Source organism: Ptychodera flava, chromosome 10 (genome assembly GCF_041260155.1).
Source record: "Ptychodera flava strain L36383 chromosome 10, AS_Pfla_20210202, whole genome shotgun sequence".
NCBI lineage: Eukaryota > Metazoa > Hemichordata > Enteropneusta > Ptychoderidae > Ptychodera > Ptychodera flava.
The window spans coordinates 23,441,993-23,502,940 of record NC_091937.1 but is presented as its reverse complement, the minus strand read 5'-3'; the positions used below and the strand labels follow the sequence as shown (position 1 = coordinate 23,502,940).

Genomic DNA, 60,948 nt, shown 5'->3' with positions numbered 1-60,948 from the left:
GAGAACTAGTGCAAAATGCACGTTTGCGTCTCTCCATTCTCTGTTCCGCTATCCCCTTTTAGACACCCGAGGGATAACAAAATTGCCTTATGATTGAGCAATACAGGGGAGGTAGGACGTGCTAGGTAAGAGCGATAGCTACAGAGGACATTTCAAAAAGAAGAACACGTTAAATTGCCTTGTTTGGTTGCCTTGTTTGGCTTTCAGCAGCAAATTTGGAAGACACGCTCCGTAATCTAGGTGTCAGCATACCTTGTGAATCGTGACTACAGAAAATATTAAAGTAATCTTTACTTGAAAGTTGTTACTATACATTGACATTCAGTCAGTACTGGTGTTAGGGACACAGAGAGCCCTCTGCACACTTCTGAATATTGTTAGTGTTTCAACTGTTTGTTTCTGAGAGAGGGTGTATTGTGTGCACTATATCCATGCACTGACCTCTTTGAATAGACGGTTGTATTATGAGTAATCTATCCATGCATAGACCTCTTCGAATGGACGGTTGTATTGTGTGTAATCTATCCTTACATAAACCTTTTCGAATCGATTTGATTGACTTAACTTTGGAAATGCATCACTCTTTTAGTGTGTCTTATATGTACAGTCTTAGATGGCCACGTTTTATTGCTGTTATCATCATCGGTGATATTCTGAATGTAAACTGACAAATCACGCGCCAATTCAGAAATATCTGAAATATGGACGTTATCTTTGAAATAGTTCTTAGACATTGTGAATATCTACTAGGGAGGTCCTATAACTCTTGTATACAAAATGTTAAAGTAATGTTGACTTTAGCGGTGAAAATGTACACGGAAGAAGCGCGCCTTTCGAAAAACAAAGAGTTTTACTACAGCTCACTCAAACACCTACAGACCAAAGGGTAAAATTGTTTCTTTGAACAGTAATCATTCATTCATTCATTCATTCATTCATTCATTCATTCATTCATTCATTCATTCATTCATTCATTCATTCATTCATTCATTCATTCATTTACTTATTCATTATTTTTATTATTATTCTACACATTCATTCATGCATTCATTCATTCATGTTGAGTTTTGTAGTGAATTGAAGGTTCATGTATACCATTATGTCACATGCTTAAACGGTCTACACATTATTTGCTACTATAACGTAAGTAGTGATTTCATTGACAACAGTCAAGATCTGTGTATCCTGTTGATAAAGGCCTGCCTTTGGGGAAAATGTGCACAAGTTCCAACTGCTGTCAAGTAGCAAGCTAGCAAAGCAAAACACCGATGAGAACGCCGATAAAATTAGCCAAATGCAACAAGATAACAGCAGATGAGTAGGTATCTGGTCACATTTAAAAGATATTACATATAGCGTACATAGCGTATATGTTTCAATGCGGGTGCTCCCCTTTGTGGATTTTAATACCACAACTCAGATTAGTTCTAACAATTGTTCCAACGCTATCTTGTCTGTTGCAATCTGTGATGTCTTCGTCCAAGTTCGTTAAGGTCCTGATCAGTAATTCGCGGTGGTTGCTTGATGGCTGCTGTATATGACTCCGTTAAAATCATATTAAAAGAGTGAACAAGTGTGGTGTTGGTATGACTGGTTTTTATTCAATCCATCATCCAACAGGCTAAAACCCGATTACAGGATGAGGTACACATAACCCACTGCATAATGAAGCGATGAAGAGTAAAGTGCCTTGCTCAAGGGCACAACAACGTATTAGTCTCGAACTCATGATTCCCATCCTCCGACAGTGTGTCCGTTGTTCTAGACCTACATACGGGGTCTCGAACTTACCATCCTCTCATGTGTGCCATAGACAACATTGTCCATTGCACGTCGATGGCAGTCTGCCAAGTACCAGTCGTTTTGCTTTGGCGAGTACAACAAGAACACGCGTGACGTAGTCGACACACACAACGAAATGTACAATGGAAATTAAACGTGATACTTACTGTAAGTGTTCCAGTAGTACGTAAAGACATTGAAATCAGAATTGAAAACATAATAGTGTGCTTATCTCCATTGATGAGATCAACGCAGATCATTTATGTAAAATTGAGAACCGCCAGCCAAATATTTGTGACGGAAACTTACCTTTTGAAATTGAAGGTGGTTGTATTTGCTGTAGATGATGTGAATGTCCTTGAAGAATGAAATACGAGTGTACATGCCAGTTCTAAATAGCAACGTAGACACATTAATCTACATTCACTCAGGGCAAGAGGAGGAATAAACCCTTTAAAAGTAGTAAAACACTCCCATTTACTCATATTGTGAAAGCTTTAATCCGCTATCAGTGTTTTAAACGTACTATGTGTGCGACGATAGAAGCACTTAGCGGGGAGGGTATTACGTTTCCATATCCCACTCGCTGGGTTTTTACGTCGTATAGTTTTCATAATTTGTGATTCCCAAGCGGTTTCTTATCCATGGGAAAGGCGCAGGCTAACACTTCTTGTCCTGTATAAAAACGTCGACCCGCTCCAAGCGAAAATGCAGATTTCACCGGTCGTTTTAAGATTATTACCGCAGAAACCAGTCAACATAGCGCAATAAACTGCAATTTGGTATCAATGCTCCGTGTAATAGCGCAATTTTGACTTCACTGATAACCTATATCGGTCATGCCATAAAGAATCTCAAACAGTATTACTGTGTTAAAGTTATGCAAACATCATGTATGACCGGCATACCAGCTGACTCAAAGAAAAGTGGAATTATCAACGTTAGAAAATGTTAAGATAATGAGATTATGCTTACGTCATGTTGATCCGTTCCGAGACATTGTATGTAAAAAGTCTACAAGCCTCAATTTTTATCGATCTTGTCTTCTTTCTACGTTAGATATAGACGGACTTCCGTGGTTCAATCATCAGAGTTATTTCCTTAGCAGTTGAGAGACACTGCTGGACCCTTCTTAATTATTCACAACAGACAGATAACCGATGGCACCTTTCACCGATCCTGTCTTTCTTCACGGAGATTTTACTGGGAGCATTATTTATTCATAACTTGAAGAGGTATGAGATTTATGGAGCACATCAATGCATTGGAAAAAGTAAAGATTTACAAAATGTCCACGGAAATTGTCGGAGATAGTCAAATGACTTCAAAAGAAGAACCGCTGACAAGCCTGGGATAGTTTTTGTAAACGCCGATGTGAACACTCATGAATAGCTCTGCAATTTGCAATAACTTTAACCCTTTGAGAGCCGTAATTATAGTGCAGGATTTTACCAATGTTTGTAAATTTTTCTGTATTTTAAAAATAGTTTTGGACCATATGACCATCACATTTCATTGGCTTCAGCTTTTAATCAAATTTCTGGCAAAATCTACAAAAAATTGACTACAGACTATTTTATAAAGGCAACAAAAAATGACTTTGGAGCGCTAAGGGTTAAATTTAGGTTATCAGGAAAAAGGATGCAATTTAAGCCGTAAAGAAATTACGACGTCAAATTGAGAGATGTAAACTAGACAAAGTAAGGAATAAAGTGTGCAGAAATAACAGAGGTTTAAAACTAATCTGAAGATGAATATCGGGCTTCGGCAGCCAACAAATATTTGCTTCAAGCATATAGTGTGGCAAAATTGGGCGATAAGCAGAAGTTAAAACTAAAATTTTGATCAAACAGCTCTTTGCAACCATAAGTACCGGTATGATCTCAAAGATACGATATCACAATCTACATTCAAACTCCAAGTTTGATCGATACTTCCTGGAATAAAAATGGGGTTTGTGTCGCGTTGTACTCATATACAATAAAGAAATCTTCAACGTAGGTAGTTTTGTTGTGTTGAGCTAAAATCTGACATTTCCTTCACTGATCAACCCATTAATCAAAATATTATGGATGACATCAGTCATTTTAACAAAGTCTGCGCAATGAGCTTAAGGTAGAACGCGCCCCGGGGACAGATGTTCGGATTCTCAAACTTTTTCAATTCTTTTCTGATCTACCACTTGTGGGGGTCATTTTAAAGCTATTTGTGTAAGGAGACTTTTCACCTGCTGAATTTCTCGAAATTCAAAAATGTAATTTTCACCATAGAGTTAACACAGAGATGGCGGCCATTTTGAATTTCAAATATCGATATCTTGAGTAATTTGTTTCTCTAGTTCCAAAATTTGCCCGGTGTCCCCCGATTTTTATTCTTTATTTTGAAAGAGAGTGATTGAATTATTCCTTGAGGAAAATTTGAGCAAAAGTTTAAGTCTTTCACTCTCGAGGCGCATACTGCTTTAATAAAAATTTAGCATAGCAGGTGATTTTGGCACTTGGAAGTAAGTTTACAGAATTAGTTTCCAGCGAAAACTGAGAAGTATAGTTTGTATCTTGCTTTTCGTATATTTATAGTAAGCGACAGGCGTGTTGAGACATAGGTCTGTATATTTACTGTCTTGTCTTTCTACTCATGGAGTGACTCAATTTCGCCTACACCTTGTGCAAAATGAGGCGCATGATATTTCTCCACAGGGAACATGCATACATCTTATGCTTGCCTGTTGCAATCACAACGTTGCAAATAAGCTAGCTTTACAACACACGGCCGTTTAAAAAGATGTCATCACTTTTTTTAAAACACACCTGCTAGCCAAAGTCGATTTTTTTGTCTGTCTGAGACTAACTATGAATAACTAGGTAAAATTCACATGAAAGTAACAACATCAAATAACACTCATCGGTTGTAACCTCGCGATACGTAATTGCTGTTTCCAAGGCAACGCTGAATGTAACTTCGCCTTTCGGTTGCGATCGCACGATTTACTGGGAAATTGGAAGGCGGTGCGTTTAGAAGTCATTCCAGTTTGCGTTATTGAAACTCATACGCTGTGGTTATGCTCTGTAATGATAGCGCTCATTTCGATCGAAATCGCGTTAAAGGACTTCTGGCAAGTTTCGAACAGCACGTACACCTTCCCAGGATGATAAATTTCAAAACACTTCTTCGACTTGGCATGGGTAAGCCTATATGTTCACTAAAATCAAAGACCCGCACTGACGCGAGTCACTTTCGACTAAACTCTTTCTGTCCTCGCCAAAATCGCATTTTTCCCTCGGCACAATAATTTACAAACTCCAGTCATTATAATCCTGTATTTTGATTGATTTCGACAATGATTTTCATACTAAATGTGTTGAAATTATACGGGAAAGGGGAAAAACGATAATTTGTTGTTATGTCGACGTCACCAAGGCATACGTGCACTGAGGTAGAGAGATATTACGCCTTTTTTAGTTTTACGAAAATTGTCGAAATTACGAAAAGCGGTTCAAAGCCCAGACAACACATGTTTAGTAGGCTTTACGAGTAACGGGGTCGAAGTCCCCCTGAAGTTAACGCAAAAACTCTTTTGACTACACGAATTAAGTAAACTAATTTGGTCTGACACACGCAAGCTAAATAGGTCGATTAATTCGGGCTCGCGTTCAATTGACTCGCGCCAATTTGTCAGCAACGTGTAAGTCATCTTTCTTGATGAGCATTGTGGAAAGGCGAATTCTTCAAGCCATTCGAATTCACTGTCATTGCAGTGAATTAGAAATGTCACGACATACGGATGTAACAGTTTACCTTGATAAACACCTCAAAATGCTGTACTATTACGAGTTTCAGTGTTTATCACCGATCAAATTACCTTTGATCTTGAACAGGTAGTTTGTTTATCAGTGATCAAAGAAACTGTATGACGCCTGAACAAGCAGTTTGTTTATATAAATTACTCGATGACCAAAACGACGTTTTCAGAGAACTCAGATCGTGAGTTGCTCACCTATTAAATGTTAGATTAATTATCAACGATGAAAACCAGCCACCAGGGTGATTCACATCCCTGAAACTGGAAGTAAAGTACTCGTAAAACAAAAAGATTTCTTCATATTCTTCGCTTGTCTTGCTTATTTTGTTCCCAACTATCTGTACTTTTCTATTGTGCTTTGTTGTTTCCCTTGTATAAAATAAGCGAATGTTCATCGTCTGGCGTATTATATGTTAAAGTACAATTCAGTATTGACTCAGTAACCTTTGCAAAGCATTGCAGTGCGTAAACGTGCAAAGTTATCGTTGATAAATGAGTTCTAACCGGACAAGACTTCAATGAGCGACAATAGCATTGGATATCAAACCACAGACCCTAAATTGGGGATATATGATCAAACACGCAATCTGCAAAATAAATACGTCAGACGTTACAGTGACTACAGCTTTAAAGAGAAACAGTCGTCGCAACTGCGCCTGTGAGAGTTTCTTGTTTACAAACAATGTATTTCGTGCACGATATGTAGATGCACCTAATCACCATAGCTGCAACATTTAAAATTATACTATGTAGATTATGACATGTTTTAACTTTCATCAATCACCATCGTACCTTGGATACAGTGTTTACATTGTTCGTGTGGCTCCCATGCGACCTTTGAGCGCAGTTCCGACGACTGTATCCCTTTAAGCGGTGTATTTACAGCTTAAGCAAGTTTGAAATTAATTTGTCAATTGCGAATAGTCACTTTCTAAAGTCCCTGGTTGACCGAGAGTAGGAGAATACCAATGTGTGGTCCGTTCAGTTCATGATAGTGCGTTTACACAGCTATATGTCCTCTTATGTGGGTTATGGGGAATGGAGACAACAATTTACATTGGGAACATCATGTCGCCAGCTATAGGGAACTGTCATAAACAGTTTATGAAGGACATTGATTTCCCCGTTCAGTTGACAAGGCAGACACGCTCAGTGCTTTCACTACACATTTTCAATGATAATGATTGATATGTATGAAATTGGAGAAACCAAAGCCTGCGATTGTTGACAGTTTCGTTCCAAGAAATGTGCATAAATTTTCCAGGAAACGAATACTGAAGATAGCTCAGGCACAGTCCCTCGGGACTGTGGCGTATGCATCGAACAAAGTTACTGGTTTTTTTAACGGATATCTTTTGAGATAAAAAACACAATCAACCTTCCCCCACAGACATTGAATCCATGTTACTGATAAGCTATGGAATATAAAATTATATCTTGATGGCTGGAAAGTGTGTGTGTTTGTGATTTTGTTTGTTTGTTTGTTTGTTTGTTGGTGTTTTTTTGGGGGAGTATGCTCGCAGTGCGTTTAATTTTAGAATGCATTTCTAATTGGGTATGCTCGTTAGTACATTCCATTCGGCAAATTTATCAACGTATTTCATCATATGCCGAAGGAGAATAGCAACTCTAATATGATGGCGTGAAACTCACAGGGTTTCTGGAGCCGAACTTTGACCTCTCTAGAGCCTGTAAGGTGATCGCGGCATTCATTATAAAGATTGAGTATACTGTAATATCACGTGGTTACTGGTATGTCAAGGCGATATTTACGAATTTCACTGTATGGGAGAGGACGGCTGTTTGAAATATTCTCCGAACGACTCTTCCACATGAGCAAAGGCACCATGGAAACATAATTATTTAGTTTCTGACATATCTTATTAGTACTGATTGAAGGAACGGGGTTGTTGGAACTGCGCCTGTGCGATTTTCTTGTTTACAAAAATGCATATGAACGATATCTAGCTGCATCATAGCATTTAAATTTTACAATGTACATTGTGACACACACGTTCTAATATTCATCAATCGCCAAAACACCTCGGACACAGCGGTCATATGCGTCCCATACGAACTTTCAGTGCAGTTCCGAATACCCCCTCCCTTTAGTGAAGAAAACTCTTATCAGAGTTTCCGTTAGCCCTGAAAGAGTGATTTAAAGGGATACAATCATCGCAATGGCGCTCTGAGGTGGTATGGGACCCATACGACCAATGTAAGCACAGTATCCAAGGTAGATGGTGATCGACGAAAGTTAAAACATGTCAGTCATAATCGACATTGTATAATTTAAATGTTGCAGCCATGATGATGAGGTGCATCTAGATACCGTACACGAAATACATTGCTTGTATACAAGAAACTCGCTCAGGCGCAGTTCAGACGACCGTATCCCTTTAAGTGTAGCTCCAATACTCAGTCTGTTGTGATTCACACTACTACAGTGGCAGATAAAATAACATTAAACGGTCTACGCCTCCATGTATTTTAACTTGCGATTGGAACTAATTTGGGATAATTGGATAAAGAAGTAATGTTTTGATCAGCAAATGGAAACGCACCTGTGTTTCTTTTACGTTATAAAATTGTTTTTATGAGTAATTTGTAATGTTGCAACATTCAGCTACAGGGTAGTGGTCTTTTAGATTTGCTGTTTACACTTGAATGCTCATCATAGAAATTTTCTTCCAAAGTACACAAAGAATATGTCGATAAGCCAGACATTAAAGTTGCCGACCCATTTAATCATTGGTTAGAAAAACACGAAGGTCTCTCGGGTCTTAGGGAAGAGGTTCGTATTTCTAATTTGCTAAAAAAACATACCACTGGGTTATAGTCTTGGCAGAGACAGATCATTAATTGCCAGAACACAGGATGCCAGTTTATGACCCCTTTCAAGTAAACAGAGAGGCAATTGACTGCTGACACAGACAACATGACCACTCACACACAAACATAGAACCAATGATTAAATGAGTCGGCAACTTTAATGTCTGGTGTATCAACACATTCTGTGTGTACTTAAGAAGAAAATGTGTGATGAATATGCAAGTGTAAACGGTAAAGACCTGACAATTTTGAAAAATATGAAAATTATGAAGATTCAATTATCCCAAATTAGTTCCAAATGTGTTCATACATTATTAAGCATCACTTTTCCAAACAAGAAAGCCCTCTTTTCAGCAATTATTTGGGGAATTCCTAGATAAATATCACACAGGTATTTCACATATTTACAAAAGCTAATTGTTACAGCTCACATGCTGACTGATGTGCTGCGTCAAAGTATGACACTGTAACTTAATAGATTGTCAAAAGAATTTCTCTGTGAGACAACTTTTATTGCTCTTGAACAGTATTTGCACTGAATTTCACCATTGGAGATATGATTGATACCTGTCAGAAAAAAAAACACCTTTGAGGGCTACATGTAAATGCCAACTTTTAATAATTTCTCATTATTTTTATTGTATATGACACAATGCACGTTCATTTTCTACTCCCCAATAGAATATTGAAATGCCCGCTATATAGCTGGTCAACATAGCGACTTTATATGTAAAATGTACTGTTGCTGTTTACATTTGAATTCTAGTCCGGACCAGAATTCACTTGTCAAAAATAACGATGCACTTTGCACATGTACAGGCTGAGTTGACAAGCTGGATGCTGTGTATCTCAACATGCTTTGGACGGAACAGCAAAAAAAAACATGGTTGACATTGAAAATAAAAATAGTAAAAAAAATCTTCAAAGTTAGCATTACTGGCCCTTTAAAGAAGAGTTTTTGAAATATATCAAGCAAAATCTCAGTGAAATAATGATCATAAAACTCACACGTTCAGAGAGGGATACATTCAATCATGCAGGAAGTAAGGTATACTTTATGTTTATTGATCAGAGGATACAAGATAATAAATAGATACAAATTTTCATCAACTTTCAGAGCAATATACCTTCATTCAAAACACTGGCAGTGAGAATGTGACCAGTGTATTAATTGTAATACTTTATAGTTTCACAGTCTTGAGATTAAAGCCTGTGCGGAAACCCACTCAACCTGTCTTGTCAATAACCGTTACATACCCAAGCAATGTCATGTCATATACCTAAGAACCCTGTCCAGTGTTCTCCCCAGAGCAATTATAGAGTGGTGGCCGCTACTCTTTAATTTTTGGTAAACAATAGAAACTCAATTCTGTAACAACTACATTGTTATGCAAATGAGCCACCACTCTACCAGAAAATCCTGGGGAGACCACTGCTGTCTCACCATGCCATAATCCAAACAACCAGTCTTTTTATGTCATAAACCCAGCAACCCCTCTCATCACATCATAAACCCAAGTAACCAGCCTTATCATGTTATAAACCCAAGCAATCAATCTCATCACACAATAAACCCAAGCAACTCATCTTGTCATGTCATGAACCAGGCAAACCTGTTTTGTCACAAGTTTATGCAACAGGTATTTGACAAATCATCACCTGAATAACTCATCTTATCATATAATAACCCCAAGAAACCTGTCCTGTCATGTCATTACCCCAAAACATCTTTCCATCAGATTCATTCTCATACTTTTGAGTTGATACTTGATGCTGTGTTTGCATAACTTTTTCTAACATTTTCAATTACTTCATAGACAGAGATATTATGTCTGTTTCCTTAAAATTCATTTGGGGACGGTGGACTCACTCATCATAAAGGAGAGAGGGGCCATTCATTCATTTGGGAAGGAAAGAGTTGTTTGTTTGGGGGGGGGGAGGGGACAGTCATTCATGGGGTGTTAAGGTGGACAGTCTTTCATTTGAGGAAGGTTGGGAAAGGGGGGAAAGTAACTTTTCGTGGACAGATATGTAGTACAGTGAATAAGAATCTAGAGAGTAGAGTCATTATATGAGATGTCAGTTTGTGTCTTGAATACAAATGTTATTGCTTCTGTTGTCTTGGCAACATCCAATAAATGTCCATCCTGAGGAGAGAGAGTAAAAGAGAAAGTTAAAAAAATCATTACCATGGCTGCGTTATTAAAACTGTATTATTCCAATACACAAATCACTAACACAATTTCTAATTATCATAATATGCTTTTTTTTTCATATGATAAAACCATATCATTGGCACAAAAATTTAACTGTGACACTGGAAATCCTCTCATGTTTCAACGTTTGATTGTTAATGTATGAATTCATTTGACATCGTACAGTACACGCATTCTGTACAGTGAATTGGGAATTTTATGGCACAATGATTTCAGACTACACAATATGCAATGCTTCAAAGTTGTTTGGAGAGGCTCTCAGAGAAAGAAAAAAGTATTGCAAAAGTGACTGATGTTATTATATGACTAGTTTTCAATCCATGGTCCTTTGAAAATGGGAAGGAAGCATATTCCGCACCTGCAGAGCTTCAGTGAATGGAAAACAGTGGTGCTGCCATCTTGTTAACTCAGCCATAGATGCACTCTGCAAGAATTAAAACAACTATCAATCATCGTAATATTCTTTGGTCGCATTTTCGCCGGCGTCAACGGGACACATTGTGAGATTTCCAATGTTCTCGCCAACTTTTCCTACCATTTTTAATTTTCCGGGGTCCATCTTTGTTTACAAAAAGTAAGTCTCCCCAGACTGCATCTCTGGACACTCATCTGGCCACTCCTGCAAAATCTGGGAAAATCAGATTTAAGAATCTCCCAGCGAGATGGCGCAACGCCGACAAGAGCAATGCATCCTGGGAGCAACTGATCTATGATGTAATTGTTATGTTTTGAGACAAAATAAAGGAAACTATTGGTTCAAGATTATGTAGAAGAGGTTTTCAGAATCAATTCTCAGTGATGAGTATGAACTATAGTTTGGATCAATTTACAGACAGTACAGATACAACTGATCCAGGATAAAAGTCATAGTTCCACTCATTACCAAGATGGGACTTTGACAGCCACTCTACATAACCTTGAAGCTATACTTTCCATGACTTGTCGTAAAAACTAATAATTACATCATAGATCAGTTGCTCCCAGGATGCATTGCTCTTGTCTGTGTCGTGCCATCTTGCTCTGAGATTTTTGAATGGGATTTCCCCAGACTGTGTTGGGCCACCCCGATGAGAACCCTGCAGAGCAGTCTGGGTAACTGACACTATCAATATTCAATCTAACGGTAATCAATTAAAGTACATCTATATGTATGGAGGGAGGAGTAGTCATCTCTAAGGCTACTCTTAAAAATCTTTCGTTCATACATTGCTTGTAAATTTATAACTTTCAATGATGACAGAAAAGCTCTGAAGTGCCCAGAAAGCTGTCTGAAACAAGAGATACTGACAAGCATTTTACAAGTTTTATGACAAGGAATTATTGACTACCATCAATGATTAAAACCAAATGACAAAACCATAACTGATGAAGGCATTTGTGAAAAGATGAATGCAAGCTTTATGAGTGGATAGTTCGTACTGACCTTTGCTTTGACGTTTTGTTGTTTCTTGTGACCAGCCTCTTTCTCAGGGATGACATCATCGGTACCCTGACTGTCCTGACAGCTTTGACACTCCAACAGGTCATGAGTTGAACTGGGAGTGTTTTCATGCAAACTGAACAAATCCTTTGGGAAAGAAACACACAGGAAATGAGAATTTGAGGAGCAGTTGACACTGACTGGATCAGCACAAAAATGAACCCTGGGAGCGCCAAAGTCAATTTTTGTCGTCTTTATAAAATGTAACCCCAGTAAATTTTTTCACATTTTTGGCAAAATTTTGATTAAAAACTGTAGCCAATGAAATTTTATGTCCAGTTGGTCCAAAATAAAAAAAATTACAGAAGAATTCATAAAAATTGGTAAAATGTTGTACTCAAATTTGGCGGAAAAAATTACAGCACTGCAAAGGGTTAATAAAAAACGAGAAAGTTACTACGTGAAAAGACAAACATTCTGTTGTTCTTCCTGCAACTGACAACTTGAAGTGAAAAAAATGTACAAAACCACGATGTGGCTGCAAGAAGGAAGTATAGAAGATAATAATGTTCAGAAAATTGTAAAATATATTACTGACTGAATATAGGAATTAATTTGCTAATGGCTGGTGACTGTTTGCTCAGTGAAGGACAAACAGTCAGCATTCTGTTGAGAAGTGAATGAGAGAATAATGTTTGTCAACGAATTTTGCAATATCTCTTTCAAATTACATTAGGCAAACATCACATTTGAAAAGAATATATTTGACAGGATAGCGGATCTTAACAAAGACTTTGCACTATTTTAAACACTCATAAAGAATTGGTGCTCATCTACTGGATTTAATTAGACTATACAATGCACACACAACAATGAATACATCCGTGAGCTAACATTACAAAGACATATAGCATGAAAAAATCTAGGCCGCATGATTAGTCTAGAATCCTCTGGTAACTGATCAATATCACATTTATGAGAGGAATAAACTGTCATTTTTGTGACCCCCTTCTCTTAATCTTACATCCTGTGTTTTAGCTGAGCAAGATACATAAATTCTGTATAATTATGCAAGAGAAATGCAAATTTTAGCCTGAAACGGAGTTAAAATAGAAATTCAGTGCCGAATTCAGTGAAAACATTCAGTTGTGTACAGCAGCGTTAAATGAAACTGATGGATTCATATGATATGGATGAAAATTCAATTTTACAATGCGAGGTCACGTAGGAATAAAGAAATATCCAATTTGGCCATCTTCATCAGCCATTCCTTGTCCTGTATTAAATAATTGCTGACTTAGCGTCCAATTTTTTCAGCAGCCAAGAAATCAGTGAAGGAGAAAATGTAAGTGACAGGTTTTTATATCTCTTACTTTGAGATCTGTTGGTGAAAACTGGGTTTGATTGTCTTTGACAAAATCCACGACAGCGCCACTCAGACCTTGTTTTGATACCTGACGTTGATATATCTTCTCTTCTATGGTTCCCTAGCAACAACAAAACAAAGCAAAACAAAACAAAATCAAACCATATAAATCATATCTTCATATCAAAACTCTATTTACAGAATACAGTTGATGAAACCTGTCTTTGCCAACATCTCTCCAACCAAGCAACTGGGTTCACTTATTTAAGGGCAAATGTTGTTATAAAAGTTGTTGAGATCTCTCTGTACGGTACACTAGTCGTATTGCCACTACCGTGGGCGTCTTCAATATCAGGGTTTCGCCATTGTATTCAGCACATGTGCGGCATAGTAATTTTGAGATTTTTATTAGCCGTAGCTGTTGCATGAGAAAGCGATGTTGGAATTGTGCAATTTCTTGTTTTGAAAGTTAGCTGTGACATGTAGTGCGTTCACATCTGAATCACTTATTCACCACCTGGAAATTATCGCCCACTTCTCACCGCATTCAATAGAATCCAACCATTCTAGATCAGTCATAGAAATCCCCCTACAAAGTGAACCATGGTTGACAGTGAACAGATACGGCAGAGCAGTTGAAAATATTTACCTGGGAATACCCATTGATAAATATCCATTCATTGGTCTGCCTGTCATGAACGTGCAGAGAATAATAGACCGCTATGCTTTATGACTTTCAAAATAACACGGCTCATTGCTTCCTTGAGCATTCGCCGTCATCACCGATCAATTCAGCCAATTTCATAATCCCTTGGGCTACATCTAATATATTGTACAGGCGTTTGACAGACTTCATAATATATCTACGATGTTTTCATAAAATGCTTGGCTTTGGCTTGAATAACGCCTCATTTTTTACTTTATTTTCAGTTGGAAACCATTCATTTGTTTGGTGTCATAATGATCAACAGATGAAAACACCATGATATTCCATTTGACCGTCACACGTGATCTTTTCATTTCTGACGCATCTCATAACGCAATGGATGTAACCCCTGGCCAAGAGTTCAGTCACATTTAACCCTTTGAGTGCCAACGTCAATTTTTGTCCCCTTTAGAAAATATAGTCCAGTCCATTTTTCTCAGATTTTTACCAAAATTTTGATTAAAAACTGTAGCCAATGAAATTTGATGTCCATTTGGTGCAAAATTATCAAACAAATACAGAAAAATTCATAAAAATTGGTAAAAATGTTGTACTAAAGTTTTGGTGGGAATAATTACAGCACTCAAAGAGTTTATACAAGCAGAATTGTATAATGTTGTCTTACAAAATGTAAAATAATATAAAAAGTCCAAATAACGGATATCTCTACATTTCCTATTTGCTGACTGACAATCTAATCACCCAATTAGACACAACAAAGACTTTGATCGAAAGGATCAGATATTAATAAAAACATAAATTGCTCACGTAATTTCTGAAAATATAATCACAAAATGTAAACTTGGCAACCACAAGAATTTAGTGAATATACCAAGTAGACAAGCAGACCAATGCATAACATGAATTTCCAATATACTGTATTTCCCTAACACCACACAATAACTTTGAACAGTTAATTTACTCACAGTTGTTAGCAACCGATAGATGTAAACCGTTTTCTGTTGGCCGTCCCGCCAAACTCTTGCCATGGCCTGAGCAAAGAAAACAATGGATAATGCTAAAATTAATTTCTTTGAAAAAAATCCTGCAGTTGTTGGTGTCTGCTTGTTGTTTTTGACCAAATCAATTAATATGGTGTATGCGCAACCCTGAAGTCCCCCCTGTGCAATTTGCATGGTGTACAACGAACATCTCTAGCATGACACAATATGTACTTCCAACTCGTTCAATTCTGAAGGTAATACGTGCCTTAAAATTGAAAGACTAAAACCTTTTTCTCAATATTTCCTCACTGAAAGTTTTGGCAATTCTCTAAATGAACAAAGAATAACAATCAGGGGTCACTGTGCAAAGTTTGGATCTAGAAAACAATTTTTGAAATTCAAACAGACTTCCACACCTATGTTAAAACAATGGAGAAAAACTGCATTTTTGATTTTCACAAAACCTCGACGGTAAAAAGTTTTCTTACTCAAAGAGCTTCAAAACAAGTCCCCACATTCAGTAGACGGGAAAGCAATTGCTAAATATGAGAGTCCAAATAGCCGTCCCCTGGGGGCATTCAACTACCTTAAATTAAATAATGAAATGTTCCTTCATGGGCCCTCTCAGCATGAGTATATTACCATTTTACCATGGTTGTCCAACTACAATGTTGGTGAAATTCATGCACTGGTATGTAAATATGCATTTAATTATTTATGAGGCTGTTTGTTTCTTTGTTTTGTAGTGATGTTGCATTCTGTGGTTCATAGTTTTACACAGAAAATTATATTACACGGCAGTCTATTAGACATATTCCATTATTGTAATGTACCGTAATACGATTCATTCACAGGAATTACACAGATTCCCCATTGTGTGAATTACTTTCAAACATGGTAATTACAAAAACCAAACAATGACTGTATTACAGATGTTTCTATTGGAATACCTGCAGATCATTGGCCGGATTCCAGTCAATATCGTAGAGTATCAACCGGGCTGCACCAATCAGATTCAGTCCCACACCACCTGCTTTGCAACTCAACAGAAATACAACTGCAATAAAAAACAAGAGTAAAGCCAACAAACAAACAAACAAAATGTTGATGACAATAAGATGATCAAAAAAAAATGGGGGTTGTTAGATTCAAATTAAATTACATGTTGTGTTATTCCATTCATCCTTTATTATAATCATGATCATGGCTTATGCATAGAAATATGGCAAGGGAATTAATTTTAGAAAATGTTAAATTGAAAGAAATTTTCAACATTTGTAAAATGTACAAAAAGTGTTCAATAATTTTGAAACATGATGGAGAGAGAGAGAGAGAGAGAGAGAGAGAGAGAGAGAGAGAGAGAGATGATTGGGAGACAGAGAAGGAGAAACTGGCTTACACTGGTTTGAGTGGGAGGCATTGAATCTATTGACAATGTCTTGTCTTTGTGTTGCTGGCGTGCTACCATCAAGTCGTCCATAGATGTAACCCTGTGTGGTACACAACCTCTGTAGAAGATCTAGAGTCTGTGAACAGTGAAGTTTTAAGATACAAGAATCAATGAGCTTAACAGTAACTAGTAAGCTAGGGAGTCTTCTTTCTGTTCAGCCAGCAGGAATCAAACGGAGAGATTCTCAAGTTTCAAAATAACTATATAAGTTGTCCTACCAAAGAGCTTTCAGTTTTGAATAACTTTTACCAGGCCAATGAACCCGTTTGAAAATGTGTACAGGAGTGACTTTGTGAAATGTAATATTTCATCTACTGGGGTTTCTTCAGCCCAGTTACTTAAATGTATCGCTGCTTCTATTACGGTATGTCACTGCAACGATAAACAGTTTATGCAAAGATGATCGCATACAGACATAACAGTATTGTGAAAACCAGAGGGGCTCCAAATTTCATAGACTGCGATATTTTCGAAATGTGAGCTGGGGAGTTGGAAGTAGCAGCATATTACTTGAAATTCAAAAGTATTGGGAATAACAAAACAATTCATGGGTCTAAGTTTTAACCACAGGCAACTGTGGATTTCAAAGCAGTTGAATGGATGATTTCAGTCGGCAATTGCGTGAGTACTCAAACTTTTGACGATTTTTTTTACTATTTTTGTTTTTTAATGTCAACCATTGTTTCTTGTTCCATTCCTATAAGCATGTTGAAACACCCACTATAAACATTATAATAGTAGAGTAAAGGAAAGTAGAAATTTATTGAAATCTTATCCCAATTGGGATCTTAATAATAGAGTACAAAAAAGGTTTTGCAAAATCAACAACAAAAGGGTATTAAATAAAAGATATATCTATCTAAATATAAATATCTACGGTATATATGAGGTGAGGATATTACATGTTCATCAATTTTACTGTGTTTTCTTATTTCCCAATTCACATAATGATGAATTGTTAGTTCTTGAAAAAAAAGTTTATACAGTCTTGTCTCTGAATGTGTTTTTACAAATGTTTAGTTTACTGAAAAATCATGTCCAAAGTCTGTGTAGCCTTTGCAATGAAAAAAGAAATGTGTCTCATTTCTCCTTGTTTGTTTTCGCAAATTGAGCATGCTCTGTCTATAACATTGAGATTTCTATATCTAACTGTTTCTATGTGTAATATGTGTGTACTAATATGTAACTTATACAGGGCTGATCTATGATCTGGGTTTCTTATGACGAAGATAATTGAAACAGAAATCTTTTTTCAACTCTCTGTATGCGCGGACTTTACTTTATGGTGCCCTGTCTGGTATCATCATTCATCAATTCAAATAGATTAGATTAGATAGATTAGATTAGATAACTTTATTGCCATTATATACATTCATGTGCATTAGGAAATTGTCTTGCTGTCATCACACAAAACAAAACAACATCAGATATTACATGTAACTAAAAAAATGACTATAAAACAAAAAAATGCACATTTTTCAAATAACTGTTAACTTTTAAATTGAAATCTGTTTGTCATTTTCCATTGTTACATTCATCAAATGTCCAATATTTAAGAGCAACAATGATTGTTTAATACCTGACAACAAATTAGCTGTATGTACATTGTCCAGTTGACAGCCAAGGTCATATGCCTCACGAGTCAGTGTAGTATCTGCTCTCTTACATATTTTAAGCCAATATTTGACCGTTTGTGTTATGCTTGGAACAATTAGAGGATATCTACCCAGCTCCATTAAGCATGCTATGTTGGCTGCTTTGTTATTCACTTTACGTATGTGCTTGCAGAATTTAATGTGCAACTTTTCTCTTGGATTTGTTAAGTTTATGAGTGTGGTTTTTGCATTTGTGCATATGTCCGCAGTCGATACTTCTGTACAATAATATCGCAGAATAGGTTTTATCATAGAATCAAACATCTGTAAATGGACCTTAGTTAGAATATTTGATTCTGCAAACACTGTCTCAATTTAAACACACCTTCATAGCCCTGTTTTTCAAATCAATAGGCCAAACCCGGAATTCGAATCGACCACGGTACAAACAAAGCCATGTGCGCAAACGCGCATAGACGTACGTGTATTTCCATACGCGCTAGAACACATGTGGGTTTGTTTGTACCGCATCACGTGATTATTTGGGCGTACTGAGTCTGTAGAACGCATCGCGTCCTTTTTATTCCGGAGTAGAACCATTTGTGCTCTATTTAGTTTTCCTGTAGAAATAATTGATGAGAGAGATGCATCATACCTGTGTGTAGTTAGACACAACCACAACTCTTTGTTTGGGTTTTGATTCATTGAATGATTTCAACATCGCAGCAAGTACGGTCAATTTACCGCTGTCACTTGTATTTTCTTTATTCTGGTCAAAATCCAGTGGATACACACTGACCAAATCTTTAAACAGTGTTTCCTGCAGGTAGAACAAAAACATAATAGAAAAAATTAGTCATTAGAGAGTTTTCTTTATGAACAGCTAATGTTCATGAGTCATTTTTACTTGACTTTCTCTGTAGGTATTGTGTGATAAAACTTCTAACAAAACAGCACAGGGGAAATCTGCGAGTGATATAAAATCAATTTACCAGTATTCAATATTGTCAAGAGCAATACATCCGTTTGATGTAAATATCTGGCAGCAACTTTGGAAAATCATATTATCTAAATTAAGCTCTATGAATTATGTTGGAAACTTTTCACCAGTTCATGCATGTCCAGCTATCATTTCCATGGCAACTGTCACCGCCCATGTCATCATCATCACCACCATCATCATATCCTTTTCATCTTCATTATCATTACTGAAATCATCATTATTATCATATGATTGCAACAACACAGTTGTCATGGTAATCCACAGCTTCATGGTCACCATGCCAACACAATCCTACCTGAAGTTGGCCCTCTCCAACAGCCTCTCTCTCTTGATGATTCTTCGCATGATTGTAGACAAACGTTGGATGGTTGCAGAGTTTCTTGAGTGCGGCCATACCAAGCAGATGTGTTGTACCATTGTAGTATGAGGACAGACATGACCGGATCACACTGGAGGAAAGAAGTTGGTTGTACACTTGAAGCTGCAGTTGGCTGGGTCGACAGAATATAACACTTTCCACTGTTAAAACAAAAGAGACATCATAATTGCTTCAATGTCAGAAAATTCTGTCATAGTAGATAGATATCAGACCACCTAAGACTTCAAGTAGAATCTGCCTTTGGGACAGATATTCAGATTCTGAAATTTTCACAATACTTTTCAGATCTACATACTGTTGTGTGGGTTCATTTTGTAGTCTGGGAGTAAGCAAAGTAGTCACTGTCATATTTTATGAAAACTGAAAAGATTTTCAAGAATTCTACCCTCCTGATGGACATCAACCCTCTTGATAGAATTCAACCCTTTTGAGAAGACTTTCAATCCTCTTGAGAAGACTTCAACCCTCTTGATAAAGCACAATCCTCTTGATAAAAATTCAATCCTTTTGATAGACCTGAGCCCTCTTGATAGAATTCAACCCTCTTGACAGACTTCAACCCACTTCATAAGATTTCAATCCTCCTGATAGGCTACAACCTTTTTGATGAAATTCAACCCTCATGACAGACTTCAACCCACTCTCGGCACCAGAGTTCTTATCGTGCGTTCACTCATAAGTATCTCTGGCACAGGCAGCTTAATGTTCATGTGACGTTGAGGTCACTGGAACGTCAATGAACTACTTTTTACCTGTCACGCACTGTAGCCATGGTATTGCCACAGTAACGCGCGGCAGTTCGAATTCGTTCCAGCACGCGCACAGTTATCTACAAATTCAAATAAAAACGCCATTTTCTCTTTTCAGTGTTTATTTATTGTTCTTTCTTTTGAGTATTCATATATACGGCCTTGGTAAATAACTTCGAGTGCAGGAGGGGTCACAATTCAAGAAAATACATCATCAGCAGACGATTTCAGAGGAGATTTGCCCAAAGGTCAGAACAGGTCAAAGCCTTGTTTCTTCCCGAATAATTACACTATTTAAAAGTAGTTCCAATGCTAATTATATTTTTCCAGTTCGTGTTTTGCTATAAACTAATAGTAATTACTTTTCAAACCAATGAACATTTTTGCATGGAGGATGGACTTTGTATTTTCAGCAAGTTCGTCACAGTGTCGGTTTTCGAGCTGACTTCCGGTTTGCGGATCGGTATGTGGTGATTTACCGCGTAAACAGGACACCTGTGGCAGAGTCACTTATCGCCGACTTGAACACACCAGAAATTGTGGGTAATGCGTGATAAGAACTCTGCCATGGAGATTGACTTCAACCCTCTTGATAAAAATTAACCCTCTTGATAGACTTCAACCCTCTTGATGAAAATCAACCCTCTTGATAGACTACAACCCTCTTGATAAGAATTCAACCCTCTTGATAAAAATTTAACCCTCTTGATAAAAATTCAACCCTCTGTGAGTGAAAATTTAATTTTTTGATCTAAACAGGACAGTGAAAACTTCATCTACTTCGCAGACTTCAAAACTGATCAAGTCCACCAAAAGTACAGACTAGTAACATATTGAAAATATCTGGGTGTCTCAAAAACTGAGATACAGCTGCATTCTACCCAGAGAAGAATACTGCACGGGGTTTACTTGGCACATTTCAATTCAACAGTTTCTCAGAGGGTACAATGCCGTCACAATTGTCGGCACTCTGAGACAAGATTAATGAATAGTTGAAGCCACTATCGCTCGGATACACATACCTTTAGGAGGAAGGTAACTGCTGTTAATTTCCTGAGTTCTCCTCAAGGTGAAACTTGAAATTAATCTTGTCATCTGTTGATTTGCACAGCGGCAATACAAAGATTGTCAATAGATCACTATGTGTCATGACATGTAGATCAAACATCTTGCATTCTGAGAACCAACACATTCACATTTAGACCACAATTTGTAATAATATCAGATGATATTCACAAAATGTCTGTTTCACCAAAGGTAATGTTTTTGACCATCTACAATTCACCCTTACTGTGTTTTTAGATTCACTTCTATTTTATGAATGCCAATTCTTGAACTCAAATCACTGAACAAGGCTACGCCAAATAAAAGCACTTTTACTGTCCAGATGTTCACTAGCACCATAGAAATAATCATATATTTCAATCCCTGCAGACCTAGTAAGCAGATCAGAATATCAAACATTTGACTATCATCAGATTTTCAGTTTCTAATATTTCTAGTGCTTAATACCTCAGCAGCTCTTGTTTCTCCGAGTTGTTTCTCTTCAAGACTAACATCTGGCTGCCGTGACCTGACAATAGGATCTTCATATACTCTCTTAAAAGCAGAGCGACTGCCTGTGTGGTTTGAAGAAGAAGAAAAGGAGAAAAGTGAACCCTTTGAGTGCTGCAATTTTTCCCACCAAAATTTTAGTGCAACATTTTACCAATTTTTATAATTTTTCTGTATTTGTTTTGATAATCTTGGAGCAAATAGATATCACATTTCAATGGCTACAGATTTTTATCAAAATTTTGGCAAAAATCTGAAAAAAATTGACTGGGGTATATTTTGTAAAGGCCACAAAAATTGACTTTGGTGCTCAAAGGATTAAGAATGTTCCATTCATATTCTGTTTGATTTACAGGTCATGTTGAAATGTTCATTGTTCACCTAATCAAGGCAGCCTGTAACACATGCGATGTCAAAAGCTACTGTCGACAACTAAAATTTAAATCCCATTTCAAATATTTTTTGTTATACATTAAATATTCTACACAACATGATTGCAACGCTAATAGTGGTTAGACATATTTTTAGGGTAGGGCAAAGAATGTGTACACTTCGCAAAATGAAAATAGTGAAATATTATCAAAAGTTAAAGCTATAATAACTTAAGGTAGAACGCGCCTCGGGGACAGATATTCGGACTCTCAAACTTTTACAATTCTTTTCTGATCTACCACTTGTGGGGGTTCATTTTAAAGCTCTTGGTGTAAGAAAACTTTTCACTTGCTTAGTTTTTCAAAATTCAAAAATTTTATTTTTCTCAATAGAGTTAACACAGTGATGGTGGCCATTTTGAATTTTAAATATTGGGAAATCTTGGGTTTGTTGTTTCTCTTGTTCCAAAATTTGCACGGTGACCCATTTTGTTATTCTTGATTTTTGAAGGAGAATGGTTAAAAGATTCCCTAGGGTAAGTTTGAGCAAATGTTTAAGTCTTTCACTTTTGAGGTGCATACTACCTTAAGATGAGTTCTTGTGCATGATGGATTTCAGAAAATTAAGATGTGGACGACATCCTGGACTACATTGCATTTCTGATGATTATATGACTTTGGAGAAAGGCAGGTCACCTGAGTATCATGCAGAGATTGTAAAAGTGATTTTAATTAAACGTAAACATGGGGATCAAATACTACCCTAGGAAGCTAACTAATATATTTCGCAAAAAACGGCAGGAACACACCAACAATTTCAGTGTGGCAAAATACTGATACCTTTAATACTTGAATTCTAGCAGGTATAAGGTCAATCAATACTGAACAAGAATTCCTGGATAACATAGTATGACCACCTATCGGTACCTTAAATTTCAGGAACTCATGTTTGGTTATGACCACAGATATGATTAAAAAATCTTGACACAAAAATTTCCTAGAGAATACAATAAGAGTACCTACCTAGAATTCCAGGATTGCAGAACTCCACAATTGAGAAGAATTCTTGAAGGTCATTCTGTTAAGGGTAACAGTTAATAAAAAGGAATGAGACTAGAAAATCAAATCTGAAGGAAAGGCCCTGGCAAATCATGATGGCGCAGGCAGATAATAATGGTACTGGCAGCTTGTGATGGCACTGGCTAATCATAAAGACCCAGGCAAATCATGATGGCACTGGCAGATAATGATGGCACTGGCTAATCATGATGCCACTAGCTAATCATGATGAATGACCCTGGCAAATCATGATGGCACTGGCAGATCATAATGAATGGCACTAGCAAATCATGATGAATGGCACTGGCAAATCATGATGAATGGCACTGGCAGATCATGATGGCACTGGGTAATCATTGTGAAAGGCACTGGTAGATTATACCGGTAATTATGGCACTGGCAAATCACGATGAATGACACTGGCAGATCATGATGGCACTGGCAGATCATGATGGCACTGGGTAATCATTGTGAATGGCACTGGTAGATTATAATCATGGCACTAGCAAATCACAACGAATGGCACTTGCAGATCATGATGGCACTGGCAGATCATGATGGCACTGAGTAATCACTGTGAATGGCGCTGGTAGATTATAAACATGGCACTAGCAAATCACAACGAATGGCACTTGCAGATCATGATGGCACTGGCAGATCATGATGGCACTGAGTAATCACTGTGAATGGCGCTGGTAGATTATAAACATGGCACTAGCAAATCACAACGAATGGCACTTGCAGATCATGATGGCACTGGCAGATCATGATGGCACTGAGTAATCACTGTGAATGGCAATGGTAGATTATAATCATGGCACTAGCAAATCACAACGAATGGCACTGGCAGATCATGATGGCACTGAGTAATCACTGTGAATGGCGCTGGTAGATTATAAACATGGCACTAGCAAATCACAATGAATGGCACTTGCAGATCATGATGGCACTGGCAGATCATGATGGCACTGGGTAATCATTGTGAAAGGCACTGGTAGATTATAATCATGGCACTAGCAAATCACAATGAATGGCACTTGCAGATCATGATGGCACTGGCAGATCATGATGGCACTGGGTAATCATTGTGAAAGGCACTGGTAGATTATAATCATGGCACTAGCAAATCACAACGAATGGCACTTGCAGATCATGATGGCACCGGCAGATCATGATGGCACTGGGTAATCATTGTGAAAGGCACTGGTAGATTATACCGGTAATTATGGCACTGGCAAATCACGATGAATGACACTGGCAGATCATTATGGATTGGCACTGGCAAATCCACAGGAAAGGAAGGTAATTAAGTCACATGGTATGACATTAGAGTATTGCAAGAAAAGACAGTAATATGAGAAAGAACACCAGTAAATGTTTGAAACTGGGTGAAATAGAAGTAAAATAACTCATTATACACTTACATCTGTAACCTATGAAGTTTCATCGTACAGTAAGTTTCAGTATCAGAGAACATGGAGTACAATAACTTTACGTGTTATTGGATGCTATTTGACCTTTGACCCTTTAACACATTTACATCAACAAGGGGAAAACGAGGAGATTTTACATTGTTTACAAAAAAAACATAGATCTAAACACTGAGTAATTCACACAGTGAATAACGGTCAGTCCAAAACCTGTTAATACCAGTGAAATTATGTTGCTGAACTACAATTTCTACTATGTGCACTGTCTTGTATAGGTTTAAGGTTTGTTCCGTGCGCTCAACGTGTACCCAGTCTGCTCCCGATTGCGTGATGCACAACAGGTATCCTAAAAAACACTTTAATTTGACTTTTCTGGTAAAATTGGATTAAAAATGTGTATGAAAGGAAAATTTTGGTAATTGGATATCAAATATACACGGGTATAGATAATTTGTTTTTAAATACTGAATAGCAACCTATATGCAAAGCACGTCATGTGATTACACAAACTGTTTAACAATAAAACAGAATTCAGCTGCTGTCATAAGATAATGTCTTTTATACCAGGCTAGCACTCATTGCGTGTGAAATATCGTTTGACATGAATTTTATACTCATGGGTTGTTGTTATCATAAAATATTTCAGAATTATATGACAACTAGAATGACACAACAGAGATGAAAATACAAGGTGAAATTATTGAAGTACAAGCAGCTAGCAACTGACCTGGATCGGCGTCCCTGTCAGTACAATTCTTCTTTTCACACTTAAATTACTGATCATCTGTGTATACAAAATGACAGAATATGAATAAAAGCACTGAGTCGTCACGCAAATCACAAAAATCAATAGACTGGGAAATCAATAAAAGCAATCAATCATTATCAATCACCTGGCCAATAGCAATAAGCTTGTCTGTCGGTACAATCACTTCTATTTAAAGGGGCAGTGAACTTCATGTTCAAAATAACAATGAAAAACAACTAGCCCGCGGGCTTGGGATTTGATCAGCAAAGCAGTGTGCAAGTCAATCCATCTGGGGATGAACTCACTGGTTGGTTACCGCATGAATTGACTGGAACTGGCAATGATCCAGTAATGTGTTTCAACCGGTTAGTTACATGTAGGCCGGTCAATCTGGCTGGTCAGTCAGGCTGGTCAATTTGGCCAAAAAGTATAGTGTGTGTACATGAAGTTTGACACACATACACTGTTTCACGGACCAATTACTATCAATAGGAATCATGATATGGTTCAGTGGTTTTGTCTAAAGACATACGGTAATTACTATGCTCAAACTTTCCTAAAAGAAACTTTCAACAATCCCTTTCGAAATTAAAAACAGGAGTCAACAGACAAACTTTTGTACTTGGGAAACAATTACAATATTTACTGACACTTAAAATTCAAAATGGCAGCAATTCCTTTGTTAACTCTATGGAGAAAATTAAATTTTTGATTGTTACAATAGTAATACAATGAAAACTTTATTTACTCCATGAGCTTCAAAATGAGCCCACACAAGTAGTGGACAAGAAAAGTTTTTAAAAAGTTGAGAGTCGGATTACCTTTCCCCAGGCCTAGTTTACCTTGAAATAATAAATTTGTAAAGGAACAGTCACTGACCCGTCAGACTGACATCAACATCTTCACTTGTCCACCCCTATTCACTGTTTACATTTCCACAGTCATGATTGAAAAATAATGAATTTGGGTCAAACTATTGTGTTTGGAAGGGTTAAAATGTTTTTAAATTGACTTACTGCTGTGGTTTTGATGGTTGAGTTTTTCAACCGATGACCTTCGTCGCAGATCATGATATCGAAACGAACTTTATCGATATCATCAAAGGATCGCAATAACATCTCGTAACTGATGATCATTACTGGGTAGACAGTAGATTGCGCAAATTCCTGAAACAGAATTGAGAAATATTAGTTGTCTGTGAATCATGTGGTTTATATAATAAGGCAATGAATTAAATTGTGATGAACTTGATTAAATTGCGACAGTCTGATGAGCACGCACTACAAGCAGTCTGTTCACCCGTTCACCTCTAATGCTCTGTAAACAGGTCCACAATTGATAACAATGGATTTGAGCCAGACCATAGTGCTGAAAGAGTTAAATCCACGAGTCAAGATGCAAAGGTTTTCAGTATTTACAAAACAAAATACCCCACTTTACTGAATTGATTTAATTAAAATCCGTTCTAGGCTGATAAAATTTAATAGTGGATAATTATCTACCGTACATGTCAATTGACACTTGCCTTACCGGTACATGTACATTACACAGTGAAGGATTATTCCCAGACAAATGAGTAAATCAAAGCAAACTCTGTCAATCAAAGCATCAATACTACTATGATGTACCATATTGACAATATAGTACCGGTAGTATTTTGAAATGCAATGTATTACCCTAGCTGGTTTATCCGATCCAACTGGATACACTATAATTCTTTCCTTTCCAAGCCATTTCCTGAATTCCTGACACCAGTTCTTCAAAGCAAGCGATATGACAATATGACATATATAAAACAGGCAACACTACAGAAGAAACAGTTCTTGAACTTTACTAAACACACCATTTCAGAGGAGGGATAAAAAGCGTTCCAAAATTTGACACTTATATATGACAGAATTACCGGTACAAACAATTATCTACCCTATCATTAAATATGAGTTCCTATCAGGTTGGTAAATGTAACCATATCAAAACCTTTGATGGCTATTGTAGCCCTTTTTATCACAAGTTTGGTTTAATCCTTTGGATTCTGTGATGAGTTAAGCATTGTACACTGGAAAAAGGGGTGATACAAAAAGGGGCGTTGGTATGACTTGAACCTGAGGTACAAAAAATCTTTGACATATGCAAAAATTCTTGTTCGCAGATTAACAATTTTTTCACTTGTACTGTCAAAGTAGACAGCTTACCTTAACAAGACTGCTAGGAGTGACAATGACCTCAGCTTAAGGTAATGCGCACCTCGAAAGTGAAAGACTTAAACTTTTGTTCAAATTTTCCTTGAGGAATCTTTCAATCATTCTCTTTCAAAATCAAGAAATCGGAGGTCACCGCTCAAATTTTGGAACTTGAGAAACAAATTACCCAAAATTTACTAATATTTAAAATTCAAAATGGCGGCCATCCCTGTGTTAACTCTATGGAGAAAAATAAAAATTTTGATTTTCGAAAAAACTAAGATGGTGAAAACATTTCTTACACCACGAGCTTTAAAATGAGATTCCAACAAGTGGAGGATCAGAAAAAAAGGTATAAGAGTTTGAGAATCAAAGTACTGGGGTATGTAGCTGTCCTCGAGGTGCATTCTACCTTAACAAGACTACTGGCAGTGACAGTGAGCTTACCTTAACAAGACTACTGGCAGTGACAGTGAGCTTACCTTAACAAGACTACTGGCAGTGACAGTGAGCTTACCTTAACAAGACTACTGGCAGTGACAGTGAGCTTACCTTAACAAGACTACTGGCAGTGACAGTGAGCTTACCTTAACAAGACTACTGGCAGTGACAGTGAGCTAATACCTTAACAAGACTACTGGCAGTGACAGTGAGCTTACCTTAACAAGACTACTGGCAGTGACAGTGAGCTAATACCTTAACAAGACTACTGGCAGTGACAGTGAGCTAATACCTTAACAAGACTACTGGCAGTGACAGTGAGCTTACCTTAACAAGACTACTGGCAGTGACAGTGAGCTTACCTTAACAAGACTACTGTCAGTGACAGTGAGCTTACCTTAACAAGACTACTGTCAGTGACAGTGAGCTTACCTTAACAAGACTACTGGCAGTGACAGTGAGCTTACCTTAACAAGACTACTGGCAGTGACAGTGAGCTTACCTTAACAAGACTACTGGCAGTGACAGTGAGCTTACCTTAACAAGACTACTGGCAGTGACAGTGAGCTTACCTTAACAAGACTACTGGCAGTGACAGTGAGCTTACCTTAACAAGACTACTGGCAGTGACAGTGAGCTTACCTTAACAAGACTACTGGCAGTGACAGTGATCTTACCTTAACAAGACTACTGGCAGTGACAATGACTATTAACAAGACTACTGGCAGTGACAATGAGCTTACCTTAACAAGACTACTGGCAGTGACAGTGAGCTTACCTTAACAAGACTACTGGCAGTGACAGTGAGCTAATACCTTAACAAGACTACTGGCAGTGACAGTGAGCTTACCTTAACAAGACTACTGGCAGTGACAATGAGCTTACCTTAACAAGACTACTGGCAGTGACAGTGAGCTTACCTTAACAAGACTACTGGCAGTGACAGTGAGCTAATACCTTAACAAGACTACTGGCAGTGACAGTGAGCTTACCTTAACAAGACTACTGGCAGTGACAGTGAGCTTACCTTAACAAGACTACTGGCAGTGACAATGAGCTTACCTTAACAAGACTACTGGCAGTGACAGTGAGCTTACCTTAACAAGACTACTGGCAGTGACAATGAGCTTACCTTAACAAGACTACTGGCAGTGACAGTGAGCTTACCTTAACAAGACTACTGGCAGTGACAATGAGCTTACCTTAACAAGGCTACTGGCAGTGACAGTGAGCTTACCTTAACAAGACTACTGGCAGTGACAGTGAGCTTACCTTAACAAGACTACTGGCAGTGACAGTGAGCTTACCTTAACAAGACTACTGGCAGTGACAATGAGCTTACCTTAACAAGACTACTGGCAGTGACAGTGATCTTACCTTAACAAGACTACTGGCAGTGACAGTGAGCTTACCTTAACAAGACTACTGGCAGTGACAGTGAGCTTACCTTAACAAGACTGCTAGGAGTGACAATAAGAATCCTTCTAACAACTGGCTTTCCACCGTATGGCCCTTGCTTCAATAAAGTCCTGCATGTAGGTATAATAGGTAACAAGCTTACTATTATTCTAACACTATTTCCAGGTCTCACATCAATAAAACTCCCACTTCTCGCTATATTTGATATTTGTTCTCAACAAAATTAAAGCATGGAAAATGCTGTTATATGCTCAGCATTTACGGACTATTTATCAGATGTAATTTGCAAGGATGTATAGGAGGTTACAACTTCAAGTAATATGTGAGGACATCAATATTGTGCAAAATCTACTGACAGCAATTTCAGCAGATTAATACTCTATATCTATCCAAAAAAAATCAACAAAATTTCCTATGGAGATTTAAATTGATAAATTGAAGAACATCTGAACCAACAAAATATCTCCATGACATCATTTTAAAATATGATCATGTAAATTCAAAGCTGTATAAAGTCCCTTGTATCATAAATTGTACCTCTCCAATATCATCACATGATATGAAAATCGGGCTTTTGGTTTTTTTTGAAACATCTGATATTACTTACCAAATGAGTGTGATACATTGAAGTGTTTTGCCAAGACCCATGGCGTCCCTGAAATGAAGAGGTGGTAAAATTCGAACATTGAACGCTCTTAGTATTACATCACAAATGCTACCAGAAGGAAGCTATTAGAAAACTGAATTTAGAACCAAGGTCAAATGCACATTGTTTATTTAGACTTTACAATAGTCCATCTTTGTCATTTCCTCCAGATTTTCAGCTATCAGATATTTGCATATATACCACGATTTTAAAGCCCAAATTGATGTAACTTTTCCGATATTTTTATCACATTTGCATGGTTTGTGCAGTAGTTTCTCATTCTACTCCAAACACTCTACAGAACAAACTGGAGGTTCACTTGTAAACACAGCATAACCCTAACCCTAACCCTGACAATTTATCTGTCAACATACACAATTTTACTGTATATGACAAATTGATTTTGCAAGGCTAATTTTGTATTTTAACAAACTTTACAGAGAAGAAGAAAAAATGCTTGTCTTTAAAATAAATAATGAAAGTATCATCAAAATTCACTGCTGATGTCATTTTAAATACACTCCTTTTGTGAATATGAGCTTGCTTCACTGTTGGGCTCAGGCTATACATGATATTATCAAATTTGGGCAAAACTTTCTAAATACGTTTTTCCAGACATGAGTGACAGAGAGTGAGTGTGTTCATTTCAATGTGAGAGGCTTACTGGTTAGGAACCATACCATCAACAAGGACTTGATGAAATGTACACTTACGCCAATATTGCACCTTGTCCTGTAGAGGGCGCCATACCCATGACACACTGATAGAGGAAGATGACTCCGGAACTTTGATGTGGCCTCAGATGAACTCGCAGATGTGGATCAACGACGACATCAACAACTGGTAAACCTTGTGTATTGTTTAGCCACTGTTAAGATACAGGAATTAAATGTTATTATTACCGGGACTTTTTTCTCGGAAATGTCGAATGCATAATGAATAGCTGTTACATCAGAAGGTCTCTTGAAATTGGTAGCGATGATAAATCCCTAGACTGAAAGATTCCGTCGCGTGCGGGCGCTCTGGCGCACTGCGACCTACGTGGTAAAGGGTCGTAGGTCGCAGTGCGCCGGAGCGCCCGCACGCGACGGAATCTTTCAGTCTAATAAATCCCATGATTTCAGAATTGGAATGGATACTTTGGGATTTGGAAGTGACAATAGATCTTTCAGCATGACAGATCCAATCCATACCATGGGGCAATAGCAATATAAATATGTTCAGCAATGACTGCTTCTAAGTACTAGTTTCAGTGAAAGTGATTTCGGATCATAAGTAACACTGTAACTTCAACAGAAACTACCTTATATCTTCCTATCACTCACAACAGTTCCTGCACAGTAAAACACCGATCTGTGTTTATTCACTCCGCTCTCGATTAACAGGAAGACGACTGTGAGGTGTTGAAATGTGTTTACATATAATACAATGCCTGTACCATGGAAAAACTCAACAAAGACTAAATTACAGTCTGTTGTATAGAGTCAATATGTCCTTTCGCTAATTATATGCAGCCAAATGACAACATTGAGTCCACTATTCAGAAGGTACATGATATCTTAAAAACATACTAACATTTTCTGCCATGCGAAGTCCACCATCATTTTGTTCGATAATTTTTTTCAAGTGACCATTGATTAAAAATATTGACGCAGCTTGTCTGGGCTGACTTACACAAGGTATTAAAGACACCAAGCCTTTTTTTTGTTGGTGTTTAATTGTTGGTAGGTGCAATGCTTGTCTTTGTACATAAGGCAATAAGAAAATCTGCATTGCTGTTTTAAAGTTAACATCCCGTTGAAAAAAAATTTAGTTCACTGTGGCACAGATGTTTTATACTTGCAATGGCGCAGTTTTAAACAAGTACTTGCCAGAGAGTAGCAAGCAGAATGAACAAATAAAACTACAAGAAATTAAAAGTGAATTATACAGTACCTGGTGAGTAGAATTTGGTCTTGGCATTACAAGAGCTCCCGAAGCTGTCGGATCAAACCTTGGTGTTACTGTTGATGACTTGGGGGTCTGAAGTATTAAATGGTGTTACGTAGGTTGAATACATGTACATATCTTATATCTATACATGGGTTGCTGGAAAAGGGGTATATTGTGTGTTTGAAAACGACTAAATACAGCAAGAATTTTGAAGAATGCTCTACTGTACACAAACTGATACACAGCTCACATACCTGTACACGTCCTTCTTGACTCTCTGAACCTTGTTGGGGGTTCCTAAATGGCTTACTGGCTGGGCGTTTTCTCCTAGGTTCAGCAGGTGTTTCTTGCATCCCAGGTGTTGTGAAGCATTTCCCAGTGCTCCATTCTTCATCTGAAATTTCATTCATTACCTGCCAGTCGTCATTAAAAGTAGAACAAAAAGATTTCTGTTGAATACTCAGTAACTCACTCATTCAGTTACAGAATTGCAAAAAAGGTTTTGCATATACATGCATCCACATCAATCAAGCTTAATGTACCTGAATGCAAGACTGAGCTTTGCCTACCTAAGTAAGTAGACATAGCTGTCAAGGTAGTGACAGATCTCCAACAATTGTTTTAAAGGGGCAGTCCTAAAACACTGGTTCTCGCATTAGTTGTTGTTGACACGTGGTATTTATATGGTGTTAGCCCTGTGTTTTCCATAGAAATTTTTATCAATTTGGCCAACTTACGTTTAGGTAAAGCTGACGAATAACCTGCCCATTTAAGCAAACTGTACGTTTTTAGAATCATCAGACAGCCTATGTATAGATATTATTTTTATCTGTGCTAACTTACGAATTCAGTCACGCAAATTAAAAAATCACTTTATTTTTTTCAGCCTTTGTAGAACAATTTCTTGCTCCATTCCTGTAGTGTCAAGTAGATATACATAGCATTCAACTTATGAACAAAGACTGTATGTATGTACATTTTATCGGTCAAATTTTATTAATAACGACAAAATTTGAGCTTGGGTTCATGAGTAAAATTTATTCTTAGCAATTTGCACAATGTGGACAACGGTGTGTGTATGGAGACTTATTATTTGTACTCTGAAACTTTGTGGACAAGCATCAAATGCGTTTGTTTTATAAGACAAAAAATAATTATGTTATTATTGTATTTAAGTTTAAATGTAAGAACTATTGTTGCTCTTATAGGGAGGAGTATTGACTTGCAAAAAAAGACAAAAACTACAAATGCATTGCTTCTAAATGAGTGTTTGAGGATGCATACAATCTGCAAGCGGATGCGCACAATTTGTGTATGAAAATCTAGCCTGCCCAATTAAGAATGACGGTGCAGTAAACACAGTTGGTATTTGGCAGGTTATGATATGGTACTACTTACCTCAACCAATGATATGATCAGAGTTTAGACGGATTGACCTGTTCACCCCCGATTCCCTGTAAGCAGGTCCACTCTCACCATTGATAACAATGGGTTTGGGACAAACCATGGTGGTGAAAGGGTTACAAACCACTACTTACCTCAATCTCTTTGCCACCAATGACAAGAGTCTGTCCTTCTTGTAAATCTGCTAGATCAGATAGTTTGTAACCAGAACTGTGACCAATTCTAGCAGCAAATCAAAACAGACACATTAATTTCAGGGGATGAGAGCTGAGTACATGGATTCATTGTAACACCTGCATTCATCGCATGCTGATCCAATCTTTTTCATTCAAAACACAGTTGGAGCTCTATAAATGTGTCATGGAGGCATATGCAGGAGATATTATATATGTTTGTGTCTGGCATTTACTGTGCTGACCAAATGAATTCCACTCCTAAAATGATTTATCACCATGAAATTCAGAAAATCAGCAATCTAGCTACTCACTCTTTTCCTTCCATATCAATCAGTTTTACATTCCTACCATTAGTAACCAGTATGGCTGTGGAATAAATCAAATGTATAGAGTAAAATGTATTACCGTTTTAAAATATATAGAGACAATATTTAGTCCTTGTGGTAAATAATTTGTCAATTTAGGCCTTGAATAATGTACATTTGCCAAAATTTGCAATGCAAGGCAAGTTGATTGATATACATTGGTAGTGTCGGTGACAACTATCGGCAAAAATTAGGTTTTTGTACAACTTCTACTTAGCTCTAAACTGTTATCACAAAGGTTATTATCAATGACTGGTGTGTCTGTCAGTGTTTCTGCAACCTTTGTCTGGCATTCCTGTCTTGAATTCTTATCATTGTGTACTGCAGCACTGCAGCATCATGCATGCTTTACAATTAGCAATCAATTTGTCTAGCATTTAGACTAGCATGCCTTGACCAAAGTTCGCTTGACTTGCTCACCACAAACTGCATTGACAACTCACTGGTCATGTGTTCATGCCAAAGTATTCATCTGGTAGACACTAACTTGCTGTTTTCCATACTGGCAAATCAAACCCCATTGAATTCCACAGGCAAAATATTCTTTAAGACTTGCCCATGTGCATTCAGATTGGGAAAAAAATGTCTTGTAGTTCAACTGAGTAAAGTTGAGAGTGAAAACATTGATTTGTATTCATACACTGCCACTTACCATCTCCCTCCCATTTCTTGTGTTTCTTCTTGGTGAGTTTTGCCCTGTAATAAATTAAATCAACATCAAACTTGTCATTTAAAACTTGCAATGGTAATCAAACCATACATTTCAATGCCATCAAACAGATGTTCTTGTTCTTCACGTTTTTAGGACAAAAAGACAGCTCTATTGCTGAGAAATTCAATGTTACTTAAACACAAAGGCTCTTGGGAAATCCCTGGCATGATTTGACAAACTTTCATCAGTAAAATGTATTGAAATATTTACAGAAAAAATATTATACAGTCAATTTTATCAAAGCATCCTCATACTAGGGAATAATAAACTTTACATCTTGAACTTGACCAAATAAAGCTGCTATAAGCTGACCTATTATTTCACAACTTCACTTTTTCATCATAGTTCTCACTTACCACATCACATTATAGTATCTCTTTTGTACATCTACTTGATCTTTTGTGGTTTTATTATCAGCGTTGCAATACAAGCCTTTCTTTTCCTTCCCAATGTTTAAGCGGTTCGTATCAACTTTTGTTAAAGTTCTAAAGCGACTGTCTTTGTTTTTGTTTCCATCCGGGAAATGCTGTCGCTGACCAGTCATACGTGATACCGGTGTTTTACTGATACTGTGAATATCCCTGCTACAAGAAACTTGACTTCTGTTTGAGTCGTCTTCTTCGACATCTTCTGCAATCTCGGAAATCCAGCGTATCCCTTCTTTTCCTGTCTTGGAGTCTTCCACATCATTTCGACAAAACTCCTCAGACACTGGTTCTGGAATTGACCTCTCTGCCGCCGATACATCTGACTCGGCCTTGGTATCAGTTTTCTTGCTTCCTAGCGATGAATTCAGCGATGTGGACTTCAGAAACGGTGGAATGAATTTCATTCTTTTGGCAGAGTTACCAGAAAGCTGAGATGGTGCGGCCGATCTCCTCATGGTGACCTCCCAGGTTGTATAAGATGTCCTGTGTTGTTGCGACCGACATGCGACACCAGTCTCAATGCACTTCTCAATAGAAAGGGTTACTATTTTTTCGTACTTACCACAGATCAGATCGTGTACTACAGCCTTTGAGGGGAAGATACTTCAATAGTAGACTAAAATTAAAAATAACCCTGGGAGAAAAGTGTTCGGTCAATCGTTCATAATCCGGACTGCACGGCCACTACAAATGTCCACCATTTTGTATTTGCCGCGCCTCTTCAAGCCTAGACCGATAGAGGGCGCCAGTCAGCAGGTGCCTTGGCGGAACATGCGGAATTCTTGAGCATGATGCAATGCCCTGGACATCAGACAACTACCACTCATCCCCCTGCTCTTCGCAACGTCCAATAGTTGCCTTTCCATCCGCTAGACTGCGACAACCCTGAAAATGACAGTTTAATCATCGCAAATACCACAACCTGACAAGCCGCAGAACCGAGGAAGAAAACATGCCTGCTGCATGTGCATGTAGGCAACAGTAAGCTTAAAGTACCGCACCATAGAGTCTCAAATTTTGTGTTTGTCCGAGTTATAGCGCACTTTGCAAATAATGTTTAAAGGGATATAGTCGTCGGAACTGCGCCTGTGCGAGTTTCTTGTTTACAAACAATGTATTTCGTGCACGATATCAAGATGCACCTCATCATCATAGCTGCAACATTTAAATTATACGATGTAGATTATGACAGACATGTTTTAACTGTCATCAATCACCATTGTACCTTGGATACATTGTTGCCATGGGTTGTATGGGTCCCATACGACCTTTGAGCGCAGTTCCGACGACTATATCCCTTGAAGTTCAGGTTAGAGATATATATTAGCGGTGACTTTGATTATGTTATATCGCTTTTGTTCTAGAGAAAAAGCGCAGTTGCTTCTAGTTTTCCAAAACTCAGAAAGTACTAACCTCCTATACACAGCCACACACACTGTGGAGTCTTCCACAGTCTTCTATTCTACTGTCTATGACAAAACGCGGTGTGTACATTCAATAACAAATGAATTTTAGTCATCTGCAGCAAAATAACGTCATAGCAATATTGTAGATGACAGATAAATTCTGGTCTGATTTTATTTTTGGCGTCAGGTAAGTCGGTGTGTTTTGCAAGCTGCAAAAAAATATCAGAAAATATATCAAAAGTTATGGGACTCGAAACGAGTATGTCAGGATATACTCGTACGTGCCCAATCTGAGTAAATTCAGACGCTGAAATGTTGATTTTCTTCCGTTTTTTGAATCTTTCATGGAGAGTGCGAAGACCAACCTGAGTCATACATACAATCGCACTGAAAAGCCAGGTGAAAATGGATAAGCTAATATCTTTAAAGTCTTGACAGAATTAACGGGGGAGGCTGGTGCGATTGGGGAGGTCACTATTTTTCGTGCAGCTGTTTAGGGGAGGGTCACTATTTGAAATCATAAAAATATTACCAAATCAAACCATTTTGTTACTTGGTTTTCAAAATCTGCTACATCAGGAAGGGGACCTCCCCAGTTACTTCTTGCATCACATCATATACATGTACATCAATTTCATCAAAGCATTGTGTTAAGATTCCAAATGAGACAAGTATTGAAGCCTTCAAATTAATGAGTTCGCTGCAGAAAATTTAGCTTGTAACCCATCAAAGTACATGTATATATTTTCTGAAAGCCTAGATGTTGGCAAATACTGTGTTTTGTATTATTCGACAGTTGTTTACATAAGGACCACATGACAGTCAATTTGAATAACGTCTTAAAATCGTTTTTTGTTTTTTGTTTATTTGTGTTTTTCTGTCATTTCCCTCCACTAACGCTGCAGTATTTCCGGTCGAAATTAGCATGATAAAATGGTGTTGTGTCCATTCACCAAAGCATTCTGGAATCGTTTTAATCTGCCCTACTTTTTATGTGACACACTTTGAAAGGTATTAGACCAGGGATCAGTAATCGGTCAGATAATTGTCGCGTCATAGAAAACATTCTAGATCTGCAGCGTTAGTGCAGGGAAACGAAGAAATGATTGATTGTAAGAGGTTATTGTGCATGTCACATTATCACTCTTTCTCCTTTCCTTTGCTAAGCAACCTACAGCCGATGAAGTATAGTCAATTTATTTGGTTATTCTTGATTGGTTTGGTTCAGTCATTTCTTACAGGTAGAGCTGTCTTTCACTGCTTGTAATACACAAAACGCCAGACAATCAGACTATAAACATATGCGAGGCACTTTCAAAATTAAGAATTCGAAATGTTATGGAAATGTTTTACCTTTTTATTCGGTACAAAAATCAAAACTACAATGATAGTGTGACCAATTCACCGCAATGGTCCTTGACAAAGTGAAAATTGCATAGGATGAACGTAAATTCAAAAGCAATCGTTTTTTGACCGATGTTTGCACGCACTATTAAAGTCGACACTTTGAGACAAGTTTTCAACAGCCGACTGAAAAGTACATATCAAAAATAAAACAAGTTGCCTTAAAACAGTGAAAAAGACCAGGTTTGCACTCTCAGATTCTATCCTACATGTGCAGATTTTAACACTCGAGAAATTGTCGAATGGCATACCCCAGTACTCTCCATTCTTCGTTTAGTTGATTTCCTACTAGAGGAATAGACCCTGATTTCGATAGGGTCTATGCTAGAGTCAATTGACGTAAAGTAATGAAAACACAGACGACCAAAGCCGCGATGGAAGAGAACATCTGATTTGCACCAGCTTCATCATCCGGGCCATCTGTAATGGAATATGAAATGGCAGATGAATCACTTTAAATGAATTACAGCTGTGACGTTTTAAAATATTTTAGCTTCTTTTTGTTCTTTAAACAGATACACCATCCTGCAGTCTAAAATTTTGTTGAAATACAAAGTAGTTACTTTACATCACAAGTCATCATCTACAAATGCGATCTCATTGCTGATAAATTAATTGCAGTCCGAGTGAGTATTTCATCGAAATATGGAATAAAATTGGATATGACGAAAAAAACAAAACCGTATCGACAAGTTGACTATTAGGTTTTTTAACCTGGTTTTGAGTGCAGGGGTTGGTAACTACATTTTACAAACAGATAGCAACAACACTGCACAGGAGGACAAGAAGTGGAAAGCAGCGACACTGGAAGCAATGCCAATGTACCTATTAGTTCTAATCACACGCAGTGTGTGATTGCAGCGAATAATTCATTAGTCCTAATCTTTGTCTGAAGACTTTATAATCAGAAGTTGAGAGGTTTTGAAATATATGAATCTCAATGATATCGTACTATTATGGTGCTTTCTGGCCTTTGAGGCATTGTTTCCATAGTGATGGGGATTTTACCATGACACAGTTCAAGAATCCTGACTGATGACACTACAACTAAACACATTATTTTGTATAGTGTGTCCGAGTCTAGATTTTTCGCAGAATAAAATATAAACTTCAAAAGGGTACCCGTTTGAGAAAATGAGTAGGTTTGTCACCAAATCAGGCGATGATCATTCTAAAAAATCTAAAGCTATGCTTTGTTTCGTCGATGAAACCCCACAAAGACCCCTGGACACCTACCGCAGTTCTTTTCCCCGGCATTCAATGATGCATCACAAGTAGCGCCCTCAGCGGTGTAATCTACGCAGCCTCCGGTCATCGTGTCATTATTGCCAACTGTCAGGACACCAGCGGTTTGCGCAGCATCACAGGCGTTTGGCACATTGCTTGGATAATAATCTTATTTAATATGTAGAATGTCTACATACGACTTGTGTATTCAATAAAAAAATCACCGTACGTGAAATAAGTGTAGGCCTATAGGCTACGTGTTGACTGGCACTATACTGAGTGGCTATGGCTGCCTGGCTCGGGCCCGGCGAACGCACTGCATAATCATCAATGTTTAGAATGTCTACATGACTTGATTATTTGATAATGAATAACGGTACGTGATATTACTGTACATGTCGGCTAGCCAAACGGAGCGGCTGTTGCTGCAGGGCTTGGGCCGTGCTTGGGCCCGTTGTCCACTGCTGCACAGACATAAACTCAAGGTGAGAAAGCTTTTCACAGCCCGATTTCATAAATCAGCGAAATTCACGAACTCTGAGCGTTTCCGGTGATAAAAACTGGTCAACGGTCAGATGGTTGGATAAACAATCGATCGACCGGCCTCTTTTGCCTAAATTCATACCTTACCCTATGCTACTGGCGAGAAATCGTCTTGAAATCGGCTGGGCACACCAACCCAGCGCCGGCCATTTTGAATAAGCTGCATGCAATGTATGCGCCTGTGCGTACAACCCTTGTTGGCAGATGACGTATTGTCTTTCAATTGCTCTTCTCTCATTGGACGCGTACATTGCATGCAGCTTATTCAAAATGGCCGGCGCTGGGTGGTGTGCCCAGCCGATTTCAAGACGATTTCTCGCCAGTAGCATAGGGTAAAGTATGAATTTAGGCAAAAGAGGCCAGTCGATCGATTGTTTATCCAACCATCTGACCGTTGACCAGTTTTTATCACCGGAAACGCTCAGAGTTCGTGAATTTCGCTGATTTATGAAATCGGGCTGTGAAAAGCTTTCTCACCTTGAGTTTATGTCTGTGCAGCAGTGGACAACGGGCATGCAAGCACGGCCCAAGCCCTGCAGCTACAGCCGCTCCGTTTGGCTAGCCGACATGTACAGTAATATCACGTACCGTTATTCTTTATCAAATAATCAAGTCATGTATATATACATTCTAAACATTGATGATTATGCAGTGCGTTCGCCGGGCCCGAGCCAGGCAGCCATAGCCACTCAGTATAGTGCCAGTCAACACGTAGCCTATAGGCCTACACTTATTTCACGTACGGTGATTTTTTTATTGAATACACAAGTCGTATGTAGACATTCTACATATTAAATAAGATTATTATCCAAGCAATGTGCCAAACGCCTGTGAGAGTCCAGACGCTATCTTCCAACTGGAAATGGCTTTCTCCACCTTCACCGTCGGGATTATTCGGGTTGGGGTACAACCAGATTGAGCCTTCCAAGTTATCTCCTGCGGCCAGGTTTTCATCTCCATCATTGGTTAGGACAGCAGTGATGGTAATTTGTTGTGCAACGTTTGGATAGAACGTTAAAGAACAGGCGTCTGTGACTGTAATGGTTGGCTCAGCGATATCTGTGTGTTGTAATATTCAACATCTGTAACTTTCGTAAAACGTAAATAGGTCAGACAAGTACTAGTTCAAATCTCTTCTTAATTTTTTAGCTTGAAAAAAAAATTGATCACTCACTGTAAGAGGGGCCTACCTCGTATATCGTATATTTGTATGCTGACTTAAAATGTATCCTTTCAGAAAAAATACAACCTATTAATATCTTAGTTAGAAGTCCATCATGCAATGCTCCCCACCCAAAATTTTTAACTTACGAGGATTAAACGTTACAAGATTTTCTGGCCCATTTTCATTTCTTTCTCAATATGCGGAAAAATCTTACTCCCATCTTTGTTGTAGCTTGCCAAAAATGTGATATTTCAATAACAAATAAAGTATCTCAAGCCTTGTCCTCGAAACATCCGGATATGACCCAAAAAAGTAATGTCACTTAGCTACGTTTCTACTCAGATAAGAACATTAAAGCTCCATAAGCTGCATCTTTTGGCTATTTTTTTCAGAACTTATGTTTTGTGCTTTCCCTACACTTTCTGCATTGAATCCCTAAACTTCAACACAACCTATATGAGTATAATCTCCAGTGTTATTGTTGAAAATTGTATTCAAGTCCGGACCAGAATTCATTTGTAAACAATAAACAATGATCACTACACATATACAAGCTGTGTTGACAAAAATAATCCTCGAAATTTTAGCATGACAAACGGATTAGGGTCAGACATTGTAGTTGATATACAGAAGCATAATACTGATAGCTTGCCACAAGTTACAGTTTATGTCCCTTTAAAAGACCAAGACTTGTTCCTTACTCGGTCCACAATGCACGGCTGCCATCAACGTTGATATCACACACACAATGCGGAGATCCATTTTGATCTGTAAAAATCATAAATGAGAAAAATACACACTATGGTATCAAATTTTCTGTCTGTCTGTCTGTCTGTCTGTCTGTCTGTCTGTCTGTCTGTCTGTCTTTGTCTGAATATATGCCTGAGTCCGAGCAATCATTATGTCTTCCTGTCTGTCATGAACTTATCCAAACAACTTTTAAACGTAGGGTACAATTATGGGTGTTGTATATTATTGCTTATGGTTAGAGTGTTATGCTATTTCTTTCAGCTCCAACCTGAATATGATCTGAGTGTGAGAAGATCGATAAAGCTATTTACCCGATGAATTAACTTTACTGCGGGCTTCAATCTGTCGTTTTACAAGAAATTATTCGCTATTGCTACGTATGATGTAATATATTATTGATATCTTAAAGAATACATTACAAACTTTCCCGGAACAACCATTTCTTTCTGGCAAATATTGAGACTACCAACCTTTACGACTCGGAGGACCCATACCCCACACTGTTACCAAAGGTTCACTGTTAAAATACATGAACAAACTCCCTAAATTCGTCAATGCCTTTTCGTAGATAACTTTGTTCAAATCTAAGTCACTAGTCGCATATAATTCTCAGTAAAACCCCTACTTTAATACCCCGAGCAAACTTTGTACCAACGTAAAAGTTTCCCCATTCTAGAGTTTCGGGGTAACAGATTTAGTATGACAAGCATCCCCCAAACCCCCAAAAAACAACACATTTTCGGCCGACTCTCGTGATAGTGTTTTCTTTTAAAACGCAGAACATCTCAAAATAATATTAAATAATTAATATTTGTCTAATCTGACCTCCAAATTCGAAGAAGATATTATGGTCAATCCTTCATGACGCACCTGCTGGAGTCACAAATTCACCCCAAACAATGTCCGTGACCTGAATTTACACACAATCTGAATGAGACACTGTATTACTTGTTTTTTATCTTTTGTAATTACTGTATAAATAAATTGACAATCCATCGACAAATCTATCTTTTAATGCGACCAACTCAGTATCTGTACAAGAACAGACAGGGCTACAAACAAAGATTTCATCCATGTTGGTAGAGACCAGTAGTGCGTTGACACTTCGCCTTTAGACAACAGCAACAATAATCTATATAGTGCTTCCATGTTTTGTGTATTATCAATACATATTGGTATGCATACAGTGAAAGTTTTGTGACTGATAAAATACAAGGGAGACCTCATATGGCGAAGAATTCAAAAGCTACCGGCAAAAGCTTCAGCTGAAGCTTGCAACGTAAAGCTACGAAAATCTCTCGCCGACCACAATAAGTACTGCCGATTCAGATGAAAGGCGTGTTGTACAACGATGTCTAAATTGTAGATTTTCAATAAACTTTCAGGACAAGTAGCGGTGTTTTAATAGCTTTCCATTGTCGGACCAGTGTCTCCAAAATCGTTTGTTCAATACTTTTCTTCTGTATTTCAGCCAAAGTCTCTTGACCACTCACTCTAATAAACTGAAACATCTAGTGTTCGATTTGTCGACACAGACTCCATTATCTTACACGCATATTTTTCAGTCGCAAGCAACAACCAATTTTGTTATCATCTATCATTTGTTTTTTTTTTATTCAGTCTACCATCCAACAGGCATAAGCCCAATTACAGGATGAGGTAATAACCCACTAACCCCCAATGGAGCACTGAGGAGTAAAGTGCCTTGCTCAAGGGCACAACTCCGTACTGGAGTCTCGAACTCACCATCCTCCGACAGTGAGTCCGTTACTCTGGACCTACCGGGTCTTGAACCGGGTCTCGAACTCACCACCCTCTGACAGTGAATCCGGTACCCTAACCACTGGGCCACGGTGCCTCCACTGGGCCACGCTGCGAGCGTCTCAACATGGTGGACATAATCTCTGTGGCAGATCAAGAAAATACAGCCGACACACAGATACACCATAAAACAACTCTCTAACGTTAGGTAATTGATAGCGAAACATAAATTGCCTAGAAATGGCTCTCACAGACAAAATCCATCATTGTCAATCAGTAAAACGTACGAGATAAGCTTCTTGAAATCAAATGTGAGAGAAACTCTAACCTACCTACATTCAAAAAATTAGCGGCCAATTTGGAAGAAAACGATCCTGATCTCGTTGCATGTTCACAAGTACAAGCGAAGAATGAACAAGGTTTTGCCACTTATCTCGTTGTAAGATATGTATGCTACCGAAAAATGTATACGTAACAGTCAAGTATGCAATACGATTTTCCTCTAAATATTTAGAAAGTCTGACTCACCAGAAGGACCTGTGTCTACTCAAGATGTGAAATTATCCCAAACCAGGGCAAAACTGAAATGAGCCGAGCAGATACCAGGTGTGAATTATTTCACCGTAAACTGTTATATGAATAATTATAAACACTATCAAAAGCATTTATTTGTCCGCATTGTCATATTATAAACCACTTTGCGTTTGTGTAGCCTTGGCAACTTCAAAACAGTGTGTGTTACAAAGCAATTTACTGAATCACGTGACAGCTTGCTATTGAATGGTCAATGCCAACTTGCACAGCCATACCAATTAGCACAGCAGAATTGAGAGTTGTGTTTTTACAACCATACAATCTAGTACCGCAAAACTGACAACTATTTCTTTAATTTTGCTCAAAAAACAAAATGTTGTATTAAACATTGTCACCAGGAACCATATCATTCATTGGCAAGAGTACGAAAATGAAATCGATGTGGTACAAGCATGGAGCTCTCTACTACCTCCATGGTACAAGTAATAACGTCAGCAGATACACAATAGTGACGTGTTTGTATTCTGTATCAATTGGTAACGTCAACGAACTCTTGTATGAAAACCAGGGCGTGATATAGAAACGGCATGACCTGAATTCGTGCATGGAGATAGGTTTCCGAAACACAAATAGTGGCCTGCTTGTGGAAACCAACGTCTTGTTAAGATTGATTGTCCGACAGGGCGTTCTTTCTATGCTCTACGTGACTGTCAGAAAACAGGCAGACTATATGCCTTTGATGCAGTTAGCTGCTGACAACATACTCTGGATTTGTCTTTATCTTGTAACGATGAACTTCCAGGGCGCTATACTATAGAGCCGTAGACTGGTAATGCAAACAGTGTACAACCGGACAACAATCGCACTTCACCGCTATCAATCCTACAGGCATTCTTGCGGATCATGAACTGCAAAGTTTGATCGTTTACAGGGTGGGGCGGGGGGGGGGGAACAAACAGTGTTTGGTATCAGTATATGGATGGATAATGAAAAACATCTCTCCTCACATTGTCACTCATTGAGCTAGCATAGCAGTGACACATTTCTACCCTCACCCTAGCTCTCTGTCTGTCAAGGTTACCGCCTATAGGCCTACAGCATCTCCCACGAGATCCACAACAGCGGCGGATACGGACGGTTCCCTCGCAAAGCGAAAGAAAAGAGGGCTTTGAGTAAGTTTAAAAGTGCATCTAAGCACATCGTACGCCTAGACGAGGCGAGTGTGGTCGAAGACGGAGATCGACCTCAGTATAGATTCAAAATCGGCTGTTTTCAACGTGGAAATTGAGCGCAAAAAAAAATCCGTTGCGCGAGTCTGCGGTATTGCCTATGCAGTCAGCAGGGTTGTGGTACGTGGGAGGCCTATACTCTGTGGCACACCGCCCGGCCCTGCCACGCATAGCTACCTTAACTCTACATATGCACGCTTTTCATTTTACCCTGCTGTGTTACTATTGACGCATTAGATATATTTGGTCGTTAGTTTATCGAATTTAATTTTGCGATGGGCTAAGATAGTTCTTGAGGTACCAACTCGTCCTCGCAAAGGGTGTTCTCTTTTGCATTTTATTTTCTCTCTCATTCACTTATGTATTTGCATGTTTAGTTTTATTTACAACAGATTTATCAATAGTAAAATTTTTATCAGCAGATATGCTACAGCAGACATTAATATTACCGCCAACTTTTGTATATTTCCTTGCTCTCCTATAGAAACAACGTTAATCGGCTCTCACTCTCCCATGTCTGTCTGTCTGTCTGTCTGGATCTCTGTCCCTCTCCCCATGTCTGTCTGACTTCTGTCTCTGTCTGTCTGTTGTCTGTCTGTCTGTCTTACTGTCTGTCTGTCTGTCTGTCTCTCTCTCTGCGTCTCTCTCTGTCTCTCTCTCTCTCTCATTCCATTCTGAACAACTTCAGCCCAAAACAACTATCTTATTTATCAATATTTGTTTTATTACAAAGTTGTGCATGAAATACAGTGACACATATGGGTGCTAGGAAATCCATCAAATTAAGTTGCATAAAGAGCTTTTGTATTTTCCATGAAGAATCTTAAAATATCCTTGCGGACGTGTCCAACTGTTTAACGACAAAATCCATATTTTTCAAATGACCCTTGCCCTACCCATTTATATGGATTTTCTGTCTCATTGTTCAGTTTATATTTTGATCTTTTCAATTATTCTTCCTAGTATTAGTTCAACCAATCAATGTAAATGACTTTGAGCGTAAAGCTCCTCAATTGGACGAATTCAAACAAGAAAGCAGCAGCGCTCTTGTATGGATACTATCGACTCACATGAAATTGAAATGCGTCACGTGAAATGTAGCGTTACTGACAGACATAAACTATACTGTAGTCTACTTTGTTTTAGACGATCAGTACATACGTTCGCTTTTGAAAACATGATCACAAGATCAGAACTATTGTGTTTTGACTAAGTTCAATGATAAATTTACAGGAGTTTCTTCAGCACGACATACATGCTTATCATGAAAGTGGAAAAGGAAACATATGCCTTGCTTGCACCGCTGCCGTCTCCATCTGTAAATGAATAATAAAATTAAAATATAGTCAGGTATTTACAACGATGAGGAGCATATCCGATTGCTATATAACTGTTGAATAATTAACTACAGGAACTACTGTAACGTAGATTGTAGACAACGATCAATTTCTACTGGCTATTGTGGTAAATAGATCGATCAATTATCAGACAAATTTTCCATTTATATATATATATATATATATATATATATATATATATATATATATATATATATATATATATATATACCAAAACTTGTTTGTATCTTCTCAGAGGGGTAAAAGTGCTCGATGCAGAGCAATATTACAATAAATATGAAAACCGAACATAGGTACCAAACGTACTGGATGTGTTCTCATATTTATTGTATATATATATATATATATATATATATATATATATATATGTATGTATGTATGTATGTATGTATGTATGTATATATAGTATGCTATGTGTGTGTCACTGTGCAAAATATGCATTCGATAAATGCCGACAACAAGATCAAAGTCTTTGCTTATTATTGATTGTAAAATAGAAATGCCAAAAATATAATTTAGAAAAGGACATCAGACAAAAGTAAAAAACAAATCTTAAGTCATACTGCTAAAAGTTAGTCATGGTTCCATCATGACAAGCTTACAACATTCCTGAGAGCGCTGGCTTGTCGAATCAAAACGATTACATACGTTAAAACCACAGACAGTAAGGGGGAATTCCCCTCTACTGTCTATGGTTAAACAGCAAACTTGGTCGCTTGTAAAGGAAGCATGTCCACAACGTACACACACAATTATATGAAACGGTATAATTTACTAAGCTCTTGGCCTTTGGCCAAACGTTAGATGTACACATGCGTTATCTCGAGTCGATTACAATGATACTCACCGCAGTCAAGTTCACCAGCGTTCACGGTCGCATCACAGGTCGTTCCTTCAACAATAAAGTCTTGACAATCCCCCGTGGCAGTGTCGTTGACGTTACCGACTGTGAAGCTCGCAGCAGCTTTGGCAGCGTCGCTCATCACGAGACCAAGGCACAACTTTTCAAGATCTTCACACTTGTCCTTAGGAATTCGCACCGTTGTCGTGCCAACCAAGGTCATACTGCTACCAGCGTCGAGCCTAGTCTCGCATGCCAGACCTCGAACCTGCATGCGACGCGAGCGGCGAAGCCGCGAGCAGCGAGTAACCGCAGGTTACGAGGTCTGGCAAGAACCAACTGCTCAGGAATGTGATGACGTCAAAAGTGGGCTGTCTTTCCTATGCTAATAAGTATAACTTTGGACCACCGCGTACAGACGGCCATAACGCATTTTCACTGTACTTGTCCACCACGTTTCACATATGACTGTGACATATCTGTGCCGAAAAAACGCTCAAGCAAAAATCTACGGCGAGAATTTATTTGTTAGGCCATTTACCACCAGCTCATCGGCAGTTGAATGGGGCCAAAATCTGAGCTTCGTTTGAACGGAGCAAAATGAAAAAGCAAACTCCATAGAGGATGTCGACGATCAACAAAATGCAATCGCAAGCATTGAAGCAAGGCCGGAGCAATCTTAAAATTAGAGATTGGCCATATTTTGTCGGCAAATTCACGGAAACGTTGTCTCCTTCCAGATAATCTGGCATGGCTACCTCCTGCTTCGGTTTCAGACTGTCCATCACCACTTTCTTCAACAGCATAGATCATTTTTGCAGATTTTTTTCATCATGGTCACTGGGGATAGCGTAACCGTGATTTCATGAAGCCGTACTGTCTGAGGTCAACGTACGGCAGTTTACTTCGAACGAAACATTTCTGGATGAATGACACGATCATTCAGTCAAATTCAAAGGCTATTTTTAGACGCTCCACTACATTCATGAATAAACAACAGATGTACTCTTTCATCCAGCCGATTTTCGAAGCATTCTATTGGACAGTATATATAGCACGTCGGTTCTAGCCAGACCTAGTAACCTGCGGATACTCGCTGCTGGCGGCTTCGCCGCTCGCGCCGCACGCAGGTTTCGAGGTCTGGCATGCGATACTACGTCGAGCCCATCGGAGAGAGAACCGCTCGTCAGTGTCCACACGCTGTCCTCCAATTGGAGATAATTGTCGTACTCGTCTCCTTCCGCCGTGTTGTCTGGGTACACCCAGAAAGAACCCTCCAAGTTATCTCCGGCAGCAAGATTTTCATCACCGGTGTTCGTTATAACAGCGGTGACGGTGATCTCGTGGTCGACGTCAGGATAGAACGTCTGGGAACAAGCATCAGTTATGGTGATGACAGGCTCACTGATATCTGTTGACATCAAAAGATATAATGAAGTAATGAAGTGTAATCACAGGTTGTGTTTGAAAAATTGTTTCAATTACAATATCAAGCTATGACTAACGTTTGCTCTCGTTGGGCAAAAATGAATTTTTCTGATCACCAACAGCTTTTCTTTAGGAGTACCCGTCTTTGGTGTCTTCAACAAAATCATCGACATTGAATTGCAAACAAACGACTAACATATACATTTGTCACAATATCAGTAAATCTAAAAGACTTTTCTGTGGATCTGCCTTCTCTTCACGCCGATAAATACTCTTAAGGGAGAAAAATGGCTTTACAGAAGTTAAAAAACAACCAGTAACTCCTGTAGCAATGTCACACATAATTGATCGGGGAAAAATACAAAAAAAGCGCATCACTTATGGCCAATAATATATGTGATCACAAATGTTCGTTATTTTGGATTATATTACCATGCCCTGTCAGTCGCACTTTAATTAGTCGAGCTGAACCACGTGACTGACCACAAATAACGTCACAGTCATGGTTTGTTTACATGCACGAGAATATGAACAATAATGTTAACATCGTACCTTTACAGCAAAAACATAAATTGTGATTTGTACAAAGATCATAATCAGTCACAAACAAAATGAAGCTCATGGGCCAACTTTAGACGCTTTTTTTCCAAAAAATCTCCGGATTTGCTATTCTTTTCAGCGCCCGTTTACTTTCGCGTGGGAAATTTTCGTAAATTTTGACTGCTTTCTTGGGTTCGCTGATAATGTAATAGAAATAACAGACTCCGCCCTGACCATTGACGTTTATTTATGGGCGCAAAGGAGGGGAAGGCCAAAATTAACGGGTTCGGCAAGCCTCGCCCATTATTTCTACATTATTACACAGATTTTACCATCCATGTTACCATGTCACCGGCGTGGTATGAATTTGTGATCATAACATCGCTGTAGCTTGACGTAACCTGTCTCATGAGCATGCTTGAAATGTGTCTATTTGAGAAATACCTAGCAATAATAGCTTGCAACAAGGGAAACCAAGCCACTCGGTGGAGCGAAATAGGAATGTCTACATGAATTAAAGACAGGAACTGCAATAGGAAAGCGGAAAATAAAACTATAGTTACACGTAATTTTGATGATGTAAAGCCCGTGATAAACAGAAGTGCTGTTTCAACACCCGACTTTGAAATGCTAAAAGGAAATGTGAAAGTTAAACACATTCCGTAACAAAGCGTGTTGGGAAGACAAAAATAGAACTCACGTGGTTGCGCAGAGACCATCGCCATAAAAAATGTTAGAGAATAAAACAGACGCAGATCCATCGTGTTCTGTAACAAACAAACAAACAAAGATTGAAAAAGTTAAACTCGATTCAAAACCCAACAATTACGTGAATTTTGTGTTCGAATCTTTGATTGTTATCTATCTATCTATCTATTTATCTATCTATCTATCTATCTTTCTATACCATATCGCCTTTATACCAGGACTACTTTCCTCCAAGGCCTACTGTCTTGCTAATATTCTATGGTACGCCGAAAGCCAACACTTCATGATTATGAATGTTAAATGTTCACATTTATGATATTAACAAAAGTTCAATCACCCTATCATATCCCTCCTATCTTCAACCTACTTGTTGCACAAGTCAGGTATGATATTCGGTGTGCTAATTTGAGCGGAGAGGGCGTCTTACACTGTTATCGTTTCATCTCCAAGCAACGAATTTAAACTCCGACCTGCATCATTCAAACCGGGTCCCCTCTTTGATCATGAGTTATATTTAGCGTTTGCCTCAATGACAAGTTCTGTATCCACAACATATTCATCGCTTTAGTATCAGTGTGCCATAAACCACGTTGGCTTAGTATCCATCCGCCATAAACCACGTTGCCTCAGTAACAGTGCCACAAGGAGAAATATTTTATATTTATATCGAAAACACGACACAGCAGTCTCTCCTAAGAGTTGTTCTCGTGGGATTCTTTGCAGTAGTAAGTGTATGCGTATATTTGTGTAAGAGCACAAAGCTATTTTAGAGAATATTGGTTTTTTACTTAAGAATATCATGCGATTCTGTCTGAGCTAAAGTTTGAAAGCGGCAGTTATAGTTCGTTAGATAACGCCAAAAAGACAGCCAGAATCGTACAAATGTTTAGGAAGCGGCGGTTATAGTTCGTTAGACAACGCCAAAAAGACAGCCAGAATCGTTTAGGGTGACAAAGAAAGACAGAAGTTATGAAGACAACAAGTAGAATTACTACACAACGTATAAAGTATAAATGCTTTTGTAGTAAATGAAATGAAAAGTGACCCATGAGGGACTCGAACCCACATCCCCCGAATATATTTCGGATGCTCTGAGCTAATAGAACAGTCGGAAGTACTATGGCCGGTCCTGTCACTTAGATGGGGCTCTTCATTTCATGTGCGTGTATAGTGAGTTTTGGCTAAACTCATTACCTAATCTTTCTGCCTAAGGATCCTATGGATTCAACAGGGACTCGCACAGAAGTCACCAACTTAGGAATTGATTTTTGGTAATGAGGATCAGTCTTACGAATGATGCAAAGCCAGAGAAGTGTATATTTTTGGGTTTGAAATTGTGACTCACCTCACTATACGAATTTTATCTATTTTGTAGTAAATGAAATGAAAAGTGACATGCGGGACTCGAACCGATGCGGGTTCGCAGATCCATGTGTTCCTCTCTAAATTATGTTCCTTTTTTCAAGTTTTCGTAAAATTTGCAAGTCTTTAGAGTCAATTAAATGACCTTAATCAAACTGATGAAAAGTCTTCAAAAGAAGTCAGAGGTCACCTGCTTCATCCGAAAAAATAAAGAGAGAGAAATAAAGCGTTTAGAATTTGTTTGACGGTTGCCCTTGGTTACGTCCCTCTACGCATTGTTCCATAGTTATCAATAAGTGAATAATATATCGATTGATACTGGAAGCGTCGTGTATTTTTGAACAAAGGCACGGCTTGCCGAGTGGCTGTGGTCAATGTGAAAAGACTGCTATGTGTATTCACGGAATGGCTTTCAAGACTGTGGCCTTATTCCAGCAAAAGCAAGCTATCCTTTATGTCAAGGTGTGAGGTAGATGTATATCGCTGTCTTTCTCAGTAGTTATTGACATATGACGAAATAAATAGGTCATTAAAACGTTATCCTGTAACGATGGAAGCAGAATGATCACGAAAAACATTGCTTACCTGTTTGTTGGCAAGAATGACTGTCTAGTTCAGGTGTGATGTTTTGCTGTGCAGGTTTTGCCAATGAAATGGACTGGTTGTTCAAAACGAATCTTTTTATTGCAGTATGAATAGCCCTGAAAAGGCGTGTATACTTAAGTCATCCAATCACAATGTGTGTTCCATGTTTCTTTGACAACCATTGCCAACAAATGTCAACGAAAATTGCAGCATTGTAATATAGCTAACTAATTTTGCAATGTTGACTTACGATGAAACCAGTCCTTGCAACCACGGTGCTTTTATTTCGTAAATTGCCACTTTCAATGAGTTTAATACGAAGATTAAAGCTAGTATAGCCCTCAACGACAACACCGACACAACTTCACTTAAACTGCTTATTAAACCGACTTGGTTCACTAGCGCCGTAATGAAGCGAAGTGGTTACGGCGCTGTGAAAATATTTAGATGTTTGTCGCGTAACCTTAATATAACATGTTATGTCCAATTTTCTTTGGTCAATATGTTTACTTGGGTGACCAAAATCAGGCCAAACAATAAATATTATTATGTGTTTCCGGTAATCTGACTTACCAATTTAAAATCCTCCGACGTCCCTAAACTTTTTTCTTCATTTTCAAAACTCAAGCATGGTTTTGCCTAATTTTGCTGTTTTTTGATGCGTCACCTTGGAATAAAAACAAAAAGTCAAAAACGTTCCAGACTGACCCACACTCTTTTCTGAGGGTTTGTTAAAGGAAACACACATTTTCCTTACGTCTGTTGTCATACAAGTACAGCCTGCGAATTTTCCCACAATACGTTTCGTTCATTATCAGTGGAGAAAGGATATTTGGCCAGCACTGAACATGTTACCTGCCAATGGTGGCGCTGCAAATTTTGCTGTTTAGGATTAGATTAGCGTGCTTGTCGAAACATTTATTTCTGTTCGGCATCAGTAAGACAAAGACGATCTTCTAAAGATCCATACAGCCGTATCAGTTCTGAACTCATGCGAACATGCTGACGTTTGAAAAGTCTGAATATCTAGAAAATGACAATAGTTTTATTGAAGTTTGGAATAGTTTTTTACACAGACCCGGACTGTGTCTTGGGCCAATCTGACTAAAATCCGATGCAGTGATGGGCCGTTCTTGTACGCAATTGTGTTTCTTTTCTCCTAGACCCTCGGTTTTTTGGAGGGTCTATGCTATTTTTGCGTACTGTCTTAGGTGTAATAATGTCACCTAGTCTCGGGAATGTTGATAAGCATACCTGTCACTTTGGGTAAATGTCAAACTTTGTAGACAAAAGCAGCGTTTTACTCGTATGCGATCATACCATACAGTCAAAACGCTAACAGTGCTCAGATAAAAATAGGAGAGGCGATTTGGTGTACATGATGACAATGTAATGGAGTTATGACGCACAAAATGTTGACCACCCAGTAAAGTTCACTTATAGGAAATTTACGTGCCAGTTGCAAAAATCTGCATTCTTAAATAACCGTCAGGGTCGTATCATTTGAAATGTGTACTCCCATAAATACTGGGGAGTTGATATTTGCCTCCAGATCTTTCAGGTCTGGAGAGTCCATAATCGGAGATATGCGAGATCTCGCAACAGAGACAACAAATCGGTAAATGTATATCTTACCAACGGTAAAGTCTTCATTACATCAACGTTCGACTCTATCCACCTCAAATTATCATCTTTCTCGTACCACGGTCCCGCTATCACGTTCGTTTTTGGGCGACCCGTAGCACCTCGAAATAACTGGCATGGGAGGGCGTATTTGCCGAAAGTATTCAAAACCTGTTCCTCATCGTGTTTGTTGTATCGGCCGTAGAGTTATACCATTTGTGTGGCTTTTTATGTATCTTTGTTTTCTTGTCTGACTTGTATATAATTTCAGCGGACGGATTACAATGAAATTTTACCACTTGGAGACTGGTACACATGTATAGGGCAGGTGTCAAGAACAGTGGATTGCCAACTGCTTTCGTATTCTGTATAGTTTTTGAGAATTTTTATCGGTAGAAGTAATCCCTTCCTTCGGATTAAATCAGCGGTATATCGTAAATAATAAGTGTGGTAAACTTTGCGGACAGACGATGCTGAAAGTTATTATTCAGTTTAGGATAGTGTCAGGCACCACCGACGTATGGTTAGTCACAATGTCAGGATTCCGTCCCTGATACTTGAATTACGCCCTCACTGGCTGGTTTAGCCGCATCGGACAGTGTCGCCGGGCTGCCAGGTTGAATCACTCGACTTGCCATCATGCATGCCTTGGGGGGGGGGGGGGGGGAGGGCCGGTGTTTTGGCGTTGGGTCGCCATATTTCGCGCAAGCATTTTTGAAGGGTCATGAAATTTCATGCATGCCTTTGGCGGACGGTTATAATTTTTTGCGCGACTATCGCAACTGTTAGACTGTAAGAAGTGCTTCATCCAAAAATATCAAATCATAATACATTGGAATCTATTGGGCAAACTATTAACAATGTTCCCCTACATAACAAGCTATATCTGTACATTATATCTGTTTGATAATTATGTACATGTACTTTCACATTGCTTGAAGTGGGAAGTAAAAAGTACATGCGTGTACAAGAAATTTGAATTTTGGATTCCATCAAAATGTTGATTCACTATACATGGGAGTCTATGAGGAAACGATAATTTTTTTTTTCAATTCAGAACTAGCAAAATCTGTGCATTTATAGAAGTCTGACAATTTATTTTAATATACTGGATTAGACCAGGGTGGTTCAAGTGCACGTTTGTGCAAGAATTTCGATTTTGGAATTTCTTGATTCACTATATATTGTAGTCTACGAGGAAACTATGAATACCTTTTTTGCCAATACAAAACTAGCTAAATCTGTAATTTTATATATGTTTAACAATTTATATAAATGTACACGATGAGACTAGGGTGTTTGAAAGAGCAGATGCAAACAACAAATATGATATTTGAATTTCACCCAAAATATTAAAGCGCTTGGTGAATCTAGGGGCTAGCAATTAAATAATCTCCCACAACAAAACTTGCAATATATGTGAATTTATATGTATATGTTGTTAAAGATTGATGGTTAGGCTGTAATAAGTTCCTCGACAAACAATAGTGATCTCTGTACAATTACAAGTCAAACTATAAATGAAGGTAAACATTACAGCTTTTGTCCCTTTTGATTTTGAATAAACCATTGTAGTTGACAACATTATTTATTGCGATTTGTGATCTCTTTTCATTGAATTACTTGAAACCTCGAATAAAACGGATTATTCATAAAGGTTAAAAGTATTCTTTGAACTTTCAAAGGTTAAATGAGAAATTATATGTTAATTACACTTTGATATGGACTGTGACACGCAGAGAAAGGGTCACTGTGTTTTTCGCATGGAAATTGGGAAGGGTAACTGGTTTCCTTGCAAACACTTTTGAAGCGTCACTTGGAAAACATCGGCCCTGTAATTTATGTCCAGTCCCTTAAGGTAGAACGCACCTCGGGGACAGACATTCGGACTCTCAAACTTTTACAATTCTCTTCTGATATACCACATATGGGGGTTCATTTTAAAGCTCTTGGTGAAAGGAAACTTTTCACCGCTTAGTTTTTCGAAATTCAAAATTTTTTTCTCCATAGTGTTAACACAGTGATGGTGGCCATTTTGAATTTCTAATATGGGTAAATCTTGGGTAATTTGTTTCTCTAGTACCAAAATTTGCATGGTGACCCCCTATTTTTATTCTTGATTTTGAAAGAGAATAATTGAAAGATTCATTAAGGAAAGTTGGAGCAAAAGTTTAAGTCTTTCACTTTCGAGGTGCATAATACCTTAAGGTATGGAGTGGAATGGTTACAGTGTGATTTACGTTTCATGTGAATTGTGAAAAACATTTGTATGTTTGTTTGTATACTAAAGAAAAGAGGGAAATGGTACACTTACGAGGCTGTCCTAGCGATCCTCCGAAAAGCTTGGCGTTGACCCCATGCAAGCATCGGGACACGCTCACTTGTTCTTATCAAAATGCAGTACCTTGATCATCGTCTTGTCTGCACGGCTTGGTTAAGTCGGTGTGGTGTAGTCTTTCTACAATGGAGGTTCCTGCACGAATAAACATCCTTGGCGGACCGATCGATTCTCACATGTACACCGTCCGTCTCGCTGAACCTGCCCAAAAACTACATGGAACGGAAAATGCCAGTCTTCGAATATGGAGTGGATTACCCTTTTCTCGATTTGCCGCTGGGGGTGTTATTTTTACTGCGAGACAAAGAATCACAGACACTAAAAGTAAATTTCGCGATTTCGAATCGATCAGTAGTTGAGTATCAAAACAAAAGTTAATTAAGTATGCATATTTTTGTTTTCTATGTCTATTTGAATATGAGAGAGAGAGAGAGAGAGAGAGAGAGAGAGAGAGAGAGAGAGAGAGAGAGAGAGAGAGAGAGAGAGAGAGAGAGAGAGAGAGAGAGAGAGAGAGAGAGAGAGAGAGAGAGAGAGAGAGAGAGAGAGAGAGAGAGATGTGCATCGTATTGGGTACATACGAGGGGTACAACATTCTTTCCTTGATGAAGTAAACTGACTGGAAATAAATTGTAGAATAATATGACTACATAGAATTCGATGATTTTTAATCGATTTTTTCAGGTAATTAAGTATTTCCTTCTAATGAAGCAAACCTTTGGATTTTATTTATTAATTGCAAAAGGCTTAAAAACAAAAACAAAAAATGTCCAAATTGGGTATTTGACCGTGCAGTAGTGGTCTCTGAGTCATTCAACTGGTCCATTCCGGACACCTGGTACAACCACTTAAGGTAGAACGCACCTCGGGGACAGACATTCGGACTCTCAAACTTTTACAATTCTCTTCTGATATACCACATGTGGGGGTCATTTTAAAGCTCTTGGTGAAAGAAAACTTTTCACCGGCTTAGTTTTTCGAAATTCGAAAATTTTTATTTTTCTCCATAGAGTTAACACAGGGATGGCGGCCATTTTGAATTTCTAATATCGGTAAATCTTGGGTAATTTGTTTCTCTAGTACCAAAATTTGCACGGTGACCCCCTATTTTTATTCTTGATTTTGAAAGAGAATGATTGAAAGATTCCTTGAGGAAAGTTAGAGCAAAGTTTAAGTCTTTCACTTTCGAGGTGCATACTACTTTAAGTAGTGGTTTCTAGATTTCACTGTTGATTTCGTCAGTGGTTTTCGTTTGCATTGTTTCTTGGACCCGGTTATTTATTTGCTTTGAATGATCGATTACGATTGCTGGAATATCGATTTCAAGTTCGATATGTAGGCTGCAGCGTTGCAGCCAGGAATTTTAAACCAGGGGACACTCCCACTGCCGTTTATTTTGGGGAAATTTTGCACATTTTGGGGACAACATGCGTCAGTTGTCAATCATTTTTTTGTATTATTTTATCATAAATTAGTTTCACTACCAAAATTAAAGCTACCAAGACCGCGTCACTATATGCTCTCATTTCAGCCAACTGAAACACAAACTGCATACCGTATCTGCCACCAATTACAGCTCAGTTGGACTACAACCAAGTGCAGCGTTTTATATAAGCCTGAAAATAATCAAGCAAAACAAAGGCCATCAGATATTACTTGCAGGCTACACCCATTGAACAAAGTCGACTGATGAGTGGCACCCGATGTGACCCGCGCACAGTGCGCGACAATGCGGGACAACGGGTTCCGTTTTGGGGACATTGTCGCAAGGGCTGCATCACTGAATACAGGTATATCAGTGAATGAGCATTTTAGTAGTTTGCAATGAAGTTAGCTGTATAATAAGGTAGACTTTAAAACGTGTCTATGTAGTCATAGTGTCATTTTTTCCATAAATCATAAGACTGTAGATGACTGTCTGTTTTCGTAAATGTACTTTGCAATATTTTTTATATAGTAATTTTGATAAGATGTAGGTCTAAGTATTTGGAAAAATATGTCTTCCTCGTTTTGGTGATACATTGATCATCATCATCAATGCGTTGTTTAATATTCATGGCTTTGTTTTTGATGAGTATGTTTTTGCTATATAGTTTTGTGCAATACAACTCTCTTGCTAATTATTCAATCTGTTTCTTTTTTTCTGGGTTTGATTGCACAGGGTGTGGCTTATGGTATGGTAATATAAAAATAAAATCGTGAGTCTGATAATGATGTCATGCTTTGAACTTCACAGTGCAGATCTGATTTTACCTAACATTGCTCACCAAGAGAATCACCAACTTACCCATTGCCTGTTTCGTTTTGAAGATATATCGAAACGACGTGGACTCTATGTAAGGCAAAAATAAATAAATAAATAAAATAAATAAATAAAATTGTGCTGTTCCGATGACATAGTTTTCAAAATTAGGGTAGGTAGGTCGGCAGGAAGTTTTTTACAAAATATTTTTATTTTCAAATATGCATTTTTCGGCTGTCAAACACTGGTCACAACATTTCCAGAAAATGTACCGCACATATAAAAGGAATAAAAAACATAAAAAACATCCTCGTTCAAGCAAAAATCAAATGCCAGGTAACGAACGCGTGATTTTACGGGATTTTTCCCTTTTTTTACTTCCGTGTTTACGTAGCTCTAAAAAGTTTAGGGTCGACAGGTAAAAAAATAGGGTAGGTATATAGGGTTATCGGAACAGCACAATGTTTTTTTTGATCGGCCTAAATTCCATGTCACCAGAGAAGAAAACAGATTCTTTCGTATTTCATTTCGAATTAAAAAGACCTTATATTTAATACCAATCAATTTTTGTGCACGTTGTGTCTGTAATCACCGAGAAGGTAATGATAAATATTTATTTCTGAAATTACCTTGATAACGTTTACTGGAAAGTCGGTAATGAAATGACTAAGGCGTCAAACGAGCTAAGGAAAAGTTATGTACGTGTTTGACCTAGATTCACTCATTCCTGTAGCGGCTTGTTTTCTGAAGGTCAAGTTCACTCCTTATATAGGCCTACTTTGCATTCTTTTACTTACTAATTTATTGATCGACTGACTGACTGACTTCTGACTGACTCACTCATCCGCTCATTTACTGACTGACTGATTAATAGACAGACTTCATCAATTTACTTATTTATTTAAATATAAAAGTTTTTTCTCACTATTCGTTACTGCAGATGTTGACTCAAAACGGCGTATAAAAGAGGAGCTACCTTGCATGGATCGAAGTGGCAGGGTTGTGCCTTGAACTCGCGCGTCGTTGAGTCATCTCGGTCGACGTGACTTCGGGATTTAGGATTCGTACGGGAACTACTGCATTGAAATATGTTTCAAAAAGTTACAATTTTGACGGTGACAAGCTGTGATCCGATTTGCTGAACACAATTTATGTACTGCTTAGTTCCCCCGTGTCCGTCTGGACAGGAAATACCCGGAACGGTGTTGCTATTTCTTGGAAACCGTATACGGCACGTGGCTTTGTTTACGAAATATTATTAAAAATAAATATGAAGTGCGGTTGGTCGGTGTAATCATGTGATTTTCCCGGAATGTCAACAATGTATCCATGCAACGTCCATTTCTGTCAATCAAAGTCTCAATTTCAATACCAAATTTCACCCTCGCATTCATTGACTTTACTACGTCCACGACGTTATAGAGAATTTACCCTCACAGAAAGTCAATCGAATATGCAAAACTTTCACCATTCTCCCGGAATGCTCCTTACAAATGAGAAAGATGTCATCTATACAAATTGTTATTTGCGGACATGACTCGAATAACAACTACCATTATTTATACCTTCGGCAAGTTACGAATATAGTATGATCCGAACACGAAACGGGAAGTGGAGCCCACACAACACCTAAATAGAAATCGTCCGAAGCGTCTCTCTTTAAACGAAATGATGGATCTATCTATCACATACGGTCTCACGTGCTAATTGCATGAATTAAGTCATCACCCCAACCCGATCGCAGCGTATGTATTGGAAAGAGAAGCAAAAATTAATTTTGTGAGCGTGTAATATCAGATAGAGTGCTGATCAAATACTCAATTCTCCCAAATAGGGAATTTCCCGACCAGCATTCCGCTGTTTTCGCATCGCTAATAAGATGGCCGACTCATGCACTCACATCGTAGTACATAGGGATACCATACTGTCCGACTTTGGCTGCAACCCGTCGAAATACTCATCAGAAGTGACTGCGGAGGGAACCATGGATCCACAGTAACGCTTCCAGTTGGAATCTATTGTACTTTACTGTGTGTTTAAGGGGTAAACTATACAATTTTACCGGAGAGATAACTAGAAACCATTGGATAGTGTACAGCGTAAACGGTTATGGCTGCCGCTGGCAGGCGGCTGTATTCTGCCACGTTTATTCTCGAGGGAAGGATTTCAGCGACCACGTGAAGCGTTCCGTTTTCGACAAATTGAATATATTGGTTAAAAATTCTGATTATTTTCATCACATTTGCCACACAGGCAGCTGTTGTATTCGTATTGTTTTCTCGCCGTGGCCGCCATCTTGAATTCCAGGGAGGTCATCGCAATTACTGGGCCATAGGGACTTCCTGCATATATGCCAGTTTGAGGAATATTAAAATCATAATTGATGACAATTTGCCGGAAAGTACAAGATTTTGATGTTTTAAGGTGTATTGATATTGCTGACCAAGAAGCACGTTTCATCTATAACGTGAAAAACTTCGGGTAACAGCTCGCCGAGGAATGACCTATGCTGTAATACTGCCAAGGGTACGTTGAGAGAACTTGTACCACTCTCATTACAACGCTATGAGGCGCGATAGTACGGACAGGAGAAACCGCCCCAAAACCTTCCCCAACACCACTTATGTTGGGAACAGTCGACAGATGTTGAAAGAAATACGTGAAAGTCTGAAACACTTGCAAATCCCCGAGCAGATACCCGGTTCCTCGAAAACGTCTTCGCCCCTCCGCGGTAGTTCGTCAGACACGCAACCAGCCGATGCTACCAGACAGAGACAGCCCACCAAATTCAGTTCTCACCA

The 60,948-nt window shown here is 38.3% G+C and overlaps 3 protein-coding genes and 2 long non-coding RNA genes across 6 annotated transcripts in view; 1 reads left to right on the top strand and 4 right to left on the bottom strand.

Annotated features, from left to right (window-relative positions):
• Positions 1–9,457: 9,457 nt before the first annotated feature.
• Positions 9,458–35,816, bottom strand: LOC139142278 (DNA repair and recombination protein RAD54B-like). 2 transcript variants are annotated; one of them, XM_070712160.1, is made up of 24 exons: positions 35,035–35,816; positions 34,619–34,662; positions 33,913–33,967; positions 33,560–33,647; positions 32,276–32,434; positions 32,025–32,111; positions 30,803–30,957; positions 30,051–30,098; positions 29,472–29,553; positions 27,080–27,160; positions 26,420–26,569; positions 25,383–25,439; positions 23,190–23,244; positions 21,754–21,860; positions 21,264–21,336; positions 19,409–19,632; positions 18,766–18,930; positions 16,465–16,591; positions 16,016–16,122; positions 15,048–15,113; positions 13,423–13,536; positions 12,053–12,196; positions 10,988–11,053; positions 9,458–10,560 (listed from the first exon to the last, which is right to left on the bottom strand). In XM_070712160.1, exons 1-24 carry the CDS (start codon positions 35,559–35,561, stop codon positions 10,465–10,467), a joined length of 2,877 nt encoding a protein of 958 aa, XP_070568261.1. In that variant the 5' UTR covers positions 35,562–35,816; the 3' UTR covers positions 9,458–10,464. The 2 variants fall into 2 exon arrangements, with proteins under 2 accessions (XP_070568261.1, XP_070568262.1); XM_070712161.1 differs by having other exon boundaries at positions 10,371–10,560; positions 35,669–35,802.
• Positions 35,817–37,850: 2,034 nt separating this feature from the next.
• LOC139141454 (uncharacterized) lies at positions 37,851–44,062 on the bottom strand. Its single transcript, XR_011554181.1, has 5 exons — positions 43,891–44,062; positions 41,553–41,619; positions 40,475–40,745; positions 39,153–39,332; positions 37,851–38,336 (listed from the first exon to the last, which is right to left on the bottom strand). It is a non-coding gene; the product is annotated as an uncharacterized lncRNA (long non-coding RNA).
• Positions 44,063–45,828: 1,766 nt separating this feature from the next.
• LOC139142277 (uncharacterized) lies at positions 45,829–47,696 on the bottom strand. The gene is made up of 2 exons (XM_070712159.1): positions 47,331–47,696; positions 45,829–46,441 (listed from the first exon to the last, which is right to left on the bottom strand). The coding sequence occupies exons 1-2, from the start codon at positions 47,596–47,598 to the stop codon at positions 46,353–46,355; spliced, it is 357 nt and encodes a 118-aa protein (XP_070568260.1). The 5' UTR covers positions 47,599–47,696; the 3' UTR covers positions 45,829–46,352.
• A 792-nt stretch (positions 47,697–48,488) lies between these two features.
• LOC139142276 (uncharacterized) lies at positions 48,489–52,039 on the bottom strand. Its single transcript, XR_011554347.1, has 3 exons — positions 51,948–52,039; positions 49,993–50,059; positions 48,489–48,735 (listed from the first exon to the last, which is right to left on the bottom strand). It is a non-coding gene; the product is annotated as an uncharacterized lncRNA (long non-coding RNA).
• A 7,967-nt stretch (positions 52,040–60,006) lies between these two features.
• Positions 60,007–60,948, top strand: part of LOC139142275 (serine/threonine-protein kinase LATS1-like) — a 28,728-nt gene continuing 27,786 nt past the window's right edge. Inside the window, exon 1 of the mRNA XM_070712158.1 lies at positions 60,007–60,948. This exon is cut by the window's right edge and continues 139 nt beyond it. Within this exon, the coding sequence (XP_070568259.1) occupies positions 60,713–60,948 (236 nt within the window). The 5' untranslated portion in view covers positions 60,007–60,712.

What these genes read in the sequence shown, in the direction of transcription:
- LOC139142278 (XM_070712160.1), bottom strand. Translation starts at nt 35,561, where the DNA reads ATGAGGAGATCGGCCGCACCATCTCAGCTTTCTGGTAACTCTGCCAAA. An exon ending in ATTGATATGGAAGGAAAAGA is followed by an intron (nt 33,648 to 33,912) that starts GTGAGTAGCTAG and finishes ATTTGCTGCTAG; the next exon opens with AATTGGTCACAGTTCTGGTT. An exon ending in AACAAAACGTCAAAGCAAAG is followed by an intron (nt 11,054 to 12,052) that starts GTCAGTACGAAC and finishes TAATTCTTGCAG; the next exon opens with AGTGCATCTATGGCTGAGTT.
- LOC139142277 (XM_070712159.1), bottom strand. Translation starts at nt 47,598, where the DNA reads ATGCAGGTTCGAGGTCTGGCATGCGAGACTAGGCTCGACGCTGGTAGC. An exon ending in CGCTGGTGAACTTGACTGCG is followed by an intron (nt 46,442 to 47,330) that starts GTGAGTATCATT and finishes ATTCATTTACAG; the next exon opens with ATGGAGACGGCAGCGGTGCA.